This window comes from Protopterus annectens, chromosome 5.part1 (genome assembly GCF_019279795.1).
Source record: "Protopterus annectens isolate FY-2018-M chromosome 5.part1, PAN1.0, whole genome shotgun sequence".
NCBI classification, from domain to species: domain Eukaryota; kingdom Metazoa; phylum Chordata; order Ceratodontiformes; family Protopteridae; genus Protopterus; species Protopterus annectens.
The window spans coordinates 156,126,473-156,198,561 of NC_056736.1; positions in this window are offsets into that span (position 1 = coordinate 156,126,473).

Below are 72,089 nucleotides of genomic sequence, written 5' to 3' on the forward strand. Positions count from 1 at the left end.
TCTGCATTCATTCCTTCACCGATCGCTCTCTCATACACACACACACAGGTGCTTCAATATTCATACACACACTCTTCATTCACTCCTGTACCATTCGCTCTCCCATACACACATGCAGGCACCTCTATATACATACACACACACTTCATTCTCTCTGCACGCACTTGCAATCAGTGCACCAAAATACATAAGAATCAAACCCACTATCCTAGCCTACATAATGTCAGCTTACCTTACCACAGGCTAAATGAATTTAGCAGTAAGAAGCAGTTCTTGTTGCTGGCAGAAGAAAAAACACGAGACCTTCGAAGCAAAAACCGCCAAACATCTGTCTCTGATTCTGATCAGTAAATAGAGGGATCCAGCAGCAGGCAGAATCTGCAAATATCAGAAAAAAGAAAGGAAATATCTGCTGCTGGACCCTCTATTTATTCAGGGAGAACAAAAGAAATTTAGATTTGGGGTGGAGGTGTTATACAAGTGGTGGCTTGGACTGCAATAATCCGATTGGCTGCCACCACTTGCATAATCGACTGCTGTACAAGCTGATTTTCTTCAAAAACTTCAATGTGAGTAGCATGTAAAAACACAATGATTCGTAGATATATGATATGAAGAACAAGTCAGACTACGATTTAAGCATGTTTTACATGCTGCTCACATTGAAAATCGACATTGCAGTTTGTCACGTCAGTGGAAGGTACTCGGTGGTAAAGCTTGTAATTCCTATCATTTCACAACGCACTCGGGTGTAAGGGTGTAAGCACAGAGGCGCTGTGAGACGGTACTCGGGGTTAATGAGTTAAAACACAAAAGGGAGGAATATATTGAAATAGGACAACCCACCATGTACCCAATTATAGGTGTACTCTTATATATATATATATATATATATATATATATAGAGAGAGAGAGAGAGAGAGAGAGAGTTACATAGAGACATGTTGATATATACATATATATATATATGTATATATATATATATATATATATATATATATATATATATATATATATATATATATATATATATATATATATATATAGATAGATAGGTTAGAAACATCTACACATCTATGGAGGTACAGATAAACATATGCATATATCTATATACATACACACACACACACACACACACACACACACACACACACACACACACACACACACACACACACACACACACACACACACACACACACAAACACACACACACATATATATATATATATATATATATATATATATATATATATATATTTACATGTCTGTAGACAGCATCCAAAGTGGTCATATCTGAGTATAACATGGACCATAGCAATCACACATTCATCCCCCCCAAACAATATGAACATAACATAGGAAGAGTATATGCCAATATGCTATTACAAATATGTTCTATGGACACAGTCACCAACCAAACTGCATTGACTGCAAATATCCATGACAGAATTACACAGACAGCTTTCATTTTGCAAATCTTTATTACATTCGGATGTATTGCCAAAAGGATTCAAGAAATAACAGTACCTGCATACTATACAGGAAGCATTTAATAGTGGCTTAATGAATCAGCCTGCATTTACCATAGTATTAGTCCACTAAGGGATAGGTGTTCACATAGGGAAAGAACACCCACACACATATAGACGTTGTATAAAAGGGGTTACTACACACCTGCATGTGCTATGTACATCCACCAACATCTACCCCACAACCAAAATAATTACATCAATACATACTGTCATACCATAACCAATTATGCAACTGCTGTACAACATCTTTTGAAACCTTAACATACCTGGACACAGACACACTAACATGGCCCTATGTGAAATAGTTGCCGTTATACAATTGAGCAGTTGCTTATGTAACAGGGTTTGTATGAACTAATCCTGTTTCAGAGGGTTGAAAGGTCTGTACACCAGGAAGTTTTACCGAGTACTGATTATAAGCACAGTATGATACACAGTAACACCAAACTAAATATGTCTGGTAAGCACACTGCAAACCGCTTAACATTATATGCATAGCTATGCAGCCTTGAGCTGGTCAAACAACCTGGCCAGACTGACACATATGCAGAAGTATTAGGTACAGACAAACCCTGCACAAGTAGCAATGTTCAGAAATATAACAGCAGTATTCACATTTAGACCAACTCCTCTAGGCATTACACACAATATATTACTGTTCGTCTCAATACAGCTGTTGCAATGGATTCCAAAAAAAAAAACCTCCCTGCTGTCTTCCTCACAAGTAAGGCAAAGGGACAACACCCAAGTGGAGTACTCAGTTATACTCCACTGTTGCCATGGTATTGGCTAAAGCAGTAGCAGCGCAGCTGATGTGCATGTAATTAGCTACTTAGGACCACCAATTGGCTTTCAGGATAGCACATGTTACTGATTTGTAACTATAAAAAGTTGCCTTGTTGCACATTCAAACCATCTGTATCTACCTGTAGGATAGTACAAAACACAGAAAGACAAACTGAAAACGAGTAGTACACTAGTTAATAACACCTTCGATTACTAAGACTGTATGTATAACATGTAGTATGTCTGTGTATGTAGTATCTGTACTGTAAGAATTACAGTGTAATCAATGCATACAGTGGAAATAGCTATCTTGTAGCGATGTATTGTTGAGCAGTAGTAATGCTTATAGTATTCTGTGTGTGTACTGCTGTAGGTCAAACGGCACACTCCACATACACCACAAGGGATGCTATGGGCTTGGAACCCACCATTTCGCTTCCATCCAATGTCAGTGTCAGGATTGGTCCAACAAGTATGTGCTATAACAGGGGATAGTGTATGTTGTTATATTGTAGCAGTCGACATATGGATGGGTGTATACGTAAGATGAACATGTTAAAGGTGGGCTTATCGTACAAATATGATGTGCATTGTGGGATATTTTGCCAATAACTGCGTAATGTACTGTTGTCTAGGCAGATCTGTATTCTGTTCTACATAGCAGTTCTGATATGTTATGCAAACAGTAGATGTAATGTGATCCTATCTCGCCTACATTCATTACTGACGGGTTCGGAGCCTAGTGTCTGCTCCGACACGGCCACTATAACTAGCACGAATTCTCTCATTTGCTGGGCTAACCCTGTATCCCAGGATGCATCACGCCCAAACCCCCAGATCTTGTCTGCCGCTCCTAGAGTAATGACGTGGTCTCGACTTGGCTGTGGCTAAATACCCTGTCTTTTGTTTTTTGAACTATAGCTTTGAGTTGTTATACCAAAAAAGCTATTCTAATAGCTATGTTGTCTGTTTTATCCATTGTTTATCCATTGTTGTGACTGATTGTGTTTGTTGTGGTAATCCTTCTGTTTGGCAGGCTAGGCCCGTTTTAGTTAGAGGGCCTTTGCCCTATCTTGTGTTGTTACTGTCTGGACATTTAAATTAGAGCCCTTTCCTCCCTCCCTACCTTGAGTTGCTGAGTGTACTTGTGCTTATTGGGTAAATGTGAAGTATTGTTGCTGTTTGTGGACTGTGTTCCTTATGTCAGGCAAGGAACCTAAAGAACATAAGCCATCTGGCTTTAAAATATGTGCCAAATGTGCGTACAAGATGTCGCTGACTGATGGCCATGCCATCTGTGTATATTGTCTTGGTGCCATACACTTGCAGGAATCCTGCAGTGTGTGTCATGCTTTCTCTGCCAGGGTTTTACAGGAGAGAAAAAAATAAACTTATCCTCAAGGGTTTGATTAAACCATCCTTTGAGGAAACCTTGGCGTCCTCTCCTCCCTCAGAGAAATCCAGGCCCAAGTCTAAAATGAAGTCTCTGGCTCCAACTAGTTCGTCAGAGCCTCTGGAGAAAAGGTCTAAATCTACATCTCCTTCCTTGGCTCCACTGGTCTGGGAGCGGCAGGAAGCACGGTCCAAGGCTATGTCTCCTTCCTTGGCTCCATTGGTCTCGGAGCCACAGGAAGTATTGTCTGTTCTTGAGGTTGGCTTCTTGACAGTCGTCGGTGCCAAAGGAGGTTGCGGTGGCTCTCGAGCCTGCTTCGGCTCCGATCCTTTTGGAGCCGATTCAGAGCCGTTTCCCCAGTCTTGTCTCGGTTCCAACTGAGAAGGTTTCTCGACCCCCGTCTGTCTCCTCCAAGTCCTCCAGGCTCTCGGATTCGGATGTCAATAGGGTGGTCCAGAGGCTCCTCCAGTCGCCAGTGTTGACTAAATTATTTTTGGCTCCAGCCCAGTCAGCTCCAGAGCCAGCTACTATATTGGTTCCATTTATTCCTCCTCCTATAACTTCGGTGTCATTGGAGCCGGAGTCTGCCCAATCGAGTAAAGTCCCTGGGTCAGCTCTGAAACCTCCTGCGAGCCTTTCAGATCCGACATCGGCTCCAACTTTTTCCATTCCTTCTACAGGTTTCAGTACTCAGGTGTCCTCAGTCAAACCCAAGGGGGATACATCGGGGCTTCAGACTGCGGCTCCGAGTCTCCCCCTTGGTGCTTCGGCTAGGGGTACCCCGTCTCCAGTCATGGTCTCGGAGGTGGGTTTTTCGTCCGATTCTGGTCGACCTGCCTTCGAGGCTATGAGGAGCGTGCTGGCCAAGTCCATAGTGACTTCACCTGAAGCAGCAACTCCTTTCCTAGATGCTGCGACTAGAGCTTCTGGTGTCCCCCTATCTCTGGACAGCGGGGCTCATAGGCCTGAGGATACCTCCATGTGTGGCCCCCTACTTTCTGAGGGCCCTTCAGAGTCTGTGCCGGAAGAGCCTCACAGAAAGAAGTTGTGTAAGAGGAAGCACGTAGACTCCCCAGATGAGTCTGTCACCTCGGACACTGACCTCAATGATGCAGAAGGGTCCCCAAAGTCTTCCTCGGATGATGCCTCATTCTCTGATATCCTGGAGATCTTGAGACAGCGGGGTGACTGGCCATCCAAAACCCCTTCTGAGGAGGAGTCGGTCTTCCTCAAGGCCTTCTAAGCCCAGCCTTCCGCCTCCTGGGTGTCTCCACTCTTCGATGAATTATTGGATCTTATTTGTCGAAGGGTGTGGGAACACCCTGACTCTGTGGATCCAGTTTCTAGCCACCCCAATAAATTTTATCTGCGCCTCCTGGAAAAGAATTTTTGACCAAGGGAGTACCTGTGGATGCTATGGTGGTGGTGTCTGCCACCCAGCAGGACATGGCAGAGGCTTCTATTTCAATCCATCCTCCTAATAAGGAGTCTAGGAGTATGGATAGGTATGGGAAGCATACCCTGTCTTCAGCGACCTTTACATTGCAGTCACTGAATTACTTGTAAAACTCACAAGAACAAAACTAAACCAATACAAAAACAAAAAAATGAAAGCGGAGATAATCAGCAAAGGCACGGACTGTTTAATAGAGTAAGTGCTTTCAGCCGAGGAAATACCCCAGCCTTCTTCAGACTAAAACAATACTACACACAGCTGCTCACCTTAAATACATCCACATTGATCAATTAAGCACCAATAAATCAATTAACATAACACTTGATTTACAGAATATAAATTAATATTCTACATTAAATGTTTTTATAAAATTATTAACACTATTAAAAATATTAAAACTATTAAAACCATACCAACATCTAAGAATTCCTTGTGAATGCCCTTCTTTACAAAACTATACCATTAATATAAACTTTCCTGAATTTATAATTTACCCAAATTTTATGAAGACTTGATACACATTACTAAAAATAAATTACTATAAAAACTTTAAGACTTTAATTCTTAGATGTTGGTATGGTTTTAATAGTTTTAATAGTGTTAATAATTTTATAAAAACATTTAATGTAGAATATTAATTTATATTCTGTAAATCAATTGTTATGTTAATTGATTTATTGGTGCTTAATTGATCAATGTGGATGTATTTAAGGTGAGCAGCTGTGTGTAGTATTGTTTTAGTCTGAAGAAGGCTGGGGTATTTCCTCGGCCAAGAGCGCTTATTCTATTAAACAGTCCGTGCCTTTGCTGATTATCTCCGCTGAATTACTTGTATCATTTACGCGGCTCCAAAGGGATCTCATAAAGGAGTTGGGAGATACCCTGTCAGGTAACTTGCCTGAGGCATTGCCCCAGTCTGTTAACACCCAGCTGTTTACCCTTTTTTTCATTGTCAACTCGTCCATGAGGCTCATATCTTATGCAGCCGAGGGGGCGGGAGAGCAGTGAGTTCGGGCGTAGCCCTTAGGAGGCAAGCTTGGATGCACTTGTGTCATTTTGCGGAGGCTTTCAAGTCTTCTTTCATGGACACCCCATTCGACGGGTCCTCCCTTTTTGGACCCAAAGTGAAAGACACCCACACTAGATGCAGGAGGGTAAGACTTTGTCTGCTGTTGGGGCCCGTTTTTTGCATCCCATTAGACCTTATCCCAAGGCTCAGAGGGGAGGGAAAATATGGTTCAGAAAGTCTCAAAAGTCTTCCCCTGCCCATCAAAGTGACCCCCCCTCCAGGGGCAGAGGAGGGGGAATTTTAATGGAAGGCGTCACCCTAGAGGCAGTGGAGGCCCCCGCAATACAGGAGACTGCGAGTCCTTTCATGGTTCCTCCTACCAACGTCCCTGAGGGGTTACCTGATTGTGCATTTCCGGAGCCAGTCGGGGGTCGTTTTTTGGAGCATCTTCAGGCCTGGGAGTCCATCACTCAGGATCGATGGGTGCTTCGTATCATCACCAGAGGTTACACCATCCCCTTTTGTTGCCCCCCCCGCCGTCAAGAAAAATCCCGGATGTTCCACTCAGTCAACGGGATCAGGCAGCAATAGAGGTTTCAAAGCTGATAGAAAAAGGAGTCATCCAACCAGTCCCCGCAGACCAGACCGGATTAGGAACTTACTCAAGGTTATTTTTGGTGCCAAAAAGAACAGGGGACTTGAGTCCCATTCTGGATCTCAGCCATCTGAACTGCTTTGTAAAGAAGTCCAAGTTCTGAATGGTCACCTTGCAATCCATTTTCCCATTGCTGGAAAAAGGAGTTTGGATGTGCTCCCTCATCAAGATAAACAAGGCCTCCAGGAATCATTTACACTTCTGGCTGGGAGCCAGTCATTTTCAATTCCGGGCCCTGCCCTTTGGTCTCACCACAGCCCCCAGGATGTTCAGCAAGTGTCTGGCAGTGGTGACAGCTCACCTGAGACATCTAGGATTCCAGGTGTTTCCTTATCTAGATGACTGGCTCCTCACCACCCCCACCAGGCATCCACTTGTTCAAGCCATGAGAGCTACTGTCAAATTGGGCCATCTTCTAGGGATTTCATTCAACTGGGCAAAGTCTGTATTGCTGCCATCACAGCGTGTTGCCTTTATCGGCACAGAGCTAGACTCTGTAGAGATGAGAGCTTTTCTACCGACAGAGAGAATAAAAGTGTTACAGGCCCAAGTCTTGGCTTTACCACCCTGGGGAAAATCCCAAGCCAGGATGGTTCTTCAGTTGTTGGGATCAATGGCGGCTACCATTCTTTTAGTTCTGCTAGCCAGGTTACACATGCGAATACTTCAGTGGCCTCTTTTGGCCCAGTGGTCATATCAGGAACACCCCTTGTCCCATCTAATTCTCATGACGGAGAAATGCCGTCAGGATCTGCATTGGTGGCTTCTCTCGTCCAATCTGGATCAAGGGAGACCCTTGAGCCCCCCATCCCCTAGTGCCACAGTAACCATGGACACCTCCCAGATAGGGTGGGGGGGCATTATCTGGGCAAGATGGTCCAAGGTACGTGGCAAGACCATAAGGTTAATTTGCATATCAATGTTCTAGAGATGAGAGCGGTGCTTCTAGCGTTGCAGGCACTTCACAGCTCTCTTCCCAGAGGAACTATTGCAATTCTTTCTGACAATATGTCGGTTGTCTGGTATCTGAACAAGGAGGGAGGAACCAAGTCTTACCCCCTTTGCAGAGAGGCCATGAGAGTGGGGAATGGGTTATCGCTTCCCAGTGTTTTCTAGTGGCAATGCACATTCCAGGGAAGTCCAATGTGATAGCAGACAGGCTGAGCAGAGCTATTCTGATGCCTCACAAGTGGTCCCTGAATGACAGAGTGGCTGCGCAGATCTTCTCCAAGTGGGGCCTTCCCTGCTGCGACCTCTTTGCCAGCCCCCTGAATGCGAAGTGCAGCAATTTTTTCACTATGATCCCCCCACAGGGGGAGTCACTCAGCGATGCTCTAGTCCACAATTGGCCCTCCGGTCTGCTCTACGCCTTCCCGCCGGTCATTCTTCTACCCAGAGTGATTCAGAAGGCTACCTGCTTGGGAAGCAAGATTATTTTGATCGTACCACACTGGTCCCATTAAGTTTGGTTCCCCTTCCTTCGGAAGTATGCAGTGGATGGTCCTTGGATTCTGGACTCAGCTCCAGACCTATTGACTCATCAGTCAGGACATCTCCATCCATCTCTATGAACACTCAAGCTTGCTGCCTGGCTCCTCCACTTCTGACCTTAGTCAGACAGCATATGTTTACCCCGGAAGTAGTACATATTCTGTCTTCCTCCCACAAGTCCTCTACTAGGAAAATATACTCTAGTAAATGGAAGAGATTTGCAATTTGTGCTCAGCAATGTGATCTTGACCGCCTTACAGCCCCGGTGTCAGCGGTGTTAGATTTCTTAGCTACACTCTTTAGACAAGGCTCGGCTACCTCCACTATAAAGGTTCAGTTGGCAGCAATCTCCAATTATCATGTTGCACATGACCCTTCTGTCATGGCTCATAAGCTGTGTAAAGCCTTTCTGAAAGGAGCCTGGCTGCTGTGCCCTCTGGTTTCACAACCCGTCTTGCCTTGGGAATTAGATGTGGTGCTCAGAGATTTGATGTCCTCTCCTTTTGAACCAGCAGCCTCCTGCGAATTGAAATTTCTGTCATGGAAGACTGCCTTCTTGGTAGCCATAACTTCAGCCAGAAGAGTACAGGAGCTTCAAGCCCTTTCTGTTAAACTTCCTTATTTAATTTTTCATAAAGACAGACTATCTCTATGACTTAATCCTTCTTTTCTCCCTAAGGTCTCTTCTGCTCTTTGTCTCCATCAATCTATTGAGCTTCCGGTCTTTTTTCCCAAGTTTTTCCAACAAAGCGGAATACAAATTTCACCAGTTGGATGTGCATAGACAACTGAGGTTTTATTTAAATAGGACACAACAGGAGAGGAAATCAAATCAGTTGTTTGTGTCCTTTTCGGACAATAGAATTGGCAGGTCTGTAACTACAGGCACTATAGCTAAGTGGATTAGAGATTGCATCTCATTTCTTTATGCATTAGCAGGTAAGGATCTTCCCTTTCCAGTTAAGGTGCATTCTACCAGGGCTATGTCAACTTCAGTGGCCTTTCATGCTAGACTATCCATAGATGAGATATGTGCACCGGCTACTTGGACTTCTCCACATACCTTTATTTCTCATTACAAACTGGACGTGGCCTCTAAAGGTCGGGCTTCCTTTGGTTCCACAGTGCTCAGGAGTGTTTTCCAGTGAGCCTCCCAGGATTTAGGTGTTAGGGACACTGTCCCGTCAGTAATGAATGTAGGTGAGATAGGATCACATTACATCTTTTAGTTATGTACTTACCATAACGATAGATGTATGTGATCCATCTCCACATTCTTACTGCATCCCTCCTTCCCCCTACCTGTTGGACTTGGAGGAAACTTGTATTCTGACTTCTCTGAGAATATTATTTTTTCTCTCCTCTTACATATGTATCCTTGTGGTATGGTGTATGTGGGAAAATCATATTGGGACAAACAAGATCTGGAGGTTTTGGCGTGATGCATCCTGGGATACAGGGTTAGCCCAGCCAATGAGAGACTTTGTGCTAGTTATAGTGGCTGAGTCGGAGCCAACTCTTGGCTCCGAACCCGTCAGTAATGAATGTAGTCGAGATGGATCACATACATCTATCATTTTGGTAAGTACATAACTAAAAGTTATATCTATTGGCAATTACAATGCTCAATGACAGTATACATAGCATTAGTATTCATCAGACAGGTTAGCAGTATGATAGCAAAGATAATTGCAAGAGCCAGGTAGCTATCCATGCACATAACACATGTAAAATCCACCTCTCTACTATCGTTTGCAAGCAATAACAGCTGTGCATGTGTACATGTTATGCAAATGTGTAGTGACCCTTGTTACAGGGCTGGGCCAAATGGCTATGTGCACACCTACAAAAAGTGGATATTGAGAGTCCAGACACACTGGTTGAACTACCAGGTTTGTGTAGCGCAACCTAACAGCTGCATGCACATACTGTATGTAAGGTAATGCACAGCACTGGTAATGAAACAGGTTGCACATCATCTTTAACTCCAGTGTAACATCTGCAGTAGGAGTGTAAGATGTAGGAAACAGCTGCCCATGTGTAATAGCCACATCACAGGTGATGGCTCACATTATCTGATTATATCCTGATTATGTTGATAGTGGCATCAGAGCCTATTGATACATGACTCGGTTTGGGGAGTGGGTGTCTATGCCCAGCAGAGCTCATGGTCCTGGTGGATATGTGAGTATATACCCAGAGAAGGAAACAGACCTGTAGATACATGCATCATCTGTAATCAACTAACAGGATGTGATATGCTCCTCAGATGTGGAGCTACACTGTTTCCATAATAGCCAGTGTTGTCACGTCCATAACACAAATAATTACATGTGAGCATCATTGTCTATAACATCTTCATTGGCAATATGTAAACTAAAGACAGTACTTGGTACTTGTAGTACTGACTGCTCATACAGGCATGTCCACTAGTCAGCTACTGGTTTCTCCTAATGTGAGCTTTGTGTATGTGGCCATCCTGAGGGAATATAATCTCTATGCCATGTACACTGCCAGACCCACCTAACACTATGCCCCACACATTGTCTGGGATGCAGCTACAGAGGTAAGCTGGACTGCAGCCCAGTCTACAGTCATGACTGGACTGAACAGTCATGAGGTGTAAGCTAACACATGCAGCTCATCAACACAACCAACACATACCCTTACCAGAACACAGTAAGGACACCCACACACACTACCAGAAATCACACACATTCACAGACGCATCTAAATATCTGGCCAAACAAGTGACTCCCCCATGCAGGAAGAGAGAGACACCGATATACACAAACTGTATGGCATAGTTTGCATAATTGTGCCATACCTCTGAACACATGACTGGAAACATGCCCATCAGTACTCATTTGTGAGTGCAAACCCTCGCACTATGTTACACATTGAGCTATGCGAGGGCATACACTCTGTCAGCTGCCTGTCTGACATGATTAGCCACATACTCATACGTTCACATCACCTATTGATCTATACACATGGCTCTGGCATATTCAATGTTGTTGTGCAAGACCTGTGATGCAGTAACCTGGACAGCATGGAAACACATGTAGGAATTGTCAGGTCTTGTAGGCCATGCAGGCATGTCCCAAGGCCTGGGTGGCATTCTACCACTGGCCAGAATGATACAGCAGTACAGGGACAAAAGGATTGTATTCCACAATTGTATAGTGTAGTGGTGCATGTCACAGGATATCCAGTATCTGTCGTCCTGGGATAATATGGTTGACAGACCATGATGCTTTGCCAGACAGGGCCTGCACCTATCACCCCTGGGAATCTGGATACAGCCTAGGGCTCATGCTTCCCCTATAGTGCCTTCATCATGCATGATTCAGGTGAGGGTTCACTGCTGTCACAGGGACAGCCAAGCAATACACTGCGGGTCTCACTACACAATGATACATGTCAGAAACTCTATATGGACACACATATGTCAATCCCTAACATGGAGAACATATCTGTGCAGTGGCTGAGACATGTTTCAACACTCCGGAGAGCACACCTGCATGACCATATTATAACACATACCTCACCCTTTGTCCATTATCTTTTATTGGAACACACGGGCTGTAGGTGTTTCCATATTCCTGAAGGATATGTACACCCCCATGCTAATTGCACTGGCATAACATCAGATGCATTATGCTGAGCAACTACCTTTGTGCCACAGTGGAATTCAAAATGCACCTTAAGACAGATCACCCACCAGGCCGCAGACTTCCCAACTGCCATAATGTGCTGTAATGGGGAAGAATAGGTCTGAGACAAAAACATACTATTGGCTACTCTCAACTATTCCATTATGAACTGTGAATACTCCTCATGTACCAAAACCTGCGCTCAATGCATGTTGGATTCCATCAACCCCACTGACCTGGATCACAGTAGTCACACAAACAGGGCTAACAGTATGCCACACATAGTTAGTCTCCAATGCCAATGTTATGTTCCCTAAGAGCAGAGTGATGAGTGCCATGTCATCCATGCAGATGGACAATGCATGTGCAAATGCTGAATACTACACAAATGAACCTTAAGCAGTCACATATGTGCAGTGATTGTGCCATTGAAACAGAACCAGGAGTCAATCCAACACAAACAAGTAGGCAAACTGGCTGTACCATGCTTTAAACTGTACCACAGAAGGTAGTAACTGTTGCAAGAGTGAACACACATGAGTGTAGGTGATCCCTGGTCAGCCTCAGTAAGATGCAGATACACCATATGAAACCACACAAAGCTACCATGAAACCAATCAGCCACATAGTATGAGGCCAAGCACAGAGCATTCTATAGCTGTATTGTTAATCGTAATGGAAACAAAAAGACCTGCCGTGCTGCACAGCACTATGGCATGGGAAGTACTGCACCTAGAGAAATAGCACCTGCTCATCCTGATAGGGTCTCAGAGAACCTAAACCTACTCCCACCTCCCCCCACCCCAACAGGTACATTTAGTAATATATCCATGTACACTACAGAGCCCCTATACTAACAACCATGCAGGTACAAGATGCACTCTCTAATGCCATACATACAGCTTTCATGGGGCCTGTCACCATCCCAGGCTGTATCCTACACAAATGTAAGAATATTCAGCTATCCACATACTCATCATGCTCAATCACAGCTCCATGTCAGGCTGTATACACATCGAATGGGGCACAGCAACAGTTATCACACCTTATAAAGGGGGAGACTCCATTGATAATGGGACATAGTGCACAACTACCCTGCTGAGTCTGGTCTATACGGCCATGAACCGCGTTCAATGTAATTGATGTACTCAGTACAGATGTAGATGACAGTAGGGTTGATTCACACTGAATATCATGACCTTGCCAGGTCATAGGACACCATCACCCATACTGTGTTCCAGCTACGCTGAGTAAACTAGGTGTATATACCTATGTCACAGGAGTGGTTGGCAACTGGACTGCTGGAAGAACCCACACTACAGAGGGTGTCTGATGAATACACACACATCAAACCAGTACCAGCCACAGTAATACAGGGGTCATTCATGGTACGCCCCCTCTTTGGTATCTATACCACATAGACTAACACAGAAGGCATCAGCCTAATGATGTCTGCAAATGACTGAACTAGGAACAATAGTCAACTCATTGTGTGCTGCGTTCAACATACAGAAGGGCCTTAGTGTGTCATATGTGTGGTGCGTGATGTATGGCCACATTCTCACAGCTAAGTATTGCATTGTCATTCCCTATGTTACAAACCCTGTACCCAGTAACTGCCACCTAGGCAGCGGGCAACATAATGGCAACTGTATGTATGAGATGCAGCCAGACAGTACTTCCCTTTGATAGTTACATCACCACAAAAGACGGGTAGTCATATGTAGCACCCTTAATCATGACAGGTTGCCATCCAGAAATATAGAGATAACTGCTCAGCCATACTCAACACCCATGTGGCCCATAATAGATCACATATTTCCTTCAAGGGTTTTTGCCCATGTGTAGATGGCATACACTGCCCTTCACAATCCCTAACTGCACTATGTAGCATGCAGCCTACCATGAATGAAGCCATGTACAACCCAGACGTGTTGGACATGCTACACTTAACACATCCTGATCCCAAATAAGCACATACATCATGGACATCCACCTTTCTAGCACAAGGATCACAACATGCCTAACAAATCTCTGTCCCATACACTTAACATAGTCTTGCCATACTATGCATCTCTGTCCAGCAAAGCTGCACATCGCCCCCTCTATGACATGGTGTGATGACTGCATGCCAAACATATCAGTAACCATGTGTTTCAGTTCTGTGGCACTGATTGAACTGGCCACTTAATATTACCTGTCTGTTGCCTACAGCTAGGTAACCTGTCTGCCTAGGCTCATAAATATCTCAGGACATATAGCCTACCACGTCACTATGACCATACATGCCATAGTTGATATCCAACCCGGCAAATACCATCAGGCTAGCTATTGTCCAATGTGTTACACATGCATGACACAGGCAATACATGGCAGGATGCTACACAGCTGTACAGTGCCATGTAGATGTATATGGGAAAACACATACATGCTTGCAAGTCTGCAGGGTCACAGGTCATGTCCCAAACAGCCATGTATGACTATATATGTGGCATATACACAGCAATAAGGTTGGTTGCATTAATGTGAACACATCCAGCCATGTGCTGGTAGGTAAAGACACCACTACAGGCAAACAGACATTCTCACGTCAAAACAACATCCACATGGTGTATGAGCAATGTCATCACATGACATACACATATATGGTGATAACATCACATCACCAGTAGGTGTCAAATGTGTTTGACTTATACATGTCAGTGGCGTTAGTATCATTTAAATCTATAAAGACGTATTTGTAAACTTAATAAATGTGATACACATGTATTTTCAGCTGTACTGCTGTACTTCTCTGTGAGTTACTGTGACCTGTCTCCATCGTTATGTCTTCCAGGTATGCCCTGTAGCGGACTGCTGCTATACATCCGCTTGGAGGATGAGGTCCTCATCCCATACCTCCTTGATAACTACACAATGCTCTTCAACCATGTGCCACAGGATGCACAGCAGCAGGATGCCCTGTGGAAGGAACTCTGCAGGAGGTTAAACGATGTTGCCGGTCACAATCGCACCTGTCAGCAGGTGCGCCAACACTGCACTGACCAGATAAGATGGATGAAACAGCATACAAATGCAATCGCCAGGAAACAAGGTGCAACAGGTGGGGGGGCACTCACCCAGCCCCCACTCACACGTACCGAGGAGCTACTGGCCAACCTGGGGACACCTGCAGACCTCCATTCACAAGCATTTGCTGGTATTGTAGAGGGTGTGTCTCTCAACAACCGAGCCTGGAGTAGCCTGGTAAGTCACTACTGCACATAAAACACAACCATATATCACATAGTTACATGTGCTACTGTACAATATGTAATGTAACATCATATGCAAGGCATGTATGCACACATGCCACATGCTATAGTCTGCTACTCTATGTATGCACAGATGTGCATACTCTATAGTATAGTGTATTGTACTGGATTATGTGCTAACATAGACATTGCACCCTGTAGCTACCACACAGGTGTGGATAATCTTACTGCTGTGACACCCCTGTTTAGGTACCTCTGGTGTTTTGCAGTGACTGCAGCCTGTGTCAGGTGAGATTGTTATTATTTACTAGGCCTGATACTACACAGAACATATTAATTGCATGCTATCTGCCATAACACATGTACACATAATGTATGGTGGTCCTGGTAATGGACACTGGTCAGACCTGCAATGCATCACACTGTTTACCTATGTGAAACAATTGTAGACTATATGAAACACCTACACTAAACCTTCCAAACTGTCATTGCCAGATGTGTGGCAACAGTGAATACAGTGGTGGAGGTGTGTTCCACTGTAGGGACAGTTACTACATATCAGCATTACACATGTTGGGAATATGAACAGTACTGTACAGAGAGCATATGTGTGCACACACACTAAATATGTTGGAGCTGGAGTATGCCCGGCCCACAGGATACACCCTTGTGGAGAATACCCTTGCTATAAATGTCACACACTGTCATGTGCTATTAGACATGTCCATGACATGTAGTGGGCTGACTGCAACACTGCTCAACTATCCTGCAAAATATGTCTCACATCCCATACATACCATCCTTTGTCTGCATAACTCTGTCATCAGTGGAGCTTATGACATCTATGGGTGTATGTCATATGGGATAACACTGACATGTGAGATAAGATGGCCATCACAACCATTGGACTGCACATGTGTATACATGGCCATGGAGGATGACCAGACATGAAGCAAAGCACACAGTAGAAGTGATGTACATGTGTGTACACCCTGTTGTACATTGGCTTAACACAATATAACTATGGCCTTTGTGTAATGGTGATATTGCAGATGTAAAACACTAAATATCATACAGGTCTGTGCACAGCTTGCATAGGCATAACATGAAACCACCACATAGCATGTCTTGAACATCTGGAGTTCATCACAACATGAAAGCATACACCTATACAGTATCCAAATACATACATGTGTTGCACAACATACACATACATCCACATCAAGCCACAGATACAGTAGCTTCACCTTGCTCGTGCCAGACATCACTGTCATGCCTGCTCCTCATGTATGTGAGGTACACAGCTGGCATGTGGGACATAGAGAACTTGTACGTTAGCCATGTGTGGGCATAGTTGGCAGGCATCAGTAATATGGTTGTAGATGTGCAGGGGTGTCATCCGTATACCCTTCTGTGACCTGTGTCACACATTCCACATTAGGGTTTATTGTTTATACACCTCGGTGACGCGGGTCACATTCCACATTAGATATGTATTGTATGTGAACATAGTCATGGCTATGAACCATGTCAGTAGCTCACACTCTATAGCAACTGTGAAGCCACGTGATGCCTTGCAATGGCTATGCACATCAGCTCAATGTGAAGTATGTCCCTGCATATTTGTAGGGTGGACTGACAACATTGCATTAGCTGAAGGCCCATGTTAGTATGACATGTCCCTGCATTGAGACACCATTAACATACTGCAGATTGGAAAGGACACTGTTGTGTTACACATGTATGCATGCCATTCAACACGTCAGCAGAAGACATGTCATACTACATGTGATTGGCAAGGTCATATGCCACACAGCAAGCTGGTGTACTGTAAACCTGTGCTGGTCTGTGGCACCATTGCAAAGTAGGGACAGCCATGTCAAATATGTGTGTACAGCCACATGCACAATGTCTACACTCAGCTCAGGGGCAGGAGGAATAATGTTAAACAGACATGCACTGCTTTGGGGGAGATATGCAAGCTAGGGCTCAGGCAAACATAGTATGCAGTCGACATACCCTACTGCTCATGTCTTCACACATAGGGGCGGTGGCCAACACAAAGCATCAGTAGCAAATGTACAAAGGTCAACGATGGTCCGTTAACATGTGGTATGTTGCACACACCATGGCAGTGCAGTGCAATGGTGCAAAGTGCATGCATTGTATTGCAGGTATGGGGCATAGGCTACTATCACAAAGGGTGCAATACAGGTATGCATGCTAACCACCACTATAATTATGTAAGATGCTATACCACCTGCATGCTGTTGTGTGCAACTCAGGGATGTATGATGACTACCACTGTAATTGACTAAGCTTAAACTATAATTGTCTAAGCTGAATGCCATCTGCCATATCACATGCATGTAACGTGTGTGTCTGTGTGTGTGTCTGTGTGTGTGTGTGTGTGTCTGTGTGTGTGTGTGTGTGTCTGTGTGTGTCTGTGTGTGTGTCTGTGTGTCTGTGTGTGTGTGTGTGTGTGTGTGTCTGTCTGTGTGTCTGTGTGTGTCTGTGTTTGTCTATGTGTGTCTCCGCCTGTGTGTGTGTGTGTGTGTGTGTGTGTGTCTGTGTGTCTCTGTGTGTATGTGTGTGTCTCTGTGTGTCTGTGTGTGTCTCTCTGTCTGTGTGTGTCTGTGTGTGTCTCTCTGTCTGTCTGTGTGTGTGTGTCTGTGTGTGTGTGTGTGTCTGGTATAACTTGTAGAGTTCTTGTCTTCACCACATAGGTATTGATGTAGGTACATTGCCCTCCTTCTGTCCACCTGATGTTAGTGTCACCACAGATTCTAGCAGTGATGATGATAGTATGATTGAGGCACAGGCAGGTTTGTCAGGGGCTGAATCTGTGCCATTGGTTACCATTCCACCTGTCTCACCCTCATCCTCGCACATAGATACCCTGCCTGCACATACCCCTTCACCACAGGCCATAGAGGAAGGACAGTTGGCGGGTGGTAGCATGGAACAGAGAAGTGTGATGCCTATGGAAGGTGTGCCTGCACACCATGCTCCCAGTCAACAGATAGGTGATGTCCCATACAGGCATGTGTCCAGCGCTACTCGTAGGAGGATCACTGGCCAACATGCCCCTGTGGGACCATGCACATCAGCTGGTCTCACCAGACACATGTTTTGGGCTGTAGTGGAGGCACAGGCATGTGTTGAATGGCACAACAGAGATGGTCTGAGGCTTCAGAGGGCTGTTGTCCATTCATTAACTGACAACATCCAGGCACTTGCAAATGCTCACCATCATCTTGCAGATGTTTTGGATAGATGATTGGGTGACATGATGGGAGTCCTTGACCGTGGCATGTCAATTCTTGAGCATGGAATATCTGTGCTGGAACATCTGGTGGGAGTGAGGTGTTAGGCACGTGAACGTAGGCCAGTTACATCACCTGTTGAAGGTCTACGTGAACAACCTACTGCACATACCCCCTCCCATAGTGGTGGTAGCAGCAGCAGTGCTGTTGGTGCTGTGCAGTCTACACCAGGATGTAGCAGGCCACGTGTATGTGGTCCTGGATAGTCCCAACAGGGACATGATTCCAGTGGACATGTGTCATCAGATGGTACCCAATCTGGACCTCTGCCTGGTAGTGCCCTTGCAACCCCTGGCAGGTGCAGGTCACATGGCCATGGCTGGACACTGTGAACTGTGACACCTGCCTTGTACAGTCTGCATCTGTCAATATTACCCCTGTGTAGGCCAGCCTCATGCCAGACCTATGTGCATGTATACACACACACTGGAAACAAATGTAGGGCACCTCAACACACACACGCATACAACCACACACGCCCAGTGATATCACAGGCCCTAACACACACGCATGATGTCATCCAATGGTACAGCCTAGGCCTCTGGCAAACCTTATAACCCTGTGCATATGATGATGCCTGTGCCGCATCCCTGTTATCCACACCATCGGTGCAGAGACATGTTTATATGGTCTGATGCACAGGGTGAACATACTAGGTAGACAATTGTAGATTGATATTGTTGAGTAGTTTTGACAGGCAGCAGATATAACATGTATTGCAGTTTTGGAATGCATTTTGTACATTTGACAGCATGTATCATGTGTAACAACACTAACAGCATGTTGATTCTGATGTTCTGCCTTTCTCTTTCAGGTGTAGTTGCATGTGCCAGGGGATGTTGGTGTATGCAGGAGTCCCATATGTACATGTTGACTACCCACAGGTCAGTATGACAATACCTGCATGCACTTTGTAGCTTCCACATCACAGTTATATTCTCCCATGTTTCAATTATGTTTACTGTTCTAATGATAGCTGTGTAGTAAGCTATTGTGTTCAGAGCCATCGCATCCATAGTGGGTGATATCACAGGTATGATTACCTGGAGTGTGGAATGGGTAAAAGTGTGGTATGCTGGATGACAAGGGTAAAGGCTGTTGGAAATAGTAGCATCTCATTGGGAAGCAGTAATACTCACTGCCATGACAGCATGCAAACACAGACACACCCACACCCTCAGGGATTCCAGACACAGCAACACACACTCTGACACACACACACAGTTGCCAATGTTCGGATGTAAACCCCTGCCTATGTGCATATCATCGTTATAGTACTACGCAATTACAAGACGTGCCACAGAGGTTACACATGTACAGGTAGTAGGAATGGCCTAAGATCAAGGACATTGACAGGGATATTAAAGTGCAGTGAGTGTATGTGGGGAGGGGGGTCCATCAGTAGGCTATGTAACAACAGGTCACACCCCAGGGCATACATGTTAACAGGTGGATAGTATGCCCATCTGCGATTGATGTTATCAACAGACATGCTACATTGCTTTGAGTGGATGGGGGGAGGAGGCATTAACATTCCACTATGGTAACATACAGCCTCACTCCAGGAACCGAACAGCCATACACACAGACAGCCATACACACACACACACACACACACACACACACACACACACACACACACACACACACACACACACACACACACACACACACACACACACACACACACACACACACATTGGCATTCAGAAAGATATACACCTATTTTATATTTATTTTAATGTTGTTTACCGGGATGGTCCGACTGGACGAGGTCCATTTACAGCGGAGGCCCGGGAAGAAAAGCTCCACTTACATTAAAACAACACATTTACAGCAATATACATATTATATAAAGTGTAGGAAGTAGCATTTTTTATACTAGTAGCATCTAGAAAGAAGTGAAAAGAAAGAAAAAACAGTACAGACAATTCCAATTAGTAAAATATTTACATATGTACATTTTGTTTGCAGTGAGATAACAGGTACCTGTTTTTCCATGGATAACATTTGGAGGAACCATGCTTACTGGGCCATGTACAAAGAGAGGTAGGAGAAAGTTGTAGCGGTACCAGATTTTTGGACTATATAATACATGGACAGAGCCAAGAACTTGTAAGGTGGACCTTAAGGGAGTTTTTGAATTGAGTGGTATTACATGCAGAAGTCACAGGTAGAGGGAGATTATTCCAAGTTTTAGCTATAATGTGTGAAAAGAGAGATTTGCCGGCTCTGTTATTAGCTGAGGTAATAGTGAGGAGTGATTTGTTGGCAGAGCAGATTGGACAACTTGGAGTGTAGTTGGTCAGTAAATGCCTTAGGGTGGGAATTTTGTCAGGTTGTTTTAGGTTGTTGTACGATATAACAAGTTGGTGATATAGTAGTAACTGTGGCAGTTCAAGCCATTGAAGATGCCTAAGAGGTATACAGTGATGGGTTCTAAATGGGGAGTTTTTGTCAAACTTGGCAATTTTGTTATAACAAGACTCAAGTTTGTCTAGGTCAGATTTCCTAACATAAGTGAGAATTGGGGCTGCATACATTAGTGTAGAAAGAATGTGGGTTTGAGCTAGGGTGACTCTAGCCTGATTAGATAGAAAGTTATTTTGCCTGTATAAGGAACGCATTTTTTGTGCACCTTTTTTATAGTTTGAGAGATATGGATGTCAAAGTGGAGGTTGTTGTCTATTTCAATGCCAAGGAGCTTGGTGAGGAGAGAGGAAGAAATGACAGTACCATTATTTGAAGAGATAGAGAAGGAGAGTGGAGTGGTTTTTGATTTGTTTGGGGTGAATAGTAGTAGTTTAGTTTTGTTAGGATTTAGGATGAGTTGAATATTAGTGATCCATCTTTCTACTGAGGTGAATGATTCATGGGTGAGGTGCTGCAGGGAGGTCAGGGATGGGGCTGAGCATATTAGGGTGGAATCATCTGCGTACTGGATTAGTGAGGCCTGCAGGGTACATGCATGTAGGTTATTGGTAAAAATAGAGAAGAGTAGTGGTCCTAATATGGAGCCTTGGGGTACACCAATGGTGGTTGGGAGCAGAGGTGATAAAGCTCCTTGCCACTGGATGGCTTGTTGTCGTTCTGATAGGTAATTTTTAAACCAAGCAATAGTGTTGGGGGTGAAGGCTAAGGAGGTTAGGGTATCTATTAGTATGGAGTGAGAGACCATATTGAATGCTTTGGAGAGGTCGAGGAGTATGGCAGATACAAATCTGTTGTTATTCCTATGCTGGATAAGCAGGTCTGTGAAGGAGAGAAGGGTGGTGGTTGTACTGTGGCGTGGGTGGAAACCATGCTGTGTAGGTGAGAGGAGATTGTTTAAGTTCATGAAATGCATGACTTGAGAGTGTATGCATTTTTCTAGTATCTTTGATAAAGGTGACAGTATGGCAAAGGGTCGGTAGTTTGGGAAATCGTAAGAGGTTCCTCCCTTATAAAGGGGAATAATATAGGAGACATTCCACAGATGAGGGATATATGATTCCTGTATAGAGCGGTTGTTAAGGATTGAGACTGGGTAGGCTATGGAGTTGGCCACCATCTTTAGGAAATGTGCTGGTAGCCCATCTGCTGCGAGAGTAGTGGGTTTCAGTTTTAAGAGGTGTTTCTTTATTGTAGAGGTTGGGATAGGTGAGAAGGTAACGGGAGCAGAGTTGTTAGGGGCTGTAGGCACGAATGTGTAGCTATTTTTGGCTAGTTGAGTGGATAGTGAGTTAATGGATTCGGTGAAATGGTTGAATTTTGAGGCTATATCAGTAGTTGTATTTGTGGAGGTTGAGGTGAGAGTGGGTGTGGTGTTTTTTCCTGGTTTTAGTAGGGAGTTAATTGCATGCCATAACTTTTGGGGGTTGTTGGAGTATTTGCTTTGGATATTTAGGTAGTAGTTTTGTTTATCATGCTTAGTTTGCTGATTAGTCTGGTTTCTAAGGTGTTGATAGTTTTGTTTAGAAAGGCTAGTGTTGTCTTTCTTCCAGGTTTTCCATGCCTTATCTCTGGATTTTAATAGGGCTCTAGTGGACTTAGTAAGCCAAGGAGCTGAGTGGAGTTTAGCTCTAATAGTTCTTATGGGTCCTTTTTGGTCAAGGACCTTAGTGAAAGTAGTATTAAAATAGTTCACTGCTAGGTCCAAGTTCAGGGTGTGTAGTGGTTCCCAGTTACATTTTTTTAATGCAGTGTTGAGATCTGGAGGGCTAACCTTGTGATCATTTCTGAATTGTCTAAAGACTGTAGGTTTGGGTATAATGGTACGTCTGCTTAGGAGGAATGTTGGGAGGTGGTCACTAAGGCTGTCAGGTAGACAACCTGTTTGGTAGTTTTGATCTGGGTAGTTCACTAATGTCCAATCTAATATAGATTTTTTGGGACTTCTTATCTACTCTAGTAGGTTCTAGAATAAGTTGAGAGAATCCATATAGGTTGATGTAGTTAGTGGGTTTTTAGAGTTGCAGGCTAGCCAATCAGTGTTTAGGTCTCCTAGTAGAATAGTCTCTTGTGGGATGTTGTCTTTTACCCATTGCAGAATCTCCTCAATTTTAAGAGAGTTATTGCCTGGAGAGATATATGCACAGAGAATATGGATACTCTTTTTATTGTTTAGTTGTAGCATAATTCCTATGATTTCAGCAGTATTGAATTTCGGTAGAGTAGTTGGTAAGGGTTGTATAGTAAACGTATTTTTATAGATAATTGCAATGCTCCCTCCCTTCTTTCCTATTTTATCTAGTCTAATGATTTTATATCCCAGAGGGAGAATTTCTTCATTCTGTGTGCTGGGTTTTAACCTGGTCTCTGTTATGGTTAGTATGTCGGGGGAGTAGTGGGTTATGAATGTGTGTAAGTGAGTGACTTTATTTTATATACTGCGAGAGTTAAGGTTTATGATGAGTAGGTCTGTTGTGTGTTTGTTTGGGGGTATAATGTTGGTTGGTCCTGGATTTGGGTGAATGTCTCCAGAGGTAAGGAGGTATTTCTTTAATAATATATGATGTCTGATTGCTTGCAGTATATCTATGTGTAGCTTGTTTGATATTTGTCTAGTGAGAGATATTAAACAGTACTTGTGTATCAGTACTGTTTTGCTGTTATCAAATAGAGAGGGAGATATAGGGAAGCTTATGTGGGCTTTTGTAGGTGTGAAGGGTTGTGTTGTATGGTAGGGGGTTTGGGGTAGTGGCCTGTATGTGTGTAAGGATGTTGTGCAAGTTAGAGCTGTGAGGATTAGTGGGAGGCATGTAAGGAAGGAGAGCATGGTATGTGTCATATTGTGTTTGGTTGATAATGGTGTTGATTGGATGAGAGGTGGATAGGTGTAGGATTTGGGAGGAATGAAGATGATTGGCTGTGGGGAGTGGTCTGCTGATATGGGGTTAGAATAAATCGAGTGGTAGTGGGGGAGGGTGGGAAATGGGGGTAGGGTAGGGGAGCAGTGTGAGCAGAGCGAGGCGAACGGAGCGGGGCCCCAAACAGACTCCAAGGCTGCAGAGCCATTCTATTATGGTTTTCCAGAGTTTTTCCAAAGGTAAGATATTACAAGGTTCAGATAGGCTGATTCGCAAGATAAAACATTGGCTTTATATTTTATACAGTACCCTTTGGCTTAGTTAAGAATACTTTGGAAATTGTCATATGTTTACTTTAGAAATTGTCTCATGTTTGTCTGCCAGTGCTGCGGATCCTCCTAACAGTATTTTGCAAGGTTAAACTGCAGACTGTACCAGTATTCAGAATTAGAGAGTTATAAACCTTGTTTCCTTGCAGGTAAAACACACTGAACAGTTGTACTGTGTGGTAATAGGTTGTTTGCAGTTTGAAGTCCCCTAACATGGCAAGCCTTTCAGTGGGGGATGGGGAAGGCTGGTTAGGGTGGACAAGAGAGTTTATGGTCCCTAGGAAGGAGAAGGAGATATAGGAGAGATTAGGGCATGGAAAAAGGACATTTGTTTTACATTACCTCAGCAGTTAATGCAGTTAATAACAGCTACATGCGCTTTCCACTAGTTAATGAATCTTAAGCCAGCTAAAAAGCACGTATAGAGGCTACAAAACAATTTGTTTGTCCTTTACAGTACTTAGAAATTAAAGTAGCTGGATATGAGAGTCCCTTAGTTTACAACAGCATAAGCCTTTTCAACAAGTTATTGCACTTAACAACAGTTGGTAATCATTTCTAAAATAGCTTAGAATATAACAGCTAGGTAGCTTATTACAGTGGGTTTATGTAAAGCATTTAGCTTAACAGTCCTCTTGCATGTAACTGTTCATTCACAGATGGAACAGTTAATACACATTGTCACAGCCAGAAGCACTAGAAATGCACTTTAATACAGTAAAATAGCACCTTAAATTAGCTGGACTAATGCTTTGAAACAGTTTAAGCACTAGAAATGCACTTTAATACAGTATATAAGGCACTCTAAATTAGCTAGACTAACACTTTGTAGCAGCCTGAAGCACTAGAAATGCACTTTAATACAGTACAAATGGACCTGACATTAGCTCGAATAACACTATGTAGCAGCTTGAAGCACTAGACATGCCCTTTAATATAGTATAATATGTCACACACATACAGACACTTTACATGTGTGTGGTTTAACCACCTGCCTATGGATTTCTTTCTGCACTTCACTCTGTACTGGTGTCACCAACAGTGTTCAGGAGAGTGATAATATGTGGGATGTATTCCCAACCATACGTGACAAATGTGGACACACACCCACACATGCCAGTACTGTGAATCAAACACATGGCTATCTCATGATAGGTACTACAGCAGTACAGCACTATCACATCTGGTACAATGCTTACTGATGCTTTCCTATGACAACTGTGCTGATATATGCACACTATATACACAGGGGAGGTATTACTGTTGCAGGTGTCATGGGGTTTGCCTTCGGTGTCACCCTTACAGCATTCTCCATTGTCTGTCTTCTACTTTAATTAACAAAACCTGACCTAAGCAGGTACACAGGTTATTGTAGGACTGGTTGTAACACACCACTGAGCTGTCCTCAGTAATCATTCATCTGCAAAGAAGCCCCACCACTTAGTAGTCATGTCCAAACATCCTTCCATATCTCATGTACGGCTTACTGTACTTAAAGCATATCACCATATACAGTTGGCAATGTTGAGGCTGTATTTCTACAGCATGATGTACTAAGACAACAGTCACCTTCAGATATCAGCCACTGCACACACATGGAATCTATACAAACAGCAATACATGTACATATATGTGGTCTACATCAGTATGTGCAGGTCAAGAGGATACATTGCACACCTTCTCCACGCCATGTGTGAAACATAGCTGAGCATCTGTGGCTTGCAAACATCTCACCCCAGCATGTACTGGCTATTGTGGTCCTAACGCTAATGTCCAGACAGCACACAGCATGCATGGCTTGCAATTGTTGACATGGGGTATACGTAGGAGCTGTGGCCACAAATGGCTGTACATGTCATGAACATATCACCTATGACTACTCAGGAACATACAGTGACGAGCTGGATTTCCCTGAGTCTGTCAATATAGACCTTGTGTAGGTCCTATTGTCTTGTTATTTGGGTATGTCTGTAGGCATTGCATTAGTTGGACATGTCTAAAGACATACATGCCACATGAGGTGCTTTATGATATGATAGGAGTCATGGGTGACCAGTAGAGAGGGGATATTACCCCTGTCAACATAGATATCGAACCTTATGTACTGTTAGCATGCTATCTGCCATGTGCATGTGTGTAATGACTGAAGCCATCTGTATGTAGAAAGGTAAACGAAAGCTATGGTAATTTAATATATGTTGTATGAGTGTGGGATGTACATATCTAGGGCAGGTACGGTTAGGTCATATCCAACCATGAGGGTGTCGGTTACTGGTGTACATCAACAGTCGACTGTGTTAATGCTGACAACATCCAAGGGACTCTGGTATGTGTACACAGGGTGAGGCTGCCCCTCCTAGACAGCCCCCAGCACTGCCACCTTTGCAGCTATTTTGGTGCAGTGGTGGCTGTCCATGGCTGGGGACCTCCATCCCACTGTTTCCATCTGGGGGCTCATGGTCTTGTGAATGCCGAACACTCCTCCCCATCAGAGGTGTATCCCCCCACATGTATCATATACTGACCCTGTATGCTGTCTTGTCTGTCACCCTACACTACCTATCCTCCACGGGCATACCTACTCTCCTTCCCCCACATCCCACTCTCACCCTATGGAAACATAAGGCCAATTGGTTCCTAAAACAACATTTGCCCCATAAACAGCTGTCCATTTCACACATGTGTCCACTGGACACATGTAAACCTTTTAATATGCATCACAACATACTCCAGTTGTCCTCACCCCTGTCTCTCAGGTGCACGATCCTAGTATGCACATGACTCCTAAATGTTCCAGGTACTCGTGATGCGGACGGCCCCATTGTACACACAACACTACCTGTGCCTCTATGGTTATCCCATTTACCTTTATCATGATAATGATGTCGCACACAGCACCTTGCAAGAGTTCTGCTCTCACATAATGATTGGACAGGAACTGTTGTGTTAATGTACATAACATGCACAGAGTGATGTATACGGCTAATGTACAAATGTTTGCATGTATGAATGACACATGTCTGTCTGAGGGAGTCTGGATATTACATAGGACAACACCACTACATAATACAGGCATTGCTGGTGTTTCCCTTTTCATTCATTTATAATGCTTTGTTGTCACATGGGATGTTCCTGATATATCTCTATATATGTATGTATCTATATGCTGGACATAAACACACTTACATCTACATGATGGAATACATTTCCTATACTGTTGAATGACTGCACTGGATGATATGTTTGTGATAAGGTCCAGTGTCTGTATATCTGCCATGGCTTATTGGTAGATCACAATAGCTGTGTGTGCAGGGTCCTGGTTTCGAGCCTTGCAGAGGCCGTTTATTTTGTTGCAGGGCAGAACAAGGCCATTGGATACAGAGTGATTAAGGCACATTAAAGCAGTTGTGAGTGGGTGTGCATTGGTTTGCGCAGTGCTAAGCAATGCTAACCTCTGGTTACAGTTTGTTACACTCAGCCTCTACATTGCTTTACCAGTGTAAAACTCGCATACTGGCGGCCAAACAGGCTTACATCCGCTTGCTCCCACACTTGCAAATGCACTGCATTTGGTGTTTGCATCTGACACTCACACCCCTGGGTGGGAGTGAGGACTACAAAATTACCTTGTGATGCCTATTACATCGGATTACATACCTACAGTATCAGGAATTGCTGCCCATTAGGCGACAGCATGCCATTCGACTGTACAAAATCCTCGGCCCATGCAGAGTTTGATTCATATTATTGGTGTGTTCCTCAGACAATCTGCACCCATCTGGCTAATACATGGGAACTGAGACTCTTCAATACAAACAAGTAATTGGGTTTTGGAATGCACATCCTTCAACCGAGTCATGCTACTGCATACCTAATATTCTATTATCTTTCTAAGGTTGCCAGTGAAATATGTGTTTTCTGTCCCTATCAGACCTCTTATACGATTGGAGAAAAATACAAACTGAATCAGGGACATGGCATAACAACATCAGGGACACATTTAAATTATTGGTGCTATTAACCTGACACATTGACAGACTCAGAGCATATGAATTCATACACATTTTCTGAGGTAAATGATGTTTATGACATTATTCATTACGTGTAATTCACCACCTTTCCTCCAAATGTCACTAGTTTTAGGAGGGTTTAAGTGGGACAGAGTTAGAAACTGAGTCGAAATCAGGGACGTCCCTGGAAATCAGGGACAGTTCAAAGGTATGGTCCCCATTTGTTCCCCCAATGGTTTATAGCCTGTCCAGTGGATGTGCTCTTAGGGTTTGAGAGGTATGGGCATCAGCTATGCCCATTTTGGAATATTACTTACATCCCAAGGGTGGTCCTAATATGACTGTGCCAGCCAACATCTGCATGCCTAGGCTCATAATTGCATACCCATAGTTCCCCCACTTGCCACTCCTCTACATAATTACTGTGGGTGCAGGTAGGGTATAAACACACCACTACACACTGCCCACTCTCCCCGTGCTGGGACATGTCATACATTGTGTTGACCCATGGGTTATCAGGCTTGCACAACCTACTTTTCCATGTACATCTACAACCTGGTTTGATAAGTCATTACCGGGACTGCCTCTGATCATTAATTTTTCGTGTCCCACAAGGGACATTGAGGTCTATGTTTCAAGATTAGACCTTGCAGGTCTCTCCCACAGGTAGTATCCTGCCAGTGGTCTGGGAAGCAGTGGTGTGTTTACCTTTATTGTGTACCTGTATGTCTCACCGGCCTAGCTGGGGGGGGGGGTTGATGCTACATGTTACATGTTTGTTTATTGGACCCCTCACCCTCATATGCACGGCCCGTGAACATATGCTACTCGTAACTGCTGTATCATATCCTAGCTATATACATGTGCATATTTACACTAACATATATGTATATATCAATTTACACTGCTTTATACAGATATATCTGTATATGTATGCATACATGTATATTTATATTTTGCTGTCTTATATATATATATATATATATATATATCTCACAACATATGGGTCTATGGGTGTCTGCATATGTATATATTTATATGTGGGTATGTATCTGTATTCTGTCTCTGAATTTATACATTTGTACTACGGTAAGAGTACAAATGAGTACGCTATGAGTAGATATGCACACACATACCTCTACATATATACGTCTACATCTAGTTATTCCTTTCCTTGCCATATAGATTACACTTTGCTGCAGTGGGACTTATAGAGGGTGTTGCAGCTCATTGGGTGATGCTTCTGGCCAATGAACACATTCGCTTACATCCCTAGGGCTGTCCATATAGGCCCACATCAGCCAACACCTGCACACCTAGACCCATAAGTAGCTACCAATAGTTCCCCCACCCGCACCTCCTCAACAGCACCCATCCTTACTCTGGGTCCTGGTCTGTTCTGGGCACATCACTACACGCTGCCCACTCTCCAGTTCATGGGACACATTTCATACAATTGTCTCAGCCCATGGATCATCAGGGTTTCCCACCCTTGTATTCCGGGTATGTATACACCCCAGCCAGAATGGTCAGTCTATCGCCTTGTTTCAGTTTTGCTAATTATTGGGGTGTCCCGCAAGGAACGCTCCTGTCTGTGTTCCAAGATTAGAATTCACAGGTGCACTGTATACCCCCTCACGTTGTATCCTGCCTGTGGTCTGGGGAGCAGTGGACTCTTTACATTGTTTGTGCGTATGTTTCTCATGTCTGGCTGGGGGGATGGAAGGTCATGCTACGTGTTTCATGTTTCTTGCTTGGGCTCCTCACTTCCATTGGCATAGCCTGTGAACATATGTCATTCTTGTGTGCTGTTTCCTATCATAGCTGTATATCTTTGTATATCTATGCACACACACACACATGCACACACACACACACACACACACACACATATATATATATATATATATATATATATATATATATATATATATATACACATATATACGTATATGTATATGTATATGTCTGCAACCATATATATATATATATATATATATATATATATATATATATATATATATATATATATATATATATATGTATATGTGGGTCTACCTGACATCGACGAAAGCTGATAATGCTGACGATGAGAAGACCGACACCAGAAGATCAAAAACCAGGATGACCGATGGATGAAAACCCCGATGCTGAGAACACCGACATGTGAAAAGGCTGTGTAAGTATGCGGTAGTGACGGACGCTAGGGTTAGGGTGCGAGTAAGGTAAGTGTGTGAAATTGATGGACTCTAGGGATATGGGTGGGTTAAGTGAGTCAGGATTAGGGTGTGGGTCAGGTGAGTGTGTGATAGTGACAGTCTTTAGGGTTAGAGGCGGGTTAAGTGAGTTAGGGTTAGGGCGCGGGTCAGGTGAGTGTGCGATAGTGACAGTCTTACAGGTTAGGGGCAGGTTAAGTGAGTTAGGGTTAGGGTACGGGTTAGGTGAGTGTGCGATAGTGACAGTCTTTAGGGATGGGGTGGGTTAAGTGTTAGGGTTAGGGCGCGGGTTAGGTGAGTGTGCGATAGTGATGGACCTTAGGGTTAGGGTTTGGGTTAAGGTTGTAGATAGTTGTGTATGTCAGGTTAGTGTGGGTTTGTAAGGATTGTGGTGTGCTTGTGTTGTGTGTGTGCTTTTTCAACAGGGGATTTGTTTTGTTTGTTGATTGTCGGGATTGTGGTGTGTCGGGCATGTGCGGTTTCTTGTTTGTGAACTTTCGGTTATGTGGTGTCTGATTCCGTTGTCAGTGTTGTGGTGCGTCGGTGTTGTCACGTAGATCCATATATATATAGGTTCATAGGTTCATGCTAGGCTATCTGCCCTAGGGCATTTATAAGCCTAGCCATAGTGTGTTTGGCTTTCGCCACCCAATTCTGCTATGCCCTTTTTCGAGGTTAGTATACTGTGCCTCTGTCTAACAGTGACACAGAAGTGATACCCGGGGTAAACCTACTATCTCCCATCCACTCATCAAGATTCCTCTTGAAGAGAGTCAATGAGGGACTCTGCCTAACCTGGACTGGGATTTTATTCCAGAGTGAAGGGAGCCTCTGGGTTATGAATCTGTCCCTCCAGCATGTCCTATTTATTTCAGTGCTGAGGTTCAAGTCTCTCGAGCACGTAGCTTGATGGGATTTGGATTTTCTGAGGTGCAGCATGTCCATTAATTCCGGGTTGGACATGGCTTTATACGTCAGGCACAGATCGCCTCTGAGCAGGTGGTATGCCACTGAGTAGAGCTGGAGTTTCTTTAACCAGGCAGCATATGGCATCTGTTTGAACCCTTTGATCCTCTTGTTGAGGTACTTTTGGGTCTTTCCAGTTGCTGCAGGTGTCTGGTAAGGTACATCCCAGAAGGGGCATTGTACTCAATTATGGGCCTGATGAGGGATGAGTAAAGAGACACAATGACCTCCCCTGATCTAGATGTGAATCCCTTCATGATTAGGTGGGCTATATAAAATGTTTTTCTAACCACTTTGGCCATGTGGTTGTCAAATGAGAGATTGCTGTCAACTTGGGTCCCCAGGTCCCTAATTACTTCTTCTGTACTTAATGGATTACCACCAATGTGGTAATTTGTGGGCACTTTGTTTTTGCCAAAGGGATGACTATATACTTTTTGGCGTTTAGCTTGAGGCCATGGCTCTGGCACCATTTGTCTGTTTCTATGAGGCCCTTTTGTAGGATGCTTGAGTCGGCTGGAGAGTTTATTATGGTGCCCAGTTTGCAGTCATCTGCGAACTTGGTCAGCCACAGTCCTTCCGTGTTAGCCTGTACCTCCGAGAAATATATACCGAACAAGAGAGGTCCCAGGACTGAGCCTTGTGGGATGCCACTTGTAACTGATTTGGAGTCTGACATGGCTCCAGCAATTCTAACCATATGGGTTCTGTCCTTGAGCCAGTTTGCAACCCATCTAGTGACAAAGGGGTTTATATTTAAGCTGGTGAGCTTATCTATAATGCCCAAGTGGGATATTGTATCGAAGGGTTTTGCAAGGTCCAGGTAGGCTGTGTGGACCACCTTCCCCTCATCAATGGCCTTGGTGACTGTTTCAAAGAAATTGACCAGGTTTAAGAGGCAGGATCTGCCCTTAACAAAGCCGAACTGGGTAGGATACAGTGTCTGTAGGTCCCCAATATCTTTATTTATGAGGTCCATGATGATCCTTTCCATAGCTTTGCAGACCAAGCTAGTCAAGCTTATGGGGCGATAGTTTCCAGGATCTGTTGAGGCACCACCTTTGTGGAGAGGGGCCACTGTTGCTGTACGCTACTCTTTGGTGCATATCCTGTAGTAAGGCTTAGATTGAACAGTAGTTTTATGTTTGGGTTTAGTTCTTCTTGGAGTTCATGTAGGATGCAGCCCGGGACACCATCTGGTCCCATTGATGCTGTGTTTTTTGCTTTGGAGAGGGCGGCTGTTATCTGAGCATCTGAGATGTCAGGGGGGCAGCATTCTGCTGGGACAGATATTTGCCCTTTTGGTGGGGAAGGGGGGGAGAAGTTTGCGCTGAACCTGTCAGCTAGGATGTTGGCAATGTCTGTGGGTTTGGTGTATTTTTTGTCATTTTGGACTAATTCTGAGCATATCTGGGAATTCCCACCCAGGTTCCTAACATAACTAAAGAAAGCCTTGTGATTAGCCTTAGTGTCCTGTGCAATTTTTCTCTCGAAGCTGGCCTTAGACAATTTTATGAGTGCCCGTAGTTTTTTGCTAATACTGATCAGAGATGCCTTCCCTTTTTGGGATATTGCTCTATCATGTAGTAGCTTCCTCCTTCTATTGTATAGTTTGTTTATGGCTGGGGTCCACCAGACAGGACGTCTAACTTTGGAGGATTAGGTCTTGGTTTTATTTGGGATTACATGATCCATGCATTCCTGAAGGTGTTCATAGAATGCGTTTATAAAGGATTTTGCGGTCTGGGCCATATTTTCCACAGGCCCGGGGGCTTTGAAGGATTCCAACTCAGTTTTGAGGAGTGTGAAATTTGCTTTAGAGATGTTTTTCACTGAGGTTTTCTGGGCAGGGGCTGGGGTCGGGATGTGAATATCTAGTGAGATTAGTTTATGGTCTGATCTTACCAGTGAGCGATACACTTCTGGTCTGGAGCATAGAGTCCCCATGTTGGTGATGATCAGGTCCAGTATGTTTTCCCCTCTTGTGGGAGTGGCAACAAGTTGTTCCATAGCATTTGAGTTTATAAATTCTAGGAACCTTTGGGCTAGGGTGCTGGAGCTAGAGTAATGCTCCCAGTCTATGTTAGGGTAGTTGAAGTCACCCAATATAATGGTATTTGGAGAGACCTTCATATTTTCCAGTGTTCTCAGGAAGGCCGAGTGGGGTTCCTGGGTTTAGGAGGGTGGTCTGTAGCAGGCTATAAACTGGATGGCAATTTTACCCACTGTTAGTTGCACATGGATAGTCTCTGATGCTTCGAGCTGTGCCACCAACCTGGAGGTGTGGGTATCTTTGACAAATATTGATACTCCCCCTCCTTTTGTGGTTCGGTCCAAGTTTTGGGGCCAAAAAACATGGTATGAGGTATAACCTGGTAGTGCTGGGGTGCTTTCAGGAGCCTTGAACCAGGTTTCTGTTACTGCACAGATATTGATGTTCTCCATGCTAAGGAGAGTTTTGAGTGCGTGCATCTTGAGGTTTAGACTTCTGGCATTGAGTAGCATTACTCTTAGTTTCTTATCCTTTGTGATACCTATGGAGGTGGGTTTGTCTTTTGAGCCTTGCCTAAAAAAGGCACTATGGGGGTGGCAAGAGCCAAATATATATGTCTATATATTTATATATATATATATATATGTATATATATATATATATATATATATATATAGATATATAGATATATATGTGTGTGTGTGTGTGTGTGTGTGTGTGTGTGTGTGTGTCTGTAAAGCAATACATAGCCAGCGCAAACGCACTTACACATGCTTACTGGTGTTTATATATGCTTGACCTGCTTACTAGTGCCTTATTCTTTATGACAGACACTTCACTCCAGTTAACTTTTAATTGATATTTTGCAGGTTATATAGCAGACAGATGTTGCATTACGTTCATATACAGATTACCGATGGTAAATGGTATGTGATACACTGGGATTCGGTACGGGAATGTCTGTTCGTTAGGCGGGTGCTCTAACCAATACACTATTGCTGTGCTGCTTCATTTGCATATATATCCATATATCGATGGCTCCTGGTTCCCCAAACACACACCCCAACACCTTCCTAACACTGCAGTCATCCATTCCCCAGTCGGATTTGCGGTGTATCCACACCACTACACATTGGCCACTCCCTACTCATATAGTCCCATCCCATCAGTTGACTCACTCCACTTTCCTCAGAACTCCCAAACATTTAGTCCACAAACATTGGTGACATGAGCGACCAAAAGAATGCTATTTGCAATTTTTGGGTTGTCCCATATGGGACACGCATGTGTTTATGTCAAGATTAGACTCTATAATTCACTACATCCTTACTCCCATTGACATGACACTATAATAAATTAATGTATGACTATGTGGTAACACACAAGTTACATATGAGAGCCTAATTATGTACGTGTTCAGCGTATTTCTTTTACAAATAGACCGGTTTAGTAATTGGCGTTGCGGTAGCATGCAGATCACAGGAATTATTCCATGTGTGGGAAAGTCCTCTCATTTGATTATTTTCAGCACAGCACTGAGTTTGGACATTGTACACACTTCTGCGTTTTAGCAGTTTCATCCCATGCTTCTTCTGCACAACCTATTATTCTATCTACTGTCGAGGTTTGTAAGGACACATTCATGTTATTTATGTCTGCAAATAGAATGAATTTGTTACAGAGAATGTACTTCTACATATAGATGTCTGCATGTGCGTATGCACATATACTTATGATGAGCTCGCTGACCTCCACGGGGCAATCCAATTAGAACCAGCCTATCCAACCCTGGCACACCTGGCTACATAATTTCATACCTATAGTTCTTCCACCCCACTCATGTTCAAAATACACATATACCATCCATTGTCCACTTGTTATTGCAGCCATGACACACCTCCACACATTGCCCTCTCCCGAGTGTTAGTGGCCCTACACATATGTTGTCCCAACCCATGTATTCTCACGCTCTCCCACCATTTAGTCCTTGAACATACCTGCCCTTTCTTATGTAATGGTCGGATGGCCAAATGGTCTATCAATTTTTGGGTAGTGACACTAGGGACTACCCTCTGTGTGTAAAGCAGACTTTGCAAATCAACAGTGTTACTCCCACTGGTAATATCCTGCCTGTGGTGTGAGTAGCAGTGCTTTGCTCACTCCTGCCCAGCTGGATATGACACACGCTGACAGTGCTATATAATACTGGGATTGCTGTTGATTCCCTTCTTATTCCTTGTGTATGCTTTATATGTATATATATATATATATATATATATATATATATATATATATATATATATATATATATATATATATATATATATATATATATCTATATATATATATATATATATATATATATATATATATATATATATATATATATATATATATATATATATATATATATATATATATATATATATATATATATATAGATATGTATATATATTATATATCTGTATATACTTATATACGTTTCCTATACGTTTCCTATGCTGGGCACTGCTTAGGCCCATGCAAGTGCACTCAGACTTGCTTACTGGTACTTATATGTGTTTACTGCTGCTTATTTGTGCTTACACCTGCTTACTAATACCTTATTCATTATGACAGTGCCACTTTGCTTGAATGATATTTAAGTTAAATATCTCATGCGATACTCTTATGTCGGTTTTACGGCAAAATGACATTCATTCCACATGGAATATGATATGTGCTATTGTTGGGCTCGAACCATGAAAGCCTGTTTGTTAGTCGGATGCTCTAAACACTACACTATTGACACTTACATTGATTCCGCATGTTTTTCTCTATTTGAATGAATATGATGTGTAAGCTATGCTCGATGGAGGGCAGTGATGCGCAGACATGCTGCGCTTTGCTTACACCTTCGATATTGCAGCAATTCAAATGTATATTAGGGACACAGGGACAGGGAATCTAATTGTTAAAGTTCTAGGGACAGGGCTCAACATTCCACTACGTGCTTGTGTGTTTACTACTTCGAGTTTATTTCACTGTTTGTGGACACTCTTGTATGCTTAGCATACATTTCGGTATCCACAGACACTGAATTGCTGACTTACTATTTAGTGCAGGCTCTCCTAGTAGGCATAGTAGGTTTTGCAATCATTGGGGCATATTTACACCACCCTAGAGCACTTGTACATGCCCCCCTGCACTCGGACATGTTTCCTGCACACGTCGAGTTTGCGGCGGCGCGCCCTCATACATATTCATATGGTGCTGCTGCACCATCTGTAGTGAGGACACTAGGTGCAAGGCTAAAACCATCCTTGCGCCGAGCTTCTTGAATCCCAGGGAATGACTGATGTAAAAAAAATTTAAATGTCAGATTTTATTGTGCAGGCGACTTATGTGCTCCTGTAACATATGTTATCTTTTAACTTGGGGTTTAAAGAGTTAATTTACTGGAGCTTTTCTCCTAATGACTTAATTGAACATGGGCCTGTCTCAGTTAGACATTCCTAGTAAGCAAGTGTAATAAAAAGTCAAACAGACAACCAAACAAATACATACAGAATAATTTGCTAATCATTGAGAAGAATAAACAATCAGCCTGTAACATAAAGAAAAATCAAAGAAAGCAAAATTGTCCTAGTCCCCATCAGTAAAGCACATCACACCACACCAAATGACATTTGAAGACCTTTATCAAACTTTCATAAACATAACTTGATTGAACACAATTTTTAAAGTATTAATCATAGTATGAACATCCATCACCAGAGCAGTGTATCTCCACTCACTCTGTCCAAATAAGCAGCATAGTCACCACCACTCCCTTACTCTTACTTATGAAAGAAGCTTCCCACCTCTCACTTTCACCCCCCAAACGTCTTGAATCAAACACTCAACACCGGGGGGGGGGGGTGGCAGAAAAGGGATAAGCTTGCCCCTCTTCTCTCCCCTAAGCACCCAAACCATGGAAGTAATAACCCAATCCTCAGTGTCCTCAAAAAAGAGGCATGCAGGTTGAGTGGTAAGTTTATGACTATATCTCATCCCTTGCCCAGTCACATTCACATAAAACCCCTTAAGCCCCTCTTCACATCTACCTCACTTCCTCTCCAACCCTCCTCCTCCTAAATTAACCATTCTTTCCCCTCCACTCTGTTTAACCTTGTTCCACTTTCATCTCAGCCCTAACATCACCAGACCCTAAACCCCCTTCTTATCATCTCTTCATAACTCTCAAACACTGAAGGTGTCCCTGAACAAACTGGTTTGTTCCTAAAACTCATTTGGTCGTAAATTTCTGAACAACGATCAGTTACCCTACCTATCAAATTGTACTCCACTAGATATAGTACCGGACACTGTTCATGACAAATGTATGGCTTTCTGGTTAAGTGTGCATATATAAATTTTTCAGTACTTATTTTTTATATAACCAGCTAACACTCAAATTAGTAGAGCAAAGTAGTTCAGATGTCACTAAAGTCCAAACATCTGTTACGGTTAACTCCAGACATACGTATATTGTCTTCCCTCTCTTTACCCTATGTTTTTCTAGTGTCTTAAAACTCACCATGTCTGTGGTGAAGCTCTCTGTCAAGGCATGAACAGCACTATCACCTTGAACTACCACAAGTGTCTTCAGTTTTTTTCTACTTTCTTAGCCTTTGTGAAGTTGCTGGTCTTAAATCTTTGCCAATTGCATTGTAATCAAGCTGTCATTTACCTATTTGTGGCAAGATGTCTGGTTTACGGGACTTGTCTGACATTTCTAAAGCTTAATTGGTTTCATTAACAGACCTCAGTATCAGTGCTAAATTAGACAACCTGCGTATTAACAGATACCATGGCTATCAAAGAAGAAACCTTATAAATCAAAGCATCTTTACAGTACTGTAGTGTCAAAGTTATCTTCCTGGAATCAGTGGTAAGCATGTAGGGAACTCACATACTGGCATGTTCACTGACCCCTAATTCTCAGGAGCAGACTCTGTGAGACCTCCAGGCTCACATCGTCTTCCTGGAAGAACATAGTTGAGGGAACAATTTGCATCGAATAGGTTAAAAGGAGGTCACTGAAAATGATAATATTCTGGATATTTTTTTAATCTAACATATCGGAGGAGCTCAACTTTCCATCTGCCTGCCATATTACAACTGAGAGGGAGTGTTGCTCACCATGGCCTAGAAGTATTTCTAAAGGATGGCCCAGAAAAAAAAATGTTCATGATTCTAAATGAGCTTGATGAAAGGAGACTTTTAGACTGTGCCATATAAAATAGCCAATTTTCATTATGGAATCAAAGGATGATCCTCTGCCAGGACGTCTCCACTGAAACCTCCAAAGATGGAACAGCATTTTCCTCAATGAGGCATCTTTGTTATAAAAACAAGATTCCTGCATGTGCATCCGACATAGGCAGCCCTTCAGCACCATCCTCAAGTCTGGCACACCCTCAGCGTAAGTCAATCAACCTAACAATTGCCAAATGGAGTAGAATGTGTTTTTACCTGTAGATATGGTATGAATTTGAACATGCAAGGGAATTGGGTGGCCGAATGTCAAGGCAGCAGACAGTAAATACCCATAGTGGCATCATGACATCTGTAACACATACTGGAGTCACCATAGTAGCCAATGCTACACTGGGTGACAAAACCCACTGCATGAAATGGCTTGAGTGACATGGGTGTCCATTAGAACCACACATGCCAGTCAGGAAGGTTCACATACCCAACAGCAGTCTCAGCCAGCAGGACAGGTGAAGACTAACACAAAGAAATGCTGTTCTATGGCCTCTGAATGTGCCCTATGAGTAACCCCTCCTCCAGGCCTACACAGACAGACCACAGCAGGCCAGGCAGTCGGATGTAAGTTGTGAAGGCTATGAAGTCAGAAACTAATATGTAGGTAAACAAATCTATGATCTGTAGTACACTGGTAAGCCTCTAGCCAGCAGGATAGGTAAGACTACAGACTGAAATGGAGTACCTGACATACCAGTACAGTCCTACAGTCAAATGTGTAGAAGTGTCAGGTGTGTCCTCCCATCCAATGTACACTTATAGTAACAGTCAGGGGTGCCTCCCACTCCTGTGTAGAACAGTAGAAACAGTCAGGTGTCCCCCCCTTGCTATGAAGAAATGTAGCAACAGTCAATGCCAAATGACTAATGGATACCTTGCAGACACAGCATGCTACCTGTCGGTGTACAGCACAAAGGTCAGCACCACAGTACAAACTACCTGGACGTGATCCACACATGCAACACAAATGGTCATACTGGGCATGCTCACACACTTAGAGGAATGAAGGCAACGTCAGTTAACAACATACTGAGAGGTCATACCGGGCATGCTTACACACTTAAAGATATGAAGGCCATGTCTGCAAATATCAGTGGACCAGACATATCTGGCAGTTGCAGTTCTCAGTGCAGACACATATCAGTATGCACCCTCCTGCCTTGCACACACAGTGGATAGGAATACAGACAAATATGTAAAGACAACACACTGTAATAAGCCACAGGTACACGGGCATAGATGTCTGGAAGAGGGTGACCATGACAAAGAGCCATGCGGGCCTTCCCCAACCGTCGTACAGCCAAAGGGCCCCCAACAAATGAGGTGCAGATGTAACTCACTGCGGATAATAGCCACCAGTACCTGTCAGCATGACAGACTATGTGGTGCATGTGCCAGCTGTGCAACAAGACTGTACAAGGAAGTAGTCATATAGTAGCTATATAGACGTACCTATGACATATGACCCCATGTGTGCCGGCATGTGGCATGTCAACCTCTACATGAATGGGGTATGGCCCCATGCACACACTGCCCACCCCATAGCAGTAGTATGATAAGCCTGCTGAGGTCATCCAATGTGAATTACACCTTTAGGAGAGCTATAGCTCTGTAATATGCATTCCACATCCCATAACTGCGTACTGCTGTAGTGATAGACTAGTTACGTAGTAATACTAACCCCAGACCTGTCAATTGTGTGAGTGTGTGCTTGTGTGCATGCCTGTCTGTCTCTGAATGTGTAGAGAGAAATGCTTGTTAGGTTACTCACACTCCATACAATACATATATTCAACTCTGGCAAGGCTGCTGATGTCACGCACCTGGAAATACACCTCTGGAAAAGTGATAGCCCAGTAATTGCCATAGTATGTTCTGTGACTGTGTACTGCTGTAGTGTAATAAACTAGTTAGGTAGGTGTTTGAACTCCAGACCTGGCAACTGTGTGTGAATTTGTGTGTGTGTGTGTGTGTGTGTGTGTGTGTGTGTGTGTGTGTGTGTGTGTGTGTGTGTGTTTGAGTAGATAGCAATGCTTTTTAGGCTACTCACACTCCTTACAATACATATACTCTACTTTAGCAAGGCTGTTGATGTCACTCACCTAGAAATACACCTCTGGGAAAGTGATAGCCTAGTAGTTGCCGTAGTGTGTTCTGTAACTGTGTACTGCTGTAGTGTGAGAAACTAGTTAGGTAGGTGTTTGAACCCCAAAACCTGGCAGCTGTGTATTTGTGTGTGTCTGACTGAGTAGAGAGCAATGTTTGTTAGGCTACTCACACTCCATATAACACAAATACTCTACTTTGGTAAGGCTGCTGATGTCACTTACCTAGAAATACATATCTGGGAAAGTGATAGCCCAGTAATCACCATAGCGCATTCTGTAACTGCGTACTGCTGTAGTGTGATTTAGAACGGTGGTAGAATTCCATCTTCATCCATGGCAGTTCCAGATGTTTTGTGTGTGTTTTAGTGTCTGTGTATAGAGAAATGCATTATAGGCTACTCACTCGCAGTACATTACAAAGGCCCTACTTTGGTAATCCTGCTAATGTAATTAATTGTGAAATACACCTTGGGGAAGATGTACTTCAGTAATGTCTGTGGCACGTACTATAACTGTGTAGTGCTATAGTGTAGTTAGGTAGGGGTTCTACTCCCAGACATGACAGGTGTGTGTAACTCGTATCCTGTGTAGAGGTGGTTGTGAGTGTGTGTGACACCTATTGGCAATGTGGAGAGGTTTTGCTTATTTCATTTATGGTGGCCCTACTATATATCTCAATGTCAACCATAGAGGGATAACAGATGTAAATAGCTGAGGGGCTGGGGTGCAAAGCCATACCCATACATGTGACATCAAGGCCAACCAATCACAGTTAGCAACCCCACTGTGCCTTCACATGTGACTCACAATGGACATACCATGCCTGACAACATGCCCTGTATGGACAGATGATACTGACATCAGGGAATGCTGTTAGCATGCTATCAATGTAGGCGCAGGGTAAACCTGCTGACCATTACCAGTCCCTGCCACAGACGGGCAAGACTGGCATATCTTATGATAACCTGTGTTCACAGCATGGGCCAGACACACCAGGTACAGTTCCACATATCACTGTACATGCATGTGGGAGGTGTGCACATCCTAGACAACATCAAAGTCATGCACTAAGGAACACATACATGGCAAGTGATGCACAGCATTGGCCACACACAAAAGTCACCCAGGTGACTGGATGAGGGATGCAATACTCACCTGTGTGGGCAAATGCAGAATTTACATGCCTGAGCCACAATGCAGACCATTGTCATGTGGCCTGATGCCAAGGTATACCCATTGCCTACCCTTGTATAGCCTGCTGGCACTGTTGACCACCACACACCCGTGCAGACATGCACCCATGCATGTCCGAACTGACACCCTGTGTGTTCGTGTGTGTGTGTTGTATGGTGCATATGTCCACATCCACATGCACTACACCCCCAGGGCAAAGTGAAGCATGCTGCCTGATGTCTGACACCCCCCTCATACTCACTGCCCATACAACCTACGTATGACCCGTGTGGTGCATGTGTTCCTTGCACATTGACGTGTTGTGGCAATCCCACTAGTGATGAGTTGCAATCCTGTCCCTGCCAAGTGTGTTAATGTGTGTGCATCCCTGTATGAGTATGCCTGTGTTGATGCTGGCACTTGTTCATGCAGACAGGCACGTGTATATCACCTACTGTATATCTACCGTATCCTTGTTGCAGATGTCACTCACCATCATATATATGTTTTGAGTGCTCCCCACCAGATAACCCATGTGGTGCATCCAATAACTGCATCGAACTGTGATAGCACTACATAGCTGTTAGGGGTTTGATACCCTGTGCTGGTAGGTGTGTGACACAAAAATGCTTCAGTTTTACCCTCCCACCCCTCCATGACATGTATTTGCCTCTGTCTGCCTACCCCACTCCCTCTCTGGTGGATGTGGAGGCCCACACCTGATTTTCTTAGGCAGCAGCATGTTATTTTAAGTGATGCTCATGATCAGCTGATGGCCTCTGCATGAATTGCAGCCCTCCCCTAGCTGATTGCATGTGGAACAGCTGTGGTAACATTAGCATAGCCAATTGCATGGAAACACACTCCAATACCTGGGAACATCATGGTGGTGTTGGCCCTTGTCTGTCACTGTGAGCAGGAGCTAGAACTGTTGTTTGGCAAACAGCATCTCAGATGGGTTGGGGATTTACCTCTAGGAAAATACACTGTGGAAATAGGGCAGCAAACAGGAGGGGGATGTGTCTGAGCTGACTACAGACTGTAAGTGCTGCTATACTGCATATGGAGTAATGTTGGTTTAACAGTGTTTGCCTGGGTATGCCTGTCATACATGTCACAGTAGCTGCCATGTCAGTTCCATGTATATGAGGAATCCCCAATTGTAGGGTCATCTGCAGACTGGGCAGTGTTGTGCCTTTGGTTTCTTGTGTTAGCCAAAATGCATCTATCTGTGAAATGTAGAAGGTAGTGTGAGGATTGCAGTCTGTTGATGGTGAAGGCCATGATAGTTGCTGACTACATATCCCTCATTGGACATATGTTGCAACAAACCCCGTTACAATGGTAGATTTATGAGGGTATCACAGCAACATGTCTATACTGGCCCTGTGTATGTGCTGTCAGCCACACCTCTGTCAACCTTTGTACATATGTTGTGCATGAAGTGGTGCATATGTGCTGTACACCGTCAATAGTGTCATCATATCTGATAACAAGCCAGTGATATATCAGATTGCTACACATCATGTACAGTAGAGGTTACATTTCATGCTATAACCTGGACATTCTGTGGATGTTTGTACAGTACTGAGGTCTGTGTAGTGATGGTGAATGTCGGCAGTGTGTGTATTGTTAATATGTACTATGGCCTGTGTACAGACTGTGGTAGATGTCATTGTTCTAGCTCCCCTTCTATCTGATGTTACATGCTGCCCCACTGTATTGTACCATTGTACTGTACATGTTTGTTGGGCCATACACACACATGTCCCATACTACAGACAGCTATCAGACCAAACTGTGTAGCAAACCAGTATATGTAGGGTCATTCTGTGAGTGGCACATATGAGGCTGGTGTAGAACAGATAGTCCATATACTGTACTATTATGCTAACGTACTATATGCGGCTGTGGCTGTGTTCAAATTGGTTGTGGTTATGCACTGTTGCACAGGTGTATCCTACCCTGTGCTGTGACATGGCTGCCGAGCCTGCTATATATGCAGGTACTGAACAATGATAACCTTAGGATGTCTGTCAGTAGCCAATGGCACACGTTATGAGCAGATGTCACCTTCCACACACACCATGTCTATGAAGACAATCCCAATGACATTATCAGAAGTCTAGTAATATACCTGCTATACATATCTGACATCCCCTTGCACTATGAATTTGGGACTATAGGAGCTGGGGTAGGGCTGCACTCCATGTCCAGGACATATGATGGAAATATATGGGCATGTACTTATCCAGATAGCCATATATATATCTGAGTACACATGTGTAGTACTTCCAATTACTACTGTCATGGCAACCACCCACTATAAATCCCTACATCATGTGGGCGTATTCCCTGTACATTCCCTGTGTGATGGACATCCTTGCTGTGTGTGGGCATCAATGTTACAAACAGCAGGTAGCAATACCTCTTACAGGAGAATCTGCACACTCAGGGCAGCCACATATATGTAGGAGGATCAGGACATATGTGAGTAGAGTGGTGTTATGCTTTGTATAGTACTGGTGTTATAGTGTGTGTGTGTGTGTGTGTGTGTGTGTGTGTGTGTGTACATACTAGTTTACCTTGGAATGCAGTCTGTCTGCATAGCTCACTACTGTGGGCCTATCCTCTAGCTGGACAGAGGTGTGCCTATCATGTGTTGTCTGTCCACTACACAAGTCCTATTTCAGATATTACACTGGCAGTGTGTGTGTGTGTGTGTGTGTGTGTTGTTTGCTAGCAGTACATGGCTATATCTATTTGTGTCCCTGATGTCTTATTCCTGCATAAGGGTATGTTGCAACACATCCTGTAACACCGGCATGTTCCAGGATGTGTAACTGCAATATTGCAAGTATGGCCCTGTGTTCCTGCCTTTGTCCTCCACATATATGGCAAGCTTTGTCCTGCTGTGCAATGGTTAGGGTTTGTTAGGTAATGGCCTATCACTAATTAATGCTAGCATTCCTGCTATCATCCCAGTCATAATGTGGACTCCCAAAACATTTGTTGGTCAGAGTCCATACATGTGACATATACATTGACATTACCACAAGTAATGAATGTCCCCCTAGGACTTGACTACAGGGCGTAATTGGAGGCTGCTGAACTACATCTGATATTTTTGATTGTTACTTATCTTGCAGGTAAATCCTTTGTCTACTGTCAAATGAATTGAAGGGCTTGGCTCGGACACCATAGTATGTTATATATCCGCACCGTCTGCATCTACTGTTTTGTGTGGGCCTTACTTCCATCACTGGTTATATACATCAAAATCTATGGGCTGTCAGTAATGGCATACATTATTGTATGGCACACAAATAAAGGTTGTCTGTGTATACATACCTGTGTGTCGTGTCATGTCTTTTGAATTGTGAGTGGGCATATGTGTAATGTAAGTATTCCCTTTGTGGGGCTGGTTGCCATATTACACGTCACAGGTCCCAGTTTGTGGCTGAGGGATATACATTAACCCCAGTACGTCCACACTACTTCCACATATGTATGACTATTAATACCCTTTGTCTGTGTATATGTGAATGTACCCATATATATATATATATATATATATATATATATATATATATATATATATATATATATATATACCTGCACATGATTGTCATAGATGTGTGTGCATATCTGTACCTTTGTAATGTGTACCCCTTCAACATTGTACATTCCCTGCGGTACAATGGCTTTTCAGCATGATATGTTACAGATATTGCCCTGACATGTACAGGTGACTTGGATTACTGTTGGAGCATTATAGATGTGTTGTGGTGGGTCCTGACATCAAGTACTGCATGTGCTGGATATTGGATTGCACAGCATATCTGTTAGGGCTGAGGGGAGGTTACATAGCAGTAATTACCAGGTGTACCTAATTTGTGCCCCCACCCGCATTAACTGTGCTCATGGTCTGTTCTGTTGTATGGAGTGGGCCAGGGATCCATTCCCATTGTCTATCTGTATATATATATATATATAAATGAAAAATAGTGAAACTGGATCCTTAGCCCACGAACACATGAACACACCAGAAGACTTAAAAAGCTGAACGTAAATTTTATTATTTTTCAAATACGTTTTCGCTGCTGAAACTTCAGCTGCTTCCTCAGAGCAAAACAGTACGACACGCGCCAAAGTTTGGAAGTTATTTAAAACAACTTGTCATAATGACATCACCAGCCATGAGGCGGAGGAAAACATATTTAAAAGGGAAATAGGCATCAACAGCCAGCTAATATGGTTAAAAAACTCTTAATCAGAGCAATTTCTATTTTCAGGAAACCGACTTATTGTAACTCTTTCCTGCATTTCAGTAGTCAACATCCTTTTAAACAAAGGCGTTCGATTGTCAAAGGTCAACTCGTCAGGGCAGCTCGGATGTGTAGCTCTCTACTTGTCTTCCATGAGGAATGTTCATTTCTTAAAAACCTTTTCACCAACCGTGGTTATCCATCCTGTCTGGTTGATGATCTTATCGATGAAGTGGGACATAAGAAGTGGGTGACTTCAACTACCCGAATATAGACTGGGAACATTACTCAAGCCCTAACTTTCTAGCCCAACGGTTCCTGGAGTTCATAAATTCAAATGCCATGGAACAGCTAGTCACTGTTCCCACGAGAGGAGAAAATATACTAGATCTCATTGTCACAAACATGGGGACAAAATGCTCCACACCGGAAGTATATCCCTCATTGGTGAGATCTGATCATAAACTAATCTCACTGGAAATCCACATCCCGCCCCCACCCGAAACCAAACTGACCATAGTGAAGAACTTCTCTAAAGCAAACTTCACACTACTCAAGACTGGTGTGGTATCCTTCAAGGCCCCTGAGCCAGAGGAAACCACAACCCAAGCTGCGGAAGCCCTTACAAATGCCTTCTATGAACACCTCCAGGACTGCATGGATCAGGCAATCCCAAATAAAACCAAGACTCTTTCCACAAAGGGCAACGTCCAGTCTGGTGGACCCCAGCCATTAACAAACTTTACAATAAGAGGAGAAAGCTATTACATGATAGAACAAAATCCATAAAAGGGAAGTCACCCTGATCATTATTAGTAAAAAATACGAGCACTCATAAAATCAACTAAGGCCAATTTTGAGAGAAAATTGCCATGGATTCAAAGGACAATCATAAGGCCTTTTTCAGCTATGTTAGGAACCTGGGTGGAAACTCCCAGATATGCTCAGAATTAGTCCAAAATGATACAAAAATCACTGAACCCACAGACATTGCCAACATACTGGCAGACAGGTTCAGTGCAAACTTCACCCTCTCCCCTAAAGGAGAGATAACTATCCCAGCCGAGTGTAGCCTCCCGGACATCTCAAATGCGCAGGTGAAAGCTGCTCTCTCTAAAGCTAAAACACAGCATCAATGGGACCGGATGGTGTCCCCAGCTGTGTGCTACGAGCTAAATGAGGAATTAAACCCGCACATAAGGCAGCTGTTTAATCTCAGCCTTACCACAGGATACGTGCCCAAGGAGTGGCGACGGCAACTGTGGTCCCACTCCACAAAGGCGGCCTCACGGACCCTGGTAATTACCGCCCCATAAGCAACAAGTCTAGTCTGCAAAGCTATGGAGAGGATCATAATGGAGCTCATAAACAAAGATATAGGGGACTTGCAGACATTGGACCCTACCCAGTTTGGCTTTGTCAAGGGAAGATCATGCCTTTTGAACTTGGTCGACTTCTTCGAAACAGTCACCAAGGCCATTGATGAGGAAAGGCAGTCCATACAGCCTACCTTGACCTTGCAAAGGCTTTCGACACAATACCCCACTCGGGTATTGTAGAAAAACTTACCAGCTTAAATGTAAACCCATATGTCACAAGATGGGTTGCAAACTGGCTTAAGGACAGAACCCACAAGGTTAGAGTTGCTGGCGCTGTGTCAGACTTCAAGCCGGTCACAAGTGGTGTCCCACAGGCTTGGTCCTTGGCCCCTATTGTTTGGCATCTACTTCTCAGAAGTACAGGCCAACATGGGAGGACTTTGGCTGACAAAGTTTGCAGACGACTGCAAACTGGGCGCCATAGTGGAAAGTGCATCGGACACGGATATCCTTCAGAAGAGACTCACGGAAACAGATAGCTGGTGCCAGAGCCATGGCCTGAAGTTAAACGCCAAAAATGTATAGTCATACCCTTCGGGAAAAACAAGGTAACCCCAAGCTACCATATAGGTGGCAATCCACTAAGCACAGAAGAGGTTATCAGGGACCTGGGGACCCAGGTTGACAGTGGCCTTTCTTTGACACTCACGTTGCTAAAGTGGTTAGAAAGACCTTCTACATTGCCCACCTGATCATGAAGGATTCACATCCAGATCTAGTGAGGTCATTATTCCCTGTACTCTTCACTTATCAGACCAATGATCGAGTACAATGCCCCATTCGGGATGTATCTCACCCGACATCTGCAGCAATTGGAGAGACCCCAAAGTTCCTCACCAAAAGGATAAAGGGACTCCAAAATCTGTCATATGCTGCCAGATTAAAGAAACTCCAGCTCTATTCAGTCACATACCGTCTGCTCAGAGGTGACATGTGCCTGACATACAAGGCCATGTCCAACCCGGAATTAATGGACATGCTCCACCTCAAAAAATCCAAATCCACCAAAACCACTAGAGCAAGCGACTTAAACCTTAGCATGGATATAAATAGGATGTGCTGGAGGGATAGATTTATCACTCAGAGACTCCCTATGCTGTGGAATAAAATCCCGGTCCATGTGAGGCAGAGCACCTCGCTGACTCTGTTCAAGAGAAATCTAGACCTGTGGATGGGAGATCGTAGGTTTACCCCGGGAATCATCTCTGTGTCACTGCTGGACAGAGGCACAACAAACTAATGGGCACAGTATTTTTTCATATAAGGGGTGGCGTAAGCCACAAAAATTTGGGCTAGGCTTATAAATGCCTTAGGGCAGATAGCCTAGTATAAACCTATGAACCTAAGAGACTTACTGGTTTTTACAAACCTCTTTTACACCATGAATGTCTTCCACCTGTCGACACCAATCTCACTGAACCTCACTCTGATGACCTTTTAGGTCCATCCGACATTTCCTTAGTGGTTCGATCGACTAACCATCATATGAGCAGGTCCAGGTCGAGTTTCATCACACCTTTCAACAGAAACTCGCACTTTATCTGGCAGATAATCAGTAAAAATGGGCAATTGTTATCTGATAATCCCCTACTGCTGGAAAAACTTGGTCCGTTCCCCACTGTCATCTACAAAAGAGGTAATAACCTTAAAGAGTTATTACAAAGGAACAATACTGGCATATCCATCTCTAGATTGAAAGGCACATTTACTTGTGGAACTTGTAACTGGTGTCATTTATTAAGAACGGGTAGCACTTTTTCCATCAGAAATAGAAAGTACTCCATTCACCATCACTTTAATTGTGACACCAAGTCTATTGTTTATGTCACTTTTTGCGACTGCTGCCAAGCCTTTTATGTTGGTAAGACTGACCGTAAATTTAAAGAACGTATTTACCAACATAATTATTCTATTAAGAATAATAAAGGGGACAATGCGTTAGCAAAACACATTATGAGTGCACCGGGTCATAGCTTCCATTTCATGGCTATTGACCATGTCCCATTTAACATCAGGGGAGGTCCTACTTCCCTTCTTTTGGAGAACAGAGAATTGGAATGGCAGCTTAAACTGAACACTTTTTCCTTCCCTGGGCTTAATGAAAGCTGTAATATTGCCTGTGTTCTAAAACTGAAAAGTTATTTGAGATAAACATTCAGGCTACCTGATGTTTATTTTTAAATTATTTTACTTAGTAATATATCCCCTTTTTTAAAAGATTATTTTAATAATTTTTGGTAAATCCTTAATGTTTTTGTAATATTTATTTCAATATTCTTTGGCCAAATCTATTGTCGGCTTTATGAGTTAGTCTTATTTCCTATACAATATAGATAACAGAAGTATTCCAGTGGAACTGTACTACTCAGCAATTGCTTTGATTAAGAGTTTTTTAACCATATTAACTATTAGCTGGTTGTTGATGCCTATTTCCCTTTTAAATATGTTTTCCTCCGCCTCATGGCTGGTGATGTCATTATGACAAGTTGTTTTAAATAACTTCCAAACTTTGGCGCGTGTCGTACTGTTTTGCTCTGAGGAAGCAGCTGAAGTTTCAGCAGCGAAAACATATTTGAAAAATAATAAAATTTACGTTCAGCTTTTTAAGTCTTCTGGTGTGTTCATGTGTTCGTGGGCTAAGGATCCAGTTTCACTATTTTTTGCTTGTTGGTTCCTGTTCTGCTTGGTTCGTTGGTTGTTTCTCCTTCATGGATACTGGAAGTCCTGTTCGCCCTGTAACTGCAAATGCACCTATTTCAAATGGCCCTATCGAGGGTAATGATAGCTTTGACATCCCGACTATCCTGATGTCGCTATCACAACGTCTTGATGCCTTGAATTCTCGCTTCGATTCTATTGAACATAGAGGTAACAATGGAGTGATGTTAACTACCTCTGGTGTTTCGCATCAACCTTTCCAGCTTCGCAACACCCCATCGCAGTCTCTTCCAGCCGGTCAACCTCATCAATCTGGGAGGTCAAATGGAGGTAATCCTTCACCGATTAATATTCTTGGTTCGGTTGGTAATGTGACTCATTTACCACATAATAGTGGTAACAACAATTTTCTTCATAATCCGACAACTATTGACACCCTGTCGTTGGCAGACTGGATTGTCAACTTACAGGCTTTTAAATTTGGGCAGTCTCTCAACGGGACACAAACTGCTGGCGATTCGGCTGGTACTGAAGGTACTTTATCCACACTTTCAGACAATTTAAAATTATTTGATAACAAGCTTTTAAGGATTAAAAAATTTCAATTAGAGGTTGCTTATTTACAGCAATGTCTTAACGAGAATATAGTGCCGAAAGGGCTGAGGAATAATTTTTCACCTACAGGGCTATTGTCAGAGTCAGCTTTCATTACTGACTTAACAGCGCTTTTCGAAAGACAACGTGCTTGTTTGATGGAGCTTATGATTAAGCACTATTCTATAGCTATTTCAAGTCTGCAAACTGAAATCACATCTTTGGATAATGCTATTAGAATGGATATTGACTTTGTGCGTTACAAGTACGATTATAATCGTATCTTTGTCAGCATTGACGCTCTTCTTGTCAAGCTGAAAGCGAATAAGACCAAAAAACTTATCAGGGATAGAACTGCTTACCAGCATGGCAATGCTTATCCCAAGCTCAATGATAAATCCAGGTTGGGTTCTCCAGCAGTTAGTAATTCCACCATTACTAACGACCAGCAACCTCTTGAAACACTGGATGTCATTGAGGAGGATTTGGATGATGAACCAATGCACGGCCGTAGGCGTAGTAATAGAATCAAATCAGCTTATAACAACAGTTTACCACCTCAGGCTAACAACTCTGGTAATAAGAGGAGCAACAATTTTTTAGGGAACCGGGACAATTTCCAGGGCCGGAAAGGGAACAGGAAGCGTTACAATTAACTGAGGCAGTGAATCAGTTCAACGCTCCGCTTGGAAATTCTAAGTTTCCCGTTGTGGTCACTAATAAGAAAGGTGATTTTCAAGTTTATAATTTTTCAAGTTTTGTTCTTAGCGAAGAACTGATTGAACTCCTTTCATTAGGTTACACTTTCGTCCCTACTAAAAGTTGTAATTTGGCTAGAACAATCATCGATTTCAAATGCTTTGTTCGCAAGCTTAACTTGCAGTTACTATTCAATGATTCTGGTCCGGCTAATGTCACTCGCTTAAAGTTGTCGAGTGTATTTAATCCTCCTCTCCACCCTGGTTTGAGTACCTTTGAAAGTATCTGTGAACTTGACTTTCGCCATTTAGCTGACTCTCATAACAAAATGTCTTGTTCAACAGAGAAATATAACATCACTAAAGAACAAGCTTGGGCTTTGGACAATTTGAGTAAGCTACCAGTCAGGGTTATCAAACCGGACAAAGGTGGTGGCTTGGTGATTTTTGATATATCTGAATACAACAATAGAATGTCTGCCGTGCTTGATTCTCCTGCTTATTCCATCTCATCCCTTAATGAGATGAATGTGTCATACAAAAGAATAAGAGGTTATTTTAGGGATATGTTTTTGGCAGGAAAAATAGATTTGGACACTTACAATTTCCTTGACATCAGTTTCCCAAAGACACCTATTATGTTCGGAATTCCTAAGATTCACAAAGATCTGGTGAATCCACCTTTGAGGGCTTTAGTAGATGGCAGATCTTCCATGACACATCCAGCTGCCCGTCTCATTGATTCTATTTTGTCCAAATATCTCAAATTTATCCCTGCGATCTGTAAGGATTCTTGGACATTTCTCAACAATATCAATGCAATAGATTTCAACACTTCCTTTAATTTCCTGACAATCGATGTGGTTGACTTATACACGTCTATCCCACACCAAGAAGCAATAGAATGGACGAGTCTCCTTTTGAAAGAACTGGGCGCTTCACGTAATGAGATAGATATTATCTCTGAATTGCTTGACATTGTCCTCAGTTCCAACTTCTTCACCTTTGACAATCGTTTTTTCCTACAAAAACATGGCATCGCCATGGGTTCTCCTTGTGGAGCGAGTGTGGCTAACTTTTTCATGGCTTATTGGGAGAAACATTTTCTCCTTATCCACCCATTATTCAAGGACTCCATCATATTCTACACTCGCTTCCTTGATGATATCTTTATCCTTCTCCATGGCGATGACCAATGTGCCAGCCAATTAGTAGAGTTCACGAACTCCACTACTGAATTCTTAAAAATCACCTGCCATTTCTCTAGTCTGGCTATTGACTACTTAGATGTGAAATTGGAAAAGAATGTCCTTTCAAACGCCTATCAATCTTCTATTTTCAGGAAACCGACTTATTGTAACTCTTTCCTGCATTTTAGTAGTCAACATCCTTTTAAACAAAGGCGTTCGATTGTCAAAGGTCAACTCGTCAGGGCAGCTCGGATGTGTAGCTCTCTACTTGTCTTCCATGAGGAATGTTCATTTCTTAAAAACCTTTTCACCAACCGTGGTTATCCATCCTGCCTGGTTGATGATCTTATCGAGGAAGTGGGACATAAGAGACTTACTGGTTTTTATAAACCTCTTTTACACCATGATGGTCTTCCACCTGGTGACACCAATCTCACTGAACCTCACTCTGATGACCTTTTAGTTCCATCCGACACTTCCTTAGTGGTTCTATCGACTAACCATCATATGAGCAGGTTCAGGTCGAGTTTCATTACACCTTTCAACAGAAACTCGCACTTTATCTGGCAGATTATCAGTAAAAATTGGCAATTGTTATCTGATAATCCCCTACTGCTGGAAAAACTTGGTCCGTTCCCCACTGTCATCTACAAAAGAGGTAATAACCTTAAAGAGTTATTACAAAGGAACAATACTGGCAGTTCCTTCTCTAGATTGAAAGGCACATTCACTTGTGGAACTTGTAACTGGTGTCATTTATTAAGAACAGGTAGTACTTTTTCCATCAGAAATAGTAAGCACTCCATTCATCATCACATTAATTGTGACACCAAGTCTATAGTTTATGTCGCTTTTTGCGACTGCTGCCAAGCCTTCTATGTTGGTAAGACTGATCGTAAATTCAAAGAACGTATTTACCAACATAATTATTCTATTAAGAATAATAAAGGGGACAATGCGTTAGCAAAACACATTATGAGCGCACCGGGTCATAGCTTCCATTTCATGGCTATTGACCATGTCCCATTTAACATCAGGGGAGGTCCTACTTCCCTTCTTTTGGAGAACAGAGAATTGGAATGGCAGCTTAAACTGAACGCTTTTTCCTTCCCTGGGCTTAATGAAAGCTGTAACATTGCCTGTGTTCTAAAACTGAAAAGTTATTTGAGATAACCATTCAGGCTATCTCATGTTCATTTTTAAATTATTTTACATAGTAATATATCCCCTTTTTTTAAAGATTCTTTTAATAATTTTTGGTAAATTCTTAACGTTTTTGTAATGTTAATTTCAATATTCTTTGGCCAAATCTATTGTCGGCTCTATGAGTTAGTCTTAGTTCCCTTACAATATAGATAACAGATGTATTTCAGTGGAACTGTACTACTCAGCAATTGCTCTGATTAAGAGCTTTTTAACCATATTAGCTGGTTGTTGATGCCTATTTCCCTTTTAAATATGTTTTCCTCCGCCTCATGGCTGGTGATGTCATTATGACAAGTTGTTTTAAATAACTTCCAAACTTTGGCATGTGTCATACTGTTTTGCTCTGAGGAAGCAGCTGAAGTTTCAGCAGGGAAAACGTATTTGAAAAATAATAAAATTTACGTTCAGCTCTTTAAGTCTTCTGGTGTGCTCGTGTGTTCGTGGGCTAAGGATCCAGTTTCACTATTTTTTCATTTGTTGGTTCCTGTTCTGCTTGGTTCGTTGGTTGTATATAGATATATATATATATATATATATATATATATATATATATATATATATATATATATATATATATATATATATATATATATATATATATATATATATATATATATATATATATATATATATATATATATATATATATATATGTGTGTGTATCTGCATAATTATATATGTGAAACCCCATAAATAGAGGATAGAACTGACATTGATATAGCTCTAGATATGTATATGTATTCATATATATGTATATATATATATATATATATATATATATATATATATATGTGTGTGTGTGTGTGTGTGTGTGTTTGTTTGTATATATATATATATATATATATATATATATATATATATATATATATATATAGATATATATATATATATATATATATATATATATATATATATATATACACTGAACATATTTATCTATCTATGTACAATTGCTGTTATATGGTTATTTGTGAGTTATACATGCACATATATATACCTATAGCTGTCTATCTGTCTACATTTACAGATGTATATCTATCCATATGCCCATGCATGTTCGGCTTATATGTGTGGCCTGTACCTCATTCTCTTGGCAATTGACATGGATGACCTTAGGTCTGAGGTCAGTCATTCATGTCAACACATACATGTTTCAGACTTATCATCTCCTTCAATATATGTGTTCTACTACATATAACTATGTAACTTGCAATGTTTTAAGTGTATTAGGGCAAGATATGACAGATATTCCTATATGTACCCACATTATGGTGCACTATGTCCGGGATTCATGCATTAAGAGGTTGTGTAGTGTGATACTACTACATTTTCTGTGCTGTTGACTGACTGTGCTGGATGATGTGTATGTGAAATAAATGGGTATGTACATCTGCCATGGTTTACTGGTAAATCACATAGTGTATGATATGCGGGGTCCTGGGTTTAGTCTTTGCAGAGGCTGTATATTTTGTTGTTGGGCAGAACGCCGGCTGATGGATACAGAGTGAGTTAGAGACATTTAAGCAGTTGTACGCGGGTATGCGCAGGTGTGCACGGGTTTGCGCAGAGCTAAGCAATGCTAACCTCTGGTTGCATTTCCTTACACTCAGCTAGCATCTATTTAGCTCAGTCTATGTAGGCAATGCTTACCCCTGCGCAAATACACATACACATGCTTACAACTGCTTATCCATGCTTACTACTGCTGTTTTGCACTTACACCTGCTTACTAGTGCTTTAGTAATCATGACACTTCACATGTGCATTTAAGGCAGTACTCCTGCGAAAATATAAATGTTATTTAGTAGGTTATACAGCACAAAGATGTTAACATATGGATTTCACATGGAAAATAGGATGGGCTGCAGATGGACTCGAACTGGGAATGCTTTTGTGTTAGGCGGATGCTCTGCCCACTACACTATTGCTGTTCTGCTTCATTTGCATATGTCTACCATAATGACATACCCATGTCCCCTTCCCCCGGCCCCTGAGCTCCATGTACACAGCATCCATCCATTTCCCAGTTACTAGCCCTGCCATGCTACACCTCCACATATTTCCCTCTCTGCACATCTCGGTACTCCTCCAGTATACTGTCCCAACCCAAGCGTCTTCAGGCTCTTCATCTTAGTCCATGTACATACCAGCCTTCCCTTGATCCTCCTCCAATATTGGTGGAGACATCGATGTGACCCACAACTGTTGGTTCATCCCACCAGGGACAGACCTGTTGTTGTGTCAAGAGTAGACCTAGCTGGTCTACACTGTTTCTCCCACTGGTAGTGTCCTGCCAGGGTTTTGTGTAGCAGCGGTTTGCTCACACACCTGGCCAGCCTCGTCTCCTGTTTCCATGGAACCAATGACCCAGGTGTGACATACTGTGCATGAAGCACGCTCACATGCCCCCACAGTGTGCACCATATATTATTATTCCCTTCAGTATTATGCAGAACTACTGATCTCACAGCATGATTGGACAGGCACTGTTCTGTGATGCACATAGACTTTCATAATACTGTAGCTGAGCAATGGACGCGTGTGCTGGTATTAATCTACAGATTTATATACATTTCCTATACTCTTGGATGACTGTGCTGGATGATTTGTTTGTGATCACAGCAGCTGAATGTGTATCCACCATGGCTTAGTGGAACTCACTATAGTGTGCAGGGTCAGGGGTTTGCAACCTGGCAGTGCAGACTATTTTGTTAATGGCCACAACAACAGCTGTTGGCTACAGAGTGACTAAGGCATTTTAGAACATTTGTAGGTTGGTATGCACTGGTTTGCGAGAAGCACAGCATTGCTGACCTCTGCTTGCAGCGTCTTGCACTGAGTTAGCCTCTACATTGCTTCACCAGTGTGGTAATTGCATACCGGTGGCCAAACAGGCTTACACCTGCTTACTCCCACATACACACTTGCAACTTCATGTATTTAGTTCACATTTGTCAACCGGGACAATCTCACTGCATGCTTGTCCATTGTCAGCTGTGGCCTGGGGAGTAGAGCTCCACATTGACCCCAGCTACTTATTCTAATTAATACTGGGGTGTTCACATTCATAGAGGGTAATAGACGTAACATAGCTACACCCCCCATTCTTCATGTTTAGTTTACGTTAACATGTCTGTATTATCCATGCTTAGGTCAGGTTTACATGACAGGTATGACTGCTGACAAAGTTCAGTTTAAGGTGAAGTTGGATTCCTGCTTAACAGGTCTTGATAAGTTACATGCAGGTATTTGGGGTAAGTGTAGTTATTCCATACCTGTGTGGTACAGTAGAGGGGAATAGTGAAGGAGTAGGTAGGTAGGTAGTGGAGGTGATATTTTAACTGTATAGTAGCCTGTAGGAATAATTGGATAGGGAGCAATAGGGAAAGTTTGTCGGATGTTGGGATTTGTATGCGAGGCAGGACAAGAGGTGTTGGTTTCACTAGTTGATGTAATGGTATAGAGTGTGAGTTGGGTGAGTGGGTTTCACAAGGTGGTGAGCCTTTGCTGATCCAAGTGTGCTTGTGGTGTTCCTTCATGTGTTATTTACATGTGTCCTGTGGAACAGCTGAGATACTACATGTGGGTTGGGGGTTCCAGATATTGGCAATATAGTGTAGGAAGAGGGTGTCACCTACGTGTAACCTTAAACATTAATAGAAATGGAACAGGGGCTGATAGGTACATGGTGTGCATGGGGTACAAAGGGGGGAGTTAGTAGGGTTATTATCCAGGGATGTGCAGGATGGCTGCAGGGAAGGTCCACAGCTGGCCATGTCATCTATGACAACAGCTGTGCATATACACTGCCTTTGGTGTTTGTGTTGGACACTCACACCTGTGGGTGGGGGTGAGGACTACAATAATACATTGTGATGCCAATTAGCTCGGCTTACATGCCTACAGTGGGGTGTTACGACCATGTGTTCTTAGGTGTTGTGTAGTGGGTTATGCAACAACACATATGGTTATACCGTACTTTGCCATGTTAACTGGACTGTGCTGCAGTGGGACCCATATTGGGAATGGCTGCCCATTAGGTGAAAACATACCTGTCGACTGTACAGTTTCCGCAGACTGTCCAGAGTTTTGCTTCATAATTTTAGTGTGTTCCTCTTAAAATCTGGATCTGTCTGTCAAATACCTGGGAACTGAAGTCATTAAATAAGGACAAGTATTTGAGTTTAAGACTCCACATCCTTCAGAAGGTTCCTGCTAATGCATAACCTATTATTCTATCAGCTTTCTAAGGTTGTAAGTGAAATTTTTAATTTCTGTCCCTATTTGTCTCCCCAACAGTTTAGGTTCTGTCCAGAGGTTTTGCTCTAAGAGGTTGAGAGGTATGGACAGAAACTCTGCTCAATTTGCAGTATTACTTACATCCCCAGGGTGGTCCCAATACAACTGCACCAGCCAACACCTGCACGCCTAGGCCCATAATTGCATACCCATAGTTCCCCCACCTGCCCCTCCTCTCTTACTGTGGGTGCAAGTGGGGTCTAACCACACCACTACACACTGCCCACTTTCCACGTCTCGGGACCCATGTCATGTGTTGTCTCGCCCCATGGGTCATCGGGCTTGCCCAACCTAATAGTCTGTGTACGTATACAGCCTGGTTAGATAAATTGTTACAGGGACTGACTCCAATCATCATCAGTTTTTGGGGTGTCCCACAAAGGACATTGATGTCTTGGTTTCAAGATTACTCTTGGCGGGACTCTCCAACTGGTAGTATCTTGCCTGTATTCTGGAAAGCAGTGGTGTGTTTACTTGTATTGTGTGTTTGTATGTGATGCTACATGTTACACGTTTGTTGATTAGACCCCTCACCCACATTGGCATGGCCTGTGAACATATGTAATTCTTAACTGCTGTATCATATCCTAGCTATATATATGTGTATGTTTACACACGTATATACATATATATATCTATATATCTATATACAGATATATGTGTGTGTATATATATATATATATATATATATATATATGTATTGCTGTATATATATATATATATAGATATATATATATATATATATATATATATATTGCTGTATATATATATATATATATATATATATATATATATATATATATATATATAAAAATGACATATGGATGCATGGGTGTCTGCATATGTATATATCTATATGTGAGTATTTAATTATATTCTGTCTCTGTATGTGTACATTTGTACTATGGAGAGGGAGAGGTATAACTCCATGTAGGTATGGGTATATATACACACACACACACCTCTACATTTTTACATCTACATCTGGTTATTCTGTTCATTGCCATGTACAATAGACTCTGCTTACACTGTGACTCGTAGTGGGAGTCTCTGCCCATTGGGTGGCGGCTCTGGCCAATGCACATTATTGCTTACATCCCTGGGGGGGGAGGGGTCCACATAGAACAACTCCAGCCAACACCTGCACAGCTAGGCCCATAATTTCATACCCATAGTTCCCAAACTGCACATCCTCTTCAGCACTCTTCCCTACTCCGGGTGCAGGTCGGGTCTGGCCACACCAGTACACACTACCCACTCCCCACTTCTTGGAACCCATCACATATGTTGTCTCGCCCCATGGATCATCAGGCTTCCCCTACCTTGTAGACCGGAAACATGCGTGGCCTGCCATTGGACATCCGTGTAATGGCAGGAAGTCCGAAAATCATTGAATTTTTGGGTGTCCCACAAGGGACATTCATGCCTTTGTTTCAAGATTAGACTTGGCAGGTCTCTCCCACTGGTAGTATCCTGCCTGTAGTCCGGGAAGCAGTGGTGTGTTTACTTTTGTTGCCTGTTTGTATGTTTCACCTGTCTAGCTGGGGTTGATGCTACGTGTTACACATTTGTTGATTGGACCCCTCACCCCATTTGCATGGCCTGTGAACATATGTAATTCTTAACTGCTGTATCATATCCTAGCTATATATATACGTGTATATTTACACACACACACACACACACACACACACACACACACACACACACACACACACACACACATATATATATATATATATCAGACCTCCTAACCTTACTCATTTTTTACCGAGTTTTGGGGTCCATATAATGTGGTGCCACGATTCCCAAGTGGCACCCCTTAATTTCCGATTTTTAATAGTTTTTTTCAATTTCTGTGCTTTCGGAGTTGACATCATCACGTGCTCGATGATATCAGCACCGTCAGCCACATCAACCAGTCAGAAGTGATATCTAGTGCTTTCCCCGTTGGCTGACTGTTTGAAATCTGGCTTGCCAGCAACTAGAGTGCGAGCAGGTATACTTTTTAGTTTACTTAAGCCGAGTGGAATTATACCAATGAATGCAAGTCTGGCCGAGTGGATTATTTTATTTTTCCTGCTGCTTACGATGAACACTCTGGTCTTCTACTGCACAGCTGGCATCTTTCTAAGGTACTGTGCTACTACTTCAAGTGTGTGTGTGTGTGTGTGTGTGTGTGTGTGTGTGTGTGTGTGTGTGTGTGTGTGTGTGTGTGTGTGTGTGTGTGTGTGTGTGTGTGTGTGTGTGTGTGTGTGTGTGTGTGTGTGTTTGTGCAGATTGTTGTATAAGTAAGTGATGCTTACAGAATGGGTTTGCTGGATGTGGCTATTTTTTATTTATTTATTTTTTTTGTATAAGCTTTTACCGGGCAAGTTAGCTTGTAATATATACATTAGGTTTACTGAAAAAAGAAATCGGTCATTTTCAGGAGTACTCAAGTTAGTTTATTAAACTTTACTTTGCCAAGAGACTTTGTCAGAAGTTTGTTAAAACTGGTTAGGAGAAGTTATTGTGACTATTCCCCTTTATTAGTTTAACTGCTACCTATAGGACCCTTTTCAACTACAACCTGAACTACAGTCAATACATAACATTCAAACAGGAAAACATAGTATACATTCAATACAGCTGAGCATGACAATAATCATTTTGTGCGAGTGAGGCACACAATAAGTTATATGGATATAACCTGTAGGTACTGAGGTAGCAATGCTTTGTGGACACAAAGATTAGAAAAACAAGGATTGCAGAAAAGAAACAACCGTCATTTAAAGGACCATTTACATCTGTAAATCATGAACTAGGATAAAGAGTGACACGTATATAAGGAACTGAATAACAGCATGGTTTATACTGTCAGGTATAGGTACTGAGATCTATATGACACTTGTTTTAAGGTGATTAAGCAGTTTGGTTTTAAAGGACACAACTTGACTGTCAAATCACTTTTCTGTAGGAAGATAATTCCAATTAACAGTAGATAGCTACTAGTACTGCTTAATGTTGTCTGTTTTCCTTTATGTATTTATTTTTTCTTCAATTTGAATGTGTTCATACTTAACCCCTCTCAGCATCAGCAATTTCAGTGCTGTTACATGCTTTCTTTCCCTTTAGAAATGGTAGTCCCAAGTATCCAAATCATTATGAGCAGCTAGCAGAACCTGGCTTAGCTGCTTGTAAGTTGATACCTCATTTTTCATGCATATTTTCCAAAGCAAAAGGCAACAGCCTAACATCATTAATGCTCAAAATATGGTATATGTGTTAATTTCTACAAACATTTTTTAAATGACAAGATCTTGTTTCATTGTATTTAATGAAGGTGACTTTTAGATGATTTTTTTAACCTGCACCATATCAAACTTATAAAATAAAGCTAATGTGGTAGAGAAGTATATATATTTTTTCTTTTCTCTCAGCTGCTTCTATCTGTAAACTGAGGAAGGAAATTATTTAGTGGGTGGGAAAAAACTTTGATTTGTTTCTTGGGTAAATATACTGTGATAATTTGCCAGACAGTTCACTAAAGTACTCTATTTAGAATTAAATGGTGTTCTTTCTTTAGTTTCCCTTTAGCTCTGTCTTGCATATGCTTTTTTATCATTTCAATTTCTATCTCCTTGCTGGTTAATATATTCTGTGACTTCTTTGGTAATGCAGAATTTCCTTAAGTTTAAACATTCTTACTGTGATTACTGCCTTTCTAGGCCTACAAAACTAGCACTCGCACTATGTGTATTGTCCTCATGAGGTGCTATAAGAAATGTTCCATGCAGACTGCCTTCTCTATCAGGGATTGATACCAGAGTACAGACAAAGAGAAAGAGATAAGGGAATTCTAAGTGAAAGACGTGCACTGGTTGAGTCTTTAATTGAATACAGAATAGAGGCTACTATTTAAAAAGGGATAATTAGTAGGACATATAAAATATTACACAATAACTACAGGAATCAATCAGAGGAGGTCATACAAGAATTGGGAAGAGAGATTATGTAAGCAATTATTCAAAGAAAAAAATGGGAGTACATATATATGGCTCCCAAATATGCAGCAAAGTCTAGCAGATTTGGGATTTTTAAAAAATAAACGAACTGAAACAAGCAAAGTAACAGGATGGCAGACCAAACCAGCACCTTTAGGTCCAAGGAAGTTGTTTGTTGAAACCTTTTGTTCACAAAATGAACGTAGTAAAAGTTAATAAGTGAAAGCCAGTTTTTAAAGCCACTTTCCAAATAATGCCACCAACTGGAGTCGAATGTAGAACCTTAATGCAAATTTTATTAGAACAAACAAGCGTTTTTGCTGTAGTCAACACTACAGCTTCATCAGAGGTATGTTTTGAACAAGACACTGAAGTAAGGCTTTTATAAGTCACACCCTTCCCTTAATTGCCAATATAATTACAAATAAAGGCATAGCCATCAAGGTTTAAATAAAAAGAGTATACTAAAAACCTCAGTTTAAAAATAATCAAAAATAATCAAAAAAGCATCAATAGTCTTTACAGTTCATAAAAATACACTAGTAATTCATGCAAGCATAAATGTGTGTGTATAAGAAATATATTATATGAGAAATATGTTATATGAGTTAAAATCTAAATATTTAATAAATTAAAAAATTAAAAGGCTTGCAATGAATAAAATCTAATATTTAATTCCTAGTTAAAATTAATAATGTTAACATTATGGATCAATGAAATAAGTACAATTAGTCCTTTTGAAACAAGCATTAAGCAATAAGCCAGTAAACCAATGATTATCTTCTATAACTTCTCATTTTCAAAACGCATGCTATGTTACAATACTCATTCAACCCCGGGTATGAAAATGAGTCTAGCAGTATTTGCCATTCCAACTCCCTGTTTTCTAAAAAAAGTGGAACTGGACCCCCTCTTTCTGACTTTACTACCTTATCTATGACAATAAAATGAAAACTATGTCCTTGGTACTTAATAATATGCTTGGCTAAGGCATTTTCTTTTTTTAGTTTCCTTATTGCATAGTCATGTTCGTACAGTCTGTCTCGTAGTCTCCGATCAGATTTTCCTATGTAAAATGCATCACAGCAGTTACAATTAGCTAAATAAATAATGGAATGGGATTCACAATTAAGTCTGTGTGTTATATTATATTTTCTACTACGGATTACAAATGAGTTAGTGGCTCTGACAAAATGGCAGTAGTTACATGCCCCACACTGGAAACAACCTTGATGGCTATGCCTTTATTTGTAACTATATTGGCAATTAAGGGAAGGGTGTGACTTATTAAAGCCTTACTTCAGTGTCTTGTTCAAAACATACCTCTGATGAAGCTGTAGCATTGACTACAGCGAAAACGCTTGTTTGTTCTAATAAAATTTGCGTTGAGGTTCTACATTCGACTCCAGTTGGTGGCATTATTTGGAAAGTGGCTTTAAAAACTGGCTTTCACTTATTAACTTTTACTACGTTCATTTTGTGAACAAAAGGTTTCAACAAACAACTTCCTTGGACCTAACGGTGCTGGTTTGGTCTGCCATCCTGTTACTTTGCTTGTTTCAGTTCGTTTATTTTTTAGTATGGCAACCGGCAGCCTTAACAGTCCATCTAGTCCACGTTTATTTGCGATAAATAGTGCAGCAACGGATGAAGGAAACGATGTTATAAGCTTAATCCAAGCTTTAAACAAAAGAATGGACCTTTTTGTGAACAAACTTGACGCTTTAGACCAGCGCGTCAAGTTAACTCCACCACCACAAGCTGTCGGATCGATTAGCTCACACTCAGCCTTACCTTCGAGAGGACTGCAAGAAGGTGCTTCAACAACTCCTATTGGCACTAATTCTTCGCCGAACCTGGGAACTATACCCCCCAGGCCAGCCTGTCTACAACGAGGATATTACTGAACTTTCCCAGAGCGCTTACAATGCTAAGGTTACTGGAACGGAAAGGATTTTACCACCATTGAATGGTTCTTGCTTACCAATGCCTCCAGGGCTTATAGGTGTTCCGAATTTTGGAGTATGGATCCAAAATACCGACAATTTGAGGCTTGGTTTACCTCAGGAACAACTGGCTATGGGGCCAGTCACTTCTATGGTAAGTGAAAATAACATTGCTGACAGTCTAAAAGACTTTGATAATAAATTACTGAAACTAAAAAAATTACAACTAGAAGTAGTTTATTTCCAGCAATGTATTAAAGAAAACATTATTCCTAAGGGGCTTCGTTCATCTTTTTGCCCTACAGGTTTATTTAATAATGCTGACTTTTGTACAGAATTAACAACATTGTTTGATAACCAAGGTATTCAACTTCTAGAGTTAATCACTAAACACTACAACGCACAGATTACTATATTGATTGATGAAGTCAACAACTTGGACAATTCTTTGAAACAAAATCTGCACTTTGACAGATACAAATATAATTACTCCCGTATTTTTTCAAGCATTGACGGCCTAGTGGAAAAGTTGAAAATTAACAAAAGTAAAAAACTGGCAAGGGACAGATTGAGCTATTCCAACAAAACAGCTTACCCTAAATTATTGGGTTTAACCAATATTCAACATATCAGTACCACTACTGAGAATGGAAATGAGAACAATGACTCTAACACAGGAGTAGGTAGAGATTGGGAAGAAGCAGATGGGAGTTCTAATGCTTGTGCACCTCCATGTGGAAACTTAGTTAAAGTTCACAACACTAGAAGTGGGCAGCAAAATAACAGTAACCATCAAAGGTATGAAAATTCAGAAGGGCGTTTTTTAGGGAACCCGAAACACCGGCCATACTTCAACAAGAACTGGACCAGATGATAGAGATTGTTGACTCTATCCCTGATTTAACGCCTTCAATTGACAATAACATACTAGGTGACTTATGCATCTTGACTAATGAGAAAGGTGATTTCACAATTTATAACTTTTCTAGTTTTTATGTGTCTCCACCTTTGATAGAACTTTTAGCATTTGGGAATACCTTTGTCCCTACAACCAGATGCAACCTTGTAAGGACATTGATTGACCTTAAATGTTTTGTCAGGAAATTGAATTTGCATATTATGTTTAACAACAATGTTACCACTAGGAATTCCAGTTTGAAATTAGCAAGTACCTATAACCCTCCTTTACATAACATACTAACACTTTTTGAAAAAACGTGAACTTGATCTCAGGTACATGACCACCACTTCACAACTTAAAAATGACCATTCTGACTTTAACACCACTGAAGAACAACTACAGGCACTAGAAGACTTATGTAAAGCACCAGTTAGGGTAGTAAAACCGGATAAAGGAGGTGGACTAGTGATTTTTGATAATTACATGTACGTTAGCAAGATGGAAACAGTTCTTGATAGTCCAGCTTACAGTTTATCATCGTTGAACGAGATGAATACCTCAATTTCTAGGACTAGAGGTTTTCTAAGGGACTTATTTATCAGTGGGTATAGCGACATAGATACTTACAACTACATTGATATCTCAATGCCTAGGACACCAGTGATTTTTGACATACCAAAAATCCACAAAAATATGACTAATCCACCTGTACATGCTTTGATTGACAGTCGTCTTTCTTTTACATACCCTAGTGCCCAACTTGTAGAAACTATTTTGAGGAAATACATTAAGAAAATACCGCATATATGTAAAGATTCTTGGTCATTTTAGAGTAAGATGTATGAAATTGATTGTAGTGATACATTAAATTTCCTTACTATAGACGTCATAGATTTATACACGTCTATACCTCACCTTGAGGCCATTGAATGGATTTCACTAATGCTAACTCGCTTGGAGGCCCCTAAAAATGAAATAGATCTGGTATCTCAATTATTAGATATTATACTTACGTCGAATTTCTTCATTTTTAATGGGAAATACTACCTCCAGAAGCAAAATGTAGCAATGGGGTCCCCATGTGGAGCTACCGTTGCCAACCTATTCATGGCCTATTGGGAGATGAATAATATTTTTAAGGACTCTAACAGAATGAAACACATTAAATTTTATACAAGGTACCTGGATGACATTTTCATCCTCTTTGATGGAGACTACCCACTAGCAATGGAGTTTGTTAACTTCATTAATAACACAACCAACTTTTTTAAGATTTACATCAAAATTTTCAGACTTAAGTACAGATTACAATAAATCACTTACTACTCAAGCTGATACACCAGTCACAGCCAAGAAAATCAGAAAACAATAAAACTGGTGAGCAGTCACGGAAACAGTCAATTTCTATAGTTCCAAGGCAAAGCAGCAGTAGACGTAATTTCTTCAAAACATAAAACTTTTATTTCACAAACGAACAAAGTGGATAAGCGCTTTCACATACACTATGTATGCTTCTTCAGATCCTAATGCTTATGGTTAAACCACTCATTTAAATACTCTATACTCATTGAATTCATTTAGATCAATCATCCAATACTTATAATTAACCAATTAATCATTCAAATTAGTAAAATCTATCCTACTACAAGTTTTTAAAGGACTAGGTGGTTAAATTAAGTACAATAGTTTTTGTTTAGAAGCTGAATAGCTTAAATAGTGCTGTAAACATTTAAAGCAGCTAAAATATTAATATTAACAAATTTAAGAAAAGAATAAAAATAGAAATTTTTTTTTATGTATTAAAACCAACAGCAATAATCAACATACTGTCAAACAAATAACTCTATGTTATTGTATTCATGTCTATAAAAACAGAGAATAAACCATGAACAAATATTTGATTGTAAATACATATAAATAGTCAAATGTTTGTGAAATAAAGAAATAAATATATAAATATATAAATAGATGAATGAATTGATTAACAATACATGAAATGTTACAGGGAAATTTTGAATAATGAAGCATTATACTTAAAAAGTGTGTGTAAAAATATATATATCTCTATGATGCAGTATGAATATTTTATATTTTATTCATACAGGAATGTAAACAGGAGAAAGAAATGTATATGACCAAATATAAAATAATTAAATATGATAAAAAATATATAATATATGTATATATATGCATATACATTTTTTGTATATATGTACATATTGCCCATAAGAGCACTGAATCATCTTCTTTTTTTTGAGTATTGGTTTGATAGATACATATTGATTGATTCCCGGGAATTGATGTGCTCTCAATCTAAAAATCCAGTATATTTCTCTGGTCTCTAGTAGATTAATATTATCTTTTTCTCTTCTATTGTTTCTTACTATTTCTAAAACTCTAAATTTAAAAAGATGGTCTTTATATTCCATGATATGTTTTGCTAAGGCGTTCTGTTCATTTGTACACCTTATATCATAGGTATGATCATATACTCTATTTTTCAATTTCCTCTTCGTCATTCCTACATAAAATGCTAAACATTTTTCACAGGTGGCTAAGTATACAAGATTTTCTGTTACACATGTTGCCTCAAATTTGGGAACAAATGTATAATTTAATGTTGGGTGTATGAAATCCTGTTTACTAACTATATATGTACACATACTGCATCGTCCACATGGAAATGTTCCTAGTCTCTGTGTTTCTTTTCTATCTAAATTTGTATTTGCCTTGAAATCCGAGCATAATAGTTGTTTCAAATTTTTGCTATTCTTATAGATAAATCTCGGATAAGTGCCTACTATATCTGTAGTTTTTTTTATCTACAGTTAAAATTTTCCAATTACTCTGGATAATGCGCTTTATAATTTCACTATCATTAGTGTATGTCATAATATATCTTACTATAGTAGAATGTTTCATATTTTCCTGCTTGTCTATAATTCTGGCATTGCATGGCCTAGTTTTTGTATCATGAGTTGTAATATGATTGTTAACTGGCATCTCAGGGGGGGTTGATGGAAAAACTTATTCTCTAATTGTCTCCACCAACTTACTATTGTAGCCTCTTTCAAGGAACAATTTTACCATTTTTTCTGTCTCCTTTAGTTTCATTTTTGGCTCACTACATAATCTGTTTATTCTAATAAATTGACTCTTGATAATAGCTGGAAATACATGCCGTGGATGCATGCTATCAAAGTTCAGTATAGTATTTTTCCAGCATATTTTTCTATAAAGACTAAACTAAATTAAACGTCCTTCTTTGATACTTAAATTTATATCTAGGAAGCTAATTGTATAGTTAGAGGCTTCCATAGTAAAATTCAGAAAAGTAGTTGTAGTGTTAAGGTAATTTAGGAAGGTTTGAAATTCTGCCAATGTACCTCTCCATACAATTAATATATCATCCACAAATCTTTCATATAGTGTAACTTTTTCAAATAGTGGATGATTAAATAAAAAGGTTTGTTCCCATTGAAAGACTACAAGATTTGCGTATGTGTTGGCGCATGGAGTTCCCATTGCTACCCCCCATTTTTGATGATATATAGTTTCCCCATACAAAAAAACATTGTTGGACAAAACAATGTCAAGCAATTGACAAATAAGTGTCTGTTTATTTCTGCTGAAATTTCCTCTATATGAAATCAATTCCCTTACTGCCTGAATTCCATGGTCATTTGGAATGCAGGTAAATAAATTGCAAACATCTAAAGTAATTAATAAATGTGTATCTACTGAAAGGTATTCTTTTAGTTGATCTATATGTTTTAAAAGTGTGTATGTGTCTTTCAAAATGGTTGGAATATCATTTACCAAGGGTCTCAATGTTTTTTCAAGAAAAATGGAAATATTTTCTGTGGCCCAAAATTCTCCTGAGACGATAGGTCTCATAGGTGGAGGTTCTACATGTTTATGTATCTTGGGTAGACCTTTGATTATTGGTATTCTAGGACATTCATTAATAAAGTAATCATACAAGCTTTTTCCTATCTGTTGGCACATTAACATATCATAAAGGTTATCAGCTATATCTCTACAAATCTTGTTAAGGGTCTCTTGCGTTATTTCTAAATGTGTTTGTTCATTAGTTAACATCATGAGCATGAGTTGGTTGTATTCTTCTATATCAAATATTACAACCCCACCCCCTTTGTCTGCTGGTTTAAAACTAAGGGTGGCATCATTACGTAATGATCTTAAAGAAGTATATTCTTCATTACTTAAATTGAAATAGCAACATTTTTTATGACCATCAAAAAAGTATTCATAAATATTCTGTTCACAGACTTTTTAAAAACATTCTACATGTGTTGGTAGAATTATTGACTATTTTGAGGAAATACATTAAGAAAATACCGCATATATGTAAAGATTCTTGGTCATTTTAGAGTAAGATGTATGAAATTGATTGTAGTGATACATTAAATTTCCTTACTATAGACGTCATAGATTTATACACGTCTATACATCACCTCGAGGCCATTGAATGGATTTCACTAATGCTAACTCGCTTGGAGGCCCCTAAAAATCAAAATTACATCAAAATTTTCAGACTTAAGTACAGATTACCTTGATGTTCACCTGTAGAAAGATGTTAGTAATGGTGAATATCTCTCTAAGATCTATAGGAAACCCACCTACTGTAATGCATTCTTACACTACAATAGCTGCCACCCCTTCAAACAAAAGAAGGCTATTATAAAAGGAAAATTAATCCGAGCAGCTAGAATGTGCAGTAGGGAGGATTTATTCCTGGAAAAATGTAAAATTTTGGAGGGCATGTTCACCAATAGAGGTTACCCAACTACCTTGTTTCAAGGACTACTAGAAGAGGTTAATAAAAAGAGGAGTGATGGACAGTTCTTACCCCTTCTACCACATAAAACTATAAGTCAGCAAGCAAAGAATTTAGAAGTAAACTTGAGTCCTGGAGAGACACACTTTTGGTAAACGGTCCCTCTAACACAGGCACGATGGATGTATGCTTTGTAAATAGTTTTATAACGAACTATAACATTGATTCGAAGAATATTCAATTCATTCTTTATAAGAATTGGTACTACATTACTAACAATGAAGAACTACTGGGAAAGTTAGGTAGTAGACCCCTGATTGCTTATAGGAGAGGTAACAACTTAAAAATCCTCCTAGAAAGAAGTAAACAGTCTGATTGGCTCACAAGAACAAAAGGTTGTTTCCAGTGTGGGGCATGTAACTACTGCCATTTTGTCAGAGCCACTAACTCATTTGTAATCCATAGTAGAAAATATAATATAACACACAGACTTAATTGTGAATCCTGTTCCATTATTTATTTAGCTAATTGTAACTGCTGTGATGCATTTTACATAGGAAAATCTGATCGGAGACTACGAGACAGACTGTACGAACATGACTATGCAATAAGGAAACTAAAAAAAGAAAATGCCTTAGCCAAGCATATTATTAAGTACCAAGGACATAGTCTTCATTTTATTGCCATAGATCAGGTAGTAAAGTCAGAAAGAGGGGGTCCAGTTCCACTTTTTTTAGAAAATAGGGAGTTGGAATGGCAAATACTGCTAGACTCATTTTCATACCCGGGGTTGAATGAGTATTGTAACATAGCATGCATTTTGAAAATGAGAAGTTATAGAAGATAATCATTGGTTTACTGGCTTATTGCTTAATGCTTGTTTCAAAAGGACTAATTGTACTTATTTCATTGATCCATAATGTTAACATTATTAATTTTAACTAAGATTTGGGATTTTTGCCTGCAAGTGTTTGCATAGATACATTCATACCCCACGCAGACTCCAAAGAATTTTTCCTCAGGTAGATGGCAAATATTGGAGGTGTAATGGGGAAGCAAGAGGTACATGGAAGAATATAGTCTTGGAGTGTAATGAGTTGGCACACTTTAAAAATCCCCTACAGAGTACTCTGTTGGGAATACTGGGCAAGCAAATGAGTGTAATTAAGGAAACGACTTTGATCTGGGATACAGGATCCGAATTGTCTAGATAGTAAGGCCATGTTAAGTTTAATTCTGGTGGCTGTCATTGAAGCAATTACTAGAAAATGTACATCAGAGTCTAGACCAACTAAAACTGAAGTAGTGAATATTGTAACACAGATAGGAACAGGAAGTGAGATGCTTAGAATGGAATATGAGTAAATTACATAGAAAAAAAATGCAAATTATGGGAAGAATACATGCAGATTGGAGAAAAATATTTTGGAGGAGAAATTTGGTTAAAGAGAAGGTTGAAATTGAACAATTTATGTAATGTAACTTTGATTATATGGTATAGAACAAGATATGTGGTAGATATGTGTTGGTGCCATATTTTGGTTGTCCTTCAGTTTGTGTTTGAAAGTTAGTATCCCACAATTCATTTGACGGGGTGAGGTTACATAATAATGCATGCAAATGTTATGTTAAGCATCGTACAGATTTGTGCCTATTTTTCATGGGTCTTGTCCAGATTTTTGATGTTTCCAGGTTGAGATGTATGATATATATATATATATATATATATATATATATATATATATATATATATATATATATATATATATATAAACGACATATGGATGCACGGATGTCTGCATATGTATATATCTATATGTGGATATTTATATGTATTCTGTCTTTGTATGTATACATTTGTACTATGGAGAGGGAGAGGTATATCTCTATGTAGCTAGGGGGTAGATATACACACACATACCTCTACATATTTGCATCTACATCTGGTTATTCCATTCTTTGCCATGTAAAATAGACTGTGCTGCAGAGGGACTCACAGAGGGTGTGGCTGGTCATTGGGTGGCGCCTCTGACCAATGAACACTATTGCTTACATCCCTGAGGCTGTCCGTATAGACCCACTCCAGCAAACACTGATCATGAAGTCATCGTTTTTAATTGTAGTTTAACAAAAAAACACCCAGAGGGACAGAGTAGATGGAAAGTGGACTCCTTGATCTTAAGGGACGATTCCCTGGTTATTAGTAATACTAAAGGATTTGGACATT